At 50.1% G+C, this 71,871-nt stretch overlaps 1 protein-coding gene across 1 annotated transcript; it reads left to right on the top strand.

The window, feature by feature from the left end:
* Nucleotides 1–45,004: 45,004 nt before the first annotated feature.
* LOC140411785 (uncharacterized) lies at nt 45,005–66,140 on the top strand. The gene is made up of 4 exons (XM_072500768.1): nt 45,005–45,195; nt 46,730–46,859; nt 62,438–62,612; nt 65,065–66,140. The coding sequence occupies exons 1-4, from the start codon at nt 45,064–45,066 to the stop codon at nt 65,228–65,230; spliced, it is 603 nt and encodes a 200-aa protein (XP_072356869.1). The 5' UTR covers nt 45,005–45,063; the 3' UTR covers nt 65,231–66,140.
* The last annotated feature ends 5,731 nt before the right edge of the window (nt 66,141–71,871 follow it).

Here is a 71,871-nt window from a genome sequence, read left to right as displayed (position 1 = left end):
TTTCCTGCCTAACTCAGGCAGGGGGATCAATGCTGAGTGTGTGAACTGGAATCAATAGTGATATATCTGCCCCGGGCGGTTCACATTTCCTGTCTAACTCAGGCAGGGTTGTCAGTGCTGAGTGTGTGAACTGGAATCAATAGTGAAATATCTGCCCCGGGCGGTTCACATTTCCTGTCTAACTCAGGCAGGGGGGTCAATGCTGAGTGTGTGAACTGGAATCAATAGTGAAATATCTGCCCCAGGCGGTTCACATTTCCTGTCTAACTCAGGCAGGGTGATCAATGCTGAGTGTGTGAACTGGAATCAATAGTGAAATATCTGCCCCGGGCGGTTCACATTTCCTGTCTAACTCAGGCAGGGTGATCAATGCTGAGTGTGTGAACTGGAATCAATAATGAAATATATACCCCGGGCGGGTCACATTTCCTGTCTAACTCAGGGAGGTGGATCAATGCTGAGTGTGTGAACTGGAATCAATAGTGAAATATCTGCCCCGGGAGGTTTACATTTCCTGCCTAACTCAGGCAGGGGGGTCAATGCTGAGTGTGTGAACTGGAATCGATAGTGAAATATCTGTCCCGTCGGTTGACATTTCCTGTCTAACTCAGGCAGGGGGGTCAATGCTGAGTGTGTGAACTGGAATTAATAGTGAAATATCTGCCCCGGGCGGTTCACATTTCCTGTCTAACTCAGGCAGGGGGGTCAATGCTGAGTGTGTGAACTGGAATCAATAGTGAAGTATCTGCCCCGGGCGGTTCACATTTCCTGTCTAACTCAGGCAGGGGGGTCAATGCTGAGTGTGTGAACTGGAATCAATCGTGAAATATCTGCCCCGGGCGGTTCACATTTCCTGTCTAACTCAGGCAGGGTGGTCAATGCTGAGTGTGTGAACTGGAATCAACTGTGAAATATCTGCCCCGGGCGGTTCACATTTCCTGTCTAACTCAGGCAGGGGGGTCAACGCTGAGTGTGTGAACTGGAATCAATAGTGAAATATCTGCCCCGGGCGGTTCACATTTCCTGTCTAACTCAGGCAGCGGGGTCAATGCTGAGTGTGTGAACTGGAATCAATAGTGAAATATCTGCCCCGGGCGGTTCACATTTCCTGTCTAACTCAGGCAGGGGGGTCAATGCTGAGTGTGTGAACTGGAATCAATAGTGAAGTATCTGCCCCGGGCGGTTCACATTTCCTGTCTAACTCAGGCAGGGGGGTCAATGCTGAGTGTGTGAACTGGAATCAATAGTGAAATATCTGCCCCGGGCGGTTCACATTTCCTGTCTGACTCAGGCAGGGGGATCAGTGCTGAGTGTGTGAACTGAAATCAATAGTGAAATGTCTGCCCCGGGCGGTTCACATTTCCTGTCTAACTCAGATAGGGGGGTCAATGCTGAGTGTGTGAACTGGATTCAATCGTGAAATATCTGCCCCGGGCGGTTCACATTTCCTGTCTAACTCAGGCAGGGGGGTCAATGCTGAGTGTGTGAACTGGAATCAATAGTGAAATATCTGCCCCGGGCGGTTCACATTTCCTGTCTAACTCAGGCAGGGGGGTCAATGCTGAGTGTGTGAACTGGAATCAATAGTGAAATATCTGCCCCGGGCGGTTCACATTTCCTGTCTAACTCAGGCAGGGGAATCAATGCTGAGTGTGTGAACTGGAATCAATAGTGAAATGTCTGCCTCGGGCGGTTCACATTTCCTGTCTAACACAAGTAAGGGGGTCAATGCTGAGTGTGTGAACTGGAATCAATAGTGAAATATCTGCCCCGGGCGGTTCGCATGTCCTGTCTAACTCAGGCAGGGGGATCAATGCTGAGTGTGTGAACTGGAATCAATAGTGAAATATCTGCCCCGGGCGGTTCATATTTCCTGTCTAACTCAGGCAGGGGGATCAATGCTGAGTGTGTGAACTGGAATCAATAGTGAAATATCTGCCCCGGGCGGTTCACATTTCCTGTCTAACTCAGGCAGGGTGGTCAATGCTGAGTGTGTGAACTGGAATCAACTGTGAAATATCTGCCCCGGGCGGTTCACATTTCCTGTCTAACTCAGGCAGGGGAATCAATGCTGAGTGTGTGAACTGGAATCAATAGTGAAATATCTGCCCCGGGCGGTTCAGAGTTCCTGTCTAACTCAGGCAGGGGGATCAGTGCTGAGTGTGTGAACTGGAATCAATAGTGGAATATCTGCCCCGGGCGGTTTACATTTCCTGTCTAACTCAGGCAGGGGAATCAATGCTGAGTGTGTGAACTGGAATCAATAGTGAAATATCTGCCCCGGGCGGTTCACGTTTCCTGTCTAACTCAGGCAGGGGGGTCAATGCTGTGTGTGTGAACTGGAATCAATAGTGAAATATCTGCCCCGGGCGATTCACATTTCCTGTCTAACTCAGGCAGGGGGGTCAATGCTGAGTGTGTGAACTGGAATCATTAGTGAAATGTCTGCCCCGGGCGATTCACATTTCCTGTCTAACTCAGGCAGGGGGATCAGTGCTGAGTGTGTGAACTGGAATTAATAGTGAAATATCTGCCCCGGGCGGATCACATTTCCTGTCCAACTCAGGCAGGGGGGTCAATGCTGAGTGTGTGAACTGGAATCAATAGTGAAATATCTGCCCCGGGCGGTTCACATTTCCTGTCTAACTCAGGCAGGGGGATCAGTGCTGAGTGTGTGAACTGGAATCAACAGTCAAATATCTGCCCCGGGCGGTTCACATTTCCTGTCTAACTCAGGCAGGGGGGTCAATGCTGAGTGTGTGAACTGGAATCAATAGTGAAATATCTGGCCCGGGCGGTTCACTTTTCCTGTCTAACTCAGGCAGGGGGGTCAATGCTGAGTATGTGAACTGGAATTAATAGTGAAATATCTGCCCCGGGCGGTTCACATTTCCTGTCTAACTCAGGCAGGGGGATCGATGCTGAGTGTGTGAACTGGAATCAATAGTGAAATATCTGTCCCGGGCGGTTCACATTTCCTGTCTAACTCAGGCAGTGGGGGTCGATGCTGAGTGTGTGAACTGGAATCAATAGTGAAATATCTGCCCCGGGCGGTTCGCATTTCCTGTCTAACTCAGGCAGGGGGATCAATGCTGAGTGTGTGAACTGGAATCATTAGTGAAATATCTGCCCCGGGATGTTCACATTTCCTGTCTAACTCAGGCAGGGGGGTCAATGCTGAGTGTGTGAACTGGAATCAATAGTGAAATATCTGGCCCTGGCGGTTCACATTTCCTGTCTAACTCAGGCAGGGGGGTCAATGCTGAGTGTTTGAACTGGAATCAATAGTGAAATATCTGCCCCGGGCGGTTCACATTTCCTGTCTAACTCAGGCATGGGGGTCAATGCTGAGTGTGTGAACTGGAATCAATAGTGAAATATCTGCCCCGGGCGGTTCACATTTCCTGTCTAACTCTGGCAGGGGGGTCAATGCTGAGTGTGTGAACTGTAATCAATAGTGAAATATCTGCCCCAGGCGGTTCACATTTCCTGTCTAACACAGGCAGGGGGGTCAATGCTGAGTGTGTGAACTGGAATCAATAGTGAAATATCTGCCCCGGGCGGTTCACATTTCCTGCCTAACTCAGGCAGGGGGATCAATGCTGAGTGTGTGAACTGGAATCAATAGTGATATATCTGCCCCGGGCGGTTCACATTTCCTGTCTAACTCAGGCAGGGTTGTCAGTGCTGAGTGTGTGAACTGGAATCAATAGTGAAATATCTGCCCCGGGCGGTTCACATTTCCTGTCTAACTCAGGCAGGGGGGTCAATGCTGAGTGTGTGAACTGGAATCAATAGTGAAATATCTGCCCCAGGCGGTTCACATTTCCTGTCTAACTCAGGCAGGGTGATCAATGCTGAGTGTGTGAACTGGAATCAATAGTGAAATATCTGCCCCGGGCGGTTCACATTTCCTGTCTAACTCAGGCAGGGTGATCAATGCTGAGTGTGTGAACTGGAATCAATAATGAAATATATACCCCGGGCGGGTCACATTTCCTGTCTAACTCAGGGAGGTGGATCAATGCTGAGTGTGTGAACTGGAATCAATAGTGAAATATCTGCCCCGGGAGGTTTACATTTCCTGCCTAACTCAGGCAGGGGGGTCAATGCTGAGTGTGTGAACTGGAATCGATAGTGAAATATCTGTCCCGTCGGTTGACATTTCCTGTCTAACTCAGGCAGGGGGGTCAATGCTGAGTGTGTGAACTGGAATTAATAGTGAAATATCTGCCCCGGGCGGTTCACATTTCCTGTCTAACTCAGGCAGGGGGGTCAATGCTGAGTGTGTGAACTGGAATCAATAGTGAAGTATCTGCCCCGGGCGGTTCACATTTCCTGTCTAACTCAGGCAGGGGGGTCAATGCTGAGTGTGTGAACTGGAATCAATCGTGAAATATCTGCCCCGGGCGGTTCACATTTCCTGTCTAACTCAGGCAGGGTGGTCAATGCTGAGTGTGTGAACTGGAATCAACTGTGAAATATCTGCCCCGGGCGGTTCACATTTCCTGTCTAACTCAGGCAGTGGAATCAATGCTGAGTGTGTGAACTGGAATCAATAGTGAAATATCTGCCCCGGGCGGTTCACAGTTCCTGTCTAACTCAGGCAGGGGGATCAGTGCTGAGTGTGTGAACTGGAATCAATAGTGGAATATCTGCCCCGGGCGGTTTACATTTCCTGTCTAACTCAGGCAGGGGGATCAATGCTGAGTGTGTGAACTGGAATCAATAGTGAAATATCTGCCCCGAGCTGGTTCACATTTCCTGTCTAACTCAGGCAGGGGGGTCAATGCTGTGTGTGTGAACTGGAATCAATAGTGAAATATCTGCCCCGGGCGGTTCACATCTCCTGTCTAACTCAGGCAGGGGGGTCAATGCTGAGTGTGTGAACTGGAATCAAAAGTGAAATATCTGCCCCAGGCGGTTCACATTTCCTGTCTAACTCAGGCAGGGGGGTCAATGCTGAGTGTCTGAACTGGAATCAATAGTGAAATATCTGCCCCGGGCGATTCACATTTCCTCTCGAACTCAGGCAGGGGGGTTAATGCTGAGTGTGTGAACTGGAATCAATAGTGAAATGTCTGCCCCGGGCGATTCACATTTCCTGTCTAACTCAGGCAGGGTGATCAATGCTGAGTATGTTAACTGGAATCAATAGTGAAATATCTGCCCCGGGCGGTTCACATTTCCTGTCTAATTCAGGCAGGGGGGGTCAATGCTGAGTGTGTGAACTGGAAACAATAGTGAAATTCTATCTCGGGCGGTTCACATTTCCTGTCTAACTCAGGCAGGGGGGTCAATGCTGAGTGTGTGAACTGGAATCAATAGTGAAATATCTGTCCAGGGCGGTTCACATTTCCTGTCTAACTCAGGGAGGGGGATCGATGCTGATTGTGTGAACTGGAATCAATAGTGAAATATCTGCCCCTGGCGGTTCACATTTCCTGTCTAACTGAGGCAGGCGGGTCAATGCTCTGTGTGTGAACTGGAATCAATAGTGAAATATCTGCCCCGGGCGGTTCACATTTCGTGTCTAACTCAGGCAGGGGGGGTCAATGCTGAGTGTGTGAACTGGAATCAATGGTGAAATATCTGCCCCGGGCGGTTCACATTTCCTGTCTAACGCAGGCAGGGGGATCGATGCTGAGTGTGTGAACTGAAATCAATAGTGAAATATCTGCCCCGGGCGGTTCACATTTCCTGACTAACTCAGGCAGGGGGACCAATGCTGAGTGAGTGAACTGGAATCAATAGTGAAATATCTGCCCCGGGCGGTTCACATTTCCTGTCTAACTCAGGCAGGGGAGTCAATGCTGAGTGTGTGAACTGGAATCAATCGTGAAATATCTGCCCCGGGAGGTTCACATTTCCTGCCTAACTCAGGCAGGGGGGTCAATGCTGAGTGTGTGAACTGGAATCGATAGTGAAATATCTGTCCCGTCGGTTGACATTTCCTGTCTAACTCAGGCAGGGGGGTCAATGCTGAGTGTGTGAACTGGAATTAATAGTGAAATATCTGCCCCGGGCGGTTCACATTTCCTGTCTAACTCAGGCAGGGGATCAATGCTGAGTGTGTGAACTGGAATCAATAGTGAAATATCTGCCCCGGGCGGTTCACATTTCCTGTCTAACTCAGGCAGGGGGGTCAATGCTGAGTGTGTGAACTGGAATCAATAGTGAAGTATCTGCCCCGGCCGGTCACATTTCCTGTCTAACTCAGGCAGGGGGGTCAATGCTGAGTGTGTGAACTGGAATCAATAGTGAAATATCTGCCCCGGGCGGTTCACATTTCCTGTCTAACTCAGGCAGGGGGATCAGTGCTGAGTGTGTGAACTGAAATCAATAGTGAAATGTCTGCCCCGGGCGGTTCACATTTCCTGTCTAACTCAGATGGGGGGTCAATGCTGAGTGTGTGAACTGGATTCAATCGTGAAATATCTGCCCCGGGCAGTTCACATTTCCTCTCTAACTCAGGCAGGGGGGTCAATGCTGAGTGTGTGAACTGGAATCAATAGTGAAATATCTGCCCCGGGCGGTTCACAATTCCTGTCTAACTCAGATAGGGGGGTCAATGCTGAGTGTGTGAACTGGAATCAATAGTGAAATATCTGCTCCGGGCGGTTCACATTTCCTGTCTAACTCAGGCAGGGGAATCAATGCTGAGTGTGTGAACTGGAATCAATAGTGAAATGTCTGCCTCGGGCGGTTCACATTTCCTGTCTAACTCAAGTAAGGGGGTCAATGCTGAGTGTGTGAACTGGAATCAATAGTGAAATATCTGCCCCGGGCGTTTCACATGTCCTGTCTAACTCAGGCAGGGGGTTCAATGCTGAGTGTGTGAACTGGAATCAATAGTGAAATATCTGCCCCGGGCGGTTCATATTTCCTGTCTAACTCAGGCAGGGGGATCAATGCTGAGTGTGTGAACTGGAATCAATAGTGAAATATCTGCCCCGGGCGGTTCACATTTCCTGTCTAACTCAGGCAGGGTGGTCAATGCTGAGTGTGTGAACTGGAATCAACTGTGAAATATCTGCCCCGGGCGGTTCACATTTCCTGTCTAACTCAGGCAGGGGAATCAATGCTGAGTGTGTGAACTGGAATCAATAGTGAAATATCTGCCCCGGGCGGTTCACAGTTCCTGTCTAACTCAGGCAGGGGGATCAGTGCTGAGTGTGTGAACTGGAATCAATAGTGGAATATCTGCCCCGGGCGGTTTACAATTCCTGTCTAACTCAGGCATGGGGGATCAATGCTGAGTGTGTGAACTGGAATCAATAGTGAAATATCTGCCCCGGGCGGTTCACATTTCCTGTCTAACTCAGGCAGGGGGGTCAATGCTGTGTGTGTGAACTGGAATCAATAGTGAAATATCTGCCCCGGGCGGTTCACATCTCCTGTCTAACTCAGGCAGGGGGGTCAATGCTGAGTGTGTGAACTGGAATCAAAAGTGAAATATCTGCCCCAGGCGGTTCACATTTCCTGTCTAACTCAGGCAGGGGGGTCAATGCTGAGTGTCTGAACTGGAATCAATAGTGAAATATCTGCCCCGGGCGATTCACATTTCTTGTCGAACTCAGGCAGGGTGATCAATGCTGAGTATGTTAACTGGAATCAATAGTGAAATATCTGCCCCGGGCTGTTCACATTTCCTGTCTAACTCAGGCAGGTGGATCGATGCTGAGTGTGTGAACTGGAATCAATAGTGAAATATCTGCCCCGGGCAGTTCACATTTCCGGTCTACCTCAGGCAGGGGGGTCAATGCTGAGTGTGTGAACTGGAATCAATAGTGAAATATCTGCCCCGGGCGATTCACATTTCCTGTCTAACTCAGGCAGGAGGATCGATGCTGAGTGTGTGAACTGGAATCAATAGTGAAATATCTGCCCCGGGCGGTTCACAGTTCCTGTCTAACTCAGGCAGGGGGTCAGTGCTGAGTGTGTGAACTGGAATCAATAGTGAAATATCTGCCCCGGGCGGTTCACATTTCCTGTCTAACTCAGGCAGGGGGATCAATGCTGAGTGTGTGAACTGGAATCAATAGTGAAATATCTGCCCCGGGCGGTTCACATTTCCTGTCTAACTCAGGCAGGGGGGTCAATGCTGAGTGTGTGAACTGGAATAAAAAGTGAAATATCTGCCCCAGGCGGTTCACATTTCCTGTCTAACTCAGGCAGGGGGGTCAATGCTGAGTGTCTGAACTGGAATCAATAGTGAAATATCTGCCCCGGGCGGTTCACATTTCCTGTCTAACTCAGGCAGGGGGGTCAATGCAGAGTGTGTGAACTGGAATCAATAGTGAAATATCTGCCCCGGGCGTTTCACATGTCCTGTCTAACTCAGGCAGGGGGTTCAATGCTGAGTGTGTGAACTGGAATCAATAGTGAAATATCTGCCCCGGGCGGTTCATATTTCCTGTCTAACTCAGGCAGGGGGATCAATGCTGAGTGTGTGAACTGGAATCAATAGTGAAATATCTGCCCCGGGCGGTTCACATTTCCTGTCTAACTCAGGCAGGGTGGTCAATGCTGAGTGTGTGAACTGGAATCAACTGTGAAATATCTGCCCCGGGCGGTTCACATTTCCTGTCTAACTCAGGCAGGGGAATCAATGCTGAGTGTGTGAACTGGAATCAATAGTGAAATATCTGCCCCGGGCGGTTCACAGTTCCTGTCTAACTCAGGCAGGGGGATCAGTGCTGAGTGTGTGAACTGGAATCAATAGTGGAATATCTGCCCCGGGCGGTTTACAATTCCTGTCTAACTCAGGCAGGGGGATCAATGCTGAGTGTGTGAACTGGAATCAATAGTGAAATATCTGCCCCGGGCGGTTCACATTTCCTGTCTAACTCAGGCAGGGGGGTCAATGCTGTGTGTGTGAACTGGAATCAATAGTGAAATATCTGCCCCGGGCGGTTCACATCTCCTGTCTAACTCAGGCAGGGGGGTCAATGCTGAGTGTGTGAACTGGAATCAAAAGTGAAATATCTGCCCCAGGCGGTTCACATTTCCTGTCTAACTCAGGCAGGGGGGTCAATGCTGAGTGTCTGAACTGGAATCAATAGTGAAATATCTGCCCCGGGCGATTCACATTTCTTGTCGAACTCAGGCAGGGTGATCAATGCTGAGTATGTTAACTGGAATCAATAGTGAAATATCTGCCCCGGGCGGTTCACATTTCCTGTCTAACTCAGGCAGGTGGATCGATGCTGAGTGTGTGAACTGGAATCAATAGTGAAATATCTGCCCCGGGCAGTTCACATTTCCTGTCTCCCTCAGGCAGGGGGGTCAATGCTGAGTGTGTGAACTGGAATCAATAGTGAAATATCTGCCCCGGGCGATTCACATTTCCTGTCTAACTCAGGCAGGAGGATCGATGCTGAGTGTGTGAACTGGAATCAATAGTGAAATATCTGCCCCGGGCGGTTCACAGTTCCTGTCTAACTCAGGCAGGGGGTCAGTGCTGAGTGTGTGAACTGGAATCAATAGTGAAATATCTGCCCCGGGCGGTTCACATTTCCTGTCTAACTCAGGCAGGGGGATCAATGCTGAGTGTGTGAACTGGAATCAATAGTGAAATATCTGCCCCGGGCGGTTCACATTTCCTGTCTAACTCAGGCAGGGGGGTCAATGCTGAGTGTGTGAACTGGAATAAAAAGTGAAATATCTGCCCCAGGCGGTTCACATTTCCTGTCTAACTCAGGCAGGGGGGTCAATGCTGAGTGTCTGAACTGGAATCAATAGTGAAATATCTGCCCCGGGCGGTTCACATTTCCTGTCTAACTCAGGCAGGGGGGTCAATGCAGAGTGTGTGAACTGGAATCAATAGTGAAATATCTGCCCCGGGCGATTCACATTTCCTGTCTAACTCAGGCAGGGTGATCAATGCTGAGTATGTTAACTGGAATCAGTAGTGAAATATCTGCCCCGGGCGGTTCACATTTCCTGTCTAACTCAGGCAGGTGGATCGATGCTGAGTGTGTGAACTGGAATCAATAGTGAAATATCTGCCCCGGGCAGTTCACATTTCCTGTCTGCCTCAGGCAGGGGGGTCAATGCTGAGTGTGTGAACTGGAATCAATAGTGAAATATCTGCCCCGGGCGATTCACATTTCCTGTCTAACTCAGGCAGGAGGATCGATCCTGAGTGTGTGAACTGGAATCAATAGTGAAATATCTGCCCTGGGCGGTTCACATTTCCTGTCTAACTCAGGCAGGGGAATCAATGCTGAGTGTGTGAACTGGAATCAATAGTGAAATATCTGGCCCGGGCGGTTCTCATTTCCCGTCTAACGCAGGCAGGGGGATCGATGCTGAGTGTGTGAACTGAAATCAATAGTGAAATATCTGCCCCGGGCGGTTCACATTTCCTGACTAACTCAGGCAGGGGGACCAATGCTGAGTGCGTGAACTGGAATCAATAGTGAAATATCTGCCCCGGGAGGTTCACATTTCCTGCCTAACTCAGGCAGGGGGGTCAATGCTGAGTGTGTGAACTGGAATCGATAGTGAAATATCTGCCCCGGGCGGTTCACATATCCTGTCTAACTCAGGCAGGGGGGTCAATGCTGTGTGTGTGAACTGGAATCAACAGTGAAATATCTGTCCCGTCGGTTGACATTTCCTGTCTAACTCAGGCAGGGGGGTCAATGCTGAGTGTGTGAACTGGAATTAATAGTGAAATATCTGCCCCGGGCGGTTCACATTTCCTGTCTAACTCAGGCAGGGGGGTCAATGCTGAGTGTGTGAACTGGAATCAATAGTGAAGTATCTGCCCCGGGCGGTTCACATTTCCTGTCTAACTCAGGCAGGGGGGTCAATGCTGAGTGTGTGAACTGGAATCAATAGTGAAATATCTGCCCCGGGCGGTTCACATTTCCTGTCTAACCCAGGCAGGGGGGTCAATGCTGAGTGTGTGAACTGGATTCAATCGTGAAATATCTGCCCCGGGCGGTTCACATTTCCTGTCTAACTCAGGCAGGGGGGTCAATGCTGAGTGTGTGAACTGGAATCAATAGTAAAATATCTGCCCCGGGCGGTTCACATTTCCTGTCTAACTCAGGCAGGGTTGTCAATGCTGAGTGTGTGAACTGGAATCAATAGTGAAATATCTGCCCCGGGCGGTTCACATTTCCTGACTAACTCAGGCAGGGGGACCAATGCTGAGTGAGTGAACTGGAATCAATAGTGAAATATCTGCCCCGGGAGGTTCACATTTCCTGTCTAACTCAGGCAGGGGGGTCAATGCTGAGTGTGTGAACTGGAATCGATAGTGAAATATCTGTCCCGTCGGTTGACATTTCCTGTCTAACTCAGGCAGGGGGGTCAATGCTGAGTGTGTGAACTGGAATTAATAGTGAAATATCTGCCCCGGGCGGTTCACATTTCCTGTCTAACTCAGGCAGGGGATCAATGCTGAGTGTGTGTACTGGAATCAATAGTGATATATCTGCCCCGGGCGGTTCACATTTCCTGTCTAACTCAGGCAGGGGGATCAATGCTGAGTGTGTGAACTGGAATCAATAGTGAAGTATCTGCCCCGGCCGGTCACATTTCCTGTCTAACTCAGGCAGGGGGGTCAATGCTGAGTGTGTGAACTGGAATCAATAGTGAAATATCTGCCCCGGGCGGTTCACATTTCCTGTCTAACTCAGGCAGGGGGGTCAATGCTGAGTGTGTGAACTGAAATCAATAGTGAAATGTCTGCCCCGGGCGGTTCACATTTCCTGTCTAACTCAGATGGGGGGTCAATGCTGAGTGTGTGAACTGGATTCAATCGTGAAATATCTGCCCCGAGCGGTTCACATTTCCTGTCTAACTCAGGCAGGGGGGTCAATGCTGAGTGTGTGAACTGGAATCAATAGTGAAATATCTGCCCCGGGCGGTTCACATTTCCTGTCTAACTCAGGCAGGGGGGTCAATGCTGAGTGTGTGAACTGGAATCAATAGTGAAATATCTGCCCCTGGCGGTTTACATTTCCTGTCGAACTCAGATAGGGGGGTCAATGCTGAGTGTGTGAACTGGAATCAATAGTGAAATATCTGCCCCGGGCGGTTCACATTTCCTGTCTAACTCAGGCAGGGGAATCAATGCTGAGTGTGTGAACTGGAATCAATAGTGAAATGTCTGCCTCGGGCGGTTCACATTTCCTGTCTAACTCAAGTAAGGGGGTCAATGCTGAGTGTGTGAACTGGAATCAATAGTGAAATATCTGCCCCGGGCGGTTCACATGTCCTGTCTAACTCAGGCAGGGGGATCAATGCTGAGTGTGTGAACTGGAATCAATAGTGAAATATCTGCCCCGGGCGGTTCATATTTCCTGTCTAACTCAGGCAGGGGGATCAATGCTGAGTGTGTGAACTGGAATCAATAGTGAAATATCTGCCCCGGGCGGTTCACATTTCCTGTCTAACTCAGGCAGGGGAATCAATGCTGAGTGTGTGAACTGGAATCAATAGTGAAATATCTGCCCCGGGCTGTTCACAGTTCCTGTCTAACTCAGGCAGGGGGATCAGTGCTGAGTGTGTGAACTGGAATCAATAGTGGAATGTCTGCGCCGGGCGGTTTACATTTCCTGTCTAACTCAGGCAGGGGGATCAATGCTGAGTGTGTGAACTGGAATCAATAGTGAAATATCTGCCCCGGGCGGTTCACATTTCCTGTCTAACTCAGGCAGGGGGGTCAATGCTGTGTGTGTGAACTGGAATCAATAGTGATATATCTGCCCCGGGCGGTTCACATCTCCTGTCTAACTCAGGCAGGGGGGTCAATGCTGAGTTTGTGAACTGGAATCAAAAGTGAAATATCTGCCCCAGGCGGTTCACATTTCCTGTCTAACTCAGGCAGGGGGGTCAATGCTGAGTGTCTGAACTGGAATCAATAGTGAAATATCTGCCCCGGGCGATTCACATTTCCTGTCGAACTCAGGCAGGGGGGTCAATGCTGAGTGTGTGAACTGGAATCAATAGTGGAATGTCTGCCCCGGGCGATTCACATTTCCTGTCTAACTCAGGCAGGGTGATCAATGCTGAGTATGTTAACTGGAATCAATAGTGAAATATCTGCCCCGGGCGGTTCACATTTCCTGACTAACTCAGGCAGGTGGATCAATGCTGAGTGTGTGAACTGGAATCAATAGTGAAATATCTGCCCCGGGCAGTTCACATTTCCTGTCTTCCTCAGGCAGGGGGGTCAATGCTGAGTGTGTGAACTGGAATCAATAGTGAAATATCTGCCCCGGGCGATTCACATTTCCTGTCTAACTCAGGCAGGAGGACCAATGCTGAGTGCGTGAACTGGAATCAATAGTGAAATATCTGCCCCGGGAGGTTCACATTTCCTGCCTAACTCAGGCAGGGGGGGTCAATGCTGAGTGTGTGAACTGGAATCGATAGTGAAATATCTGCCCCGGGCGGTTCACATATCCTGTCTAACTCAGGCAGGGGGGTCAATGCTGAGTGTGTGAACTGGAATCAACAGTGAAATATCTGTCCCGTCGGTTGACATTTCCTGTCTAACTCAGGCAGGGGGGTCAATGCTGAGTGTGTGAACTGGAATTAATAGTGAAATATCTGCCCCGGGCGGTTCACATTTCCTGTCTAACTCAGGCAGGGGGATCAGTGCTGAGTGTGTGAACTGAAATCAATAGTGAAATGTCTGCCCCGGGCGGTTCACATTTCCTGTCTAACTCAGATAGGGGGGTCAATGCTGAGTGTGTGAACTGGATTCAATCGTGAAATATCTGCCCCGGGCGGTTCACATTTCCTGTCTAACTCAGATAGGGGGGTCAATGCTGAGTGTGTGAACTGGAATCAATAGTGAAATATCTGCCCCGGGCGGTTCACATTTCCTGTCTAACTCAGGCAGGGGGATCAATGCTGAGTGTGTGAACTGGAATCAATAGTGAAATATCTGCCCCGGGCGGTTCATATTTCCTGTCTAACTCAGGCAGGGGGATCAATGCTGAGTGTGTGAACTGGAATCAATAGTGAAATATCTGCCCCGGGCGGTTCACATTTCCTGTCTAACTCAGGCAGGGTGGTCAATGCTGAGTGTGTGAACTGGAATCAACTGTGAAATATCTGCCCCGGGCGGTTCACATTTCCTGTCTAACTCAGGCAGTGGAATCAATGCTGAGTGTGTGAACTGGAATCAATAGTGAAATATCTGCCCCGGGCGGTTCACAGTTCCTGTCTAACTCAGGCAGGGGGATCAGTGCTGAGTGTGTGAACTGGAATCAATAGTGGAATATCTGCCCCGGGCGGTTTACATTTCCTGTCTAACTCAGGCAGGGGGATCAATGCTGAGTGTGTGAACTGGAATCAATAGTGAAATATCTGCCCCGGGCGGTTCACATTTCCTGTCTAACTCAGGCAGGGGGGTCAATGCTGTGTGTGTGAACTGGAATCAATAGTGAAATATCTGCCCCGGACTGTTCACATCTCCTGTCTAACTCAGGCAGGGGGGTCAATGCTGAGTGTGTGAACTGGAATCAAAAGTGAAATATCTGCCCCAGGCGGTTCACATTTCCTGTCTAACTCAGGCAGGGGGGTCAATGCTGAGTGTCTGAACTGGAATCAATAGTGAAATATCTGCCCCGGGCGGTTCACATTTCCTGTCTAACTCAGGCACGGGGGTCAATGCTGAGTGTGTGAACTTGAATCAATAGTGAAATATCTGTCCCGGGCGGTTCACATTTCCTGTCGAACTCAGGCAGTGGGGTTAATGCTGAGTGTGTGAAATGGAATCAATAGTGAAATATCTGCCCCGGGCGATTCACATTTCCTGTCTAACTCAGGCAGGGGGGTTAATGCTGAGTGTGTGAACTGGAATCAATAGTGAAATGTCTGCCCCGGGCGATTCACATTTCCTGTCAAACTCAGGCAGGGTGATCAATGCTGAGTATGTTAACTGGAATCAATAGTGAAATATCTGCCCCGGGTGGTTCACATTTCCTGTCTAATTCAGGCAGGGGGGGTCAATGCTGAGTGTGTGAATAGGAATCAATAGTGAAATACCTGTCCCGGGCGGTTCACATTTCCTGTCTAACTCAGGAAAAGGGGTCAATGCTGAGTGTGTGAACTGGAATCAATAGTGAAATATCAGGCCCGGGCGGTTCACATTTCCTGTCTAACTCAGGCAGGGGGGTCAATGCTGAGTGTGTGAACTGGAATCAATAGTGAAATATCTGTCCAGGGCGGTTCACATTTCCTGTCTAACTCAGGGAGGGGGATCGATGCTGATTGTGTGAACTGGAATCAATAGTGAAATATCTGCCCCGGGCGGTTCACATTTCCTGTCTAACTGAGGCAGGCGGGTCAATGCTCTGTGTGTGAACTGGAATCAATAGTGAAATATCTGCCCCGGGCGGTTCACATTTCCTGTCTAACTCAGGCAGGGGGGGTCAATGCTGAGTGTGTGAACTGGAATCAATGGTGAAATATCTGCCCCGGGCGGTTCACATTTCCCGTCTAACGCAGGCAGGGGGATCGATGCTGAGTGTGTGAACTGGAATCAATAGTGAAATATCTGCCCCGGGCGGTTCACATTTCCTGTCTAACTCAGGCAGGGTGGTCAATGCTGAGTGTGTGAACTGGAATCAACTGTGAAATATCTGCCCCGGGCGGTTCACATTTCCTGTCTAACTCAGGCAGTGGAATCAATGCTGAGTGTGTGAACTGGAATCAATAGTGAAATATCTGCCCCGGGCGGTTCACAGTTCCTGTCTAACTCAGGCAGGGGGATCAGTGCTGAGTGTGTGAACTGGAATCAATAGTGGAATATCTGCCCCGGGCGGTTTACATTTCCTGTCTAACTCAGGCAAGGGGATCAATGCTGAGTGTGTGAACTGGAATCAATAGTGAAATATCTGCCCCGGGCGGTTCACATTTCCTGTCTAACTCAGGCAGGGGGGTCAATGCTGTGTGTGTGAACTGGAATCAATAGTGAAATATCTGCCCCGGACTGTTCACATCTCCTGTCTAACTCAGGCAGGGGGGTCAATGCTGAGTGTGTGAACTGGAATCAAAAGTGAAATATCTGCCCCAGGCGGTTCACATTTCCTGTCTAACTCAGGCAGGGGGGTCAATGCTGAGTGTCTGAACTGGAATCAATAGTGAAATATCTGCCCCGGGCGGTTCACATTTCCTGTCTAACTCAGGCACGGGGGTCAATGCTGAGTGTGTGAACTTGAATCAATAGTGAAATATCTGTCCCGGGCGGTTCACATTTCCTGTCGAACTCAGGTAGTGGGGTTAATGCTGAGTGTGTGAAATGGAATCAATAGTGAAATATCTGCCCCGGGCGATTCACATTTCCTGTCTAACTCAGGCAGGGGGGTTAATGCTGAGTGTGTGAACTGGAATCAATAGTGAAATGTCTGCCCCGGGCGATTCACATTTCCTGTCAAACTCAGGCAGGGTGATCAATGCTGAGTATGTTAACTGGAATCAATAGTGAAATATCTGCCCCGGGTGGTTCACATTTCCTGTCTAATTCAGGCAGGGGGGGTCAATGCTGAGTGTATGAACTGGAAACAATAGTGAAATTCTATCTCGGGCGGTTCACATTTCCTGTCTAACTCAGGCAGGGGGGGTCAATGCTGAGTGTGTGAATAGGAATCAATAGTGAAATACCTGTCCCGGGCGGTTCACATTTCCTGTCTAACTCAGGAAAGGGGGTCAATGCTGAGTGTGTGAACTGGAATCAATAGTGAAATATCAGGCCCGGGCGGTTCACATTTCCTGTCTAACTCAGGCAGGGGGGTCAATGCTGAGTGTGTGAACTGGAATCAATAGTGAAATATCTGTCCAGGGCGGTTCACATTTCCTGTCTAACTCAGGGAGGGGGATCGATGCTGATTGTGTGAACTGGAATCAATAGTGAAATATCTGCCCCGGGCGGTTCACATTTCCTGTCTAACTGAGGCAGGCGGGTCAATGCTCTGTGTGTGAACTGGAATCAATAGTGAAATATCTGCCCCGGGCGGTTCACATTTCCTGTCTAACTCAGGCAGGGGGGGTCAATGCTGAGTGTGTGAACTGGAATCAATGGTGAAATATCTGCCCCGGGCGGTTCACATTTCCCGTCTAACGCAGGCAGGGGGATCGATGCTGAGTGTGTGAACTGAAATCAATAGTGAAATATCTGCCCCGGGCGGTTCACATTTCCTGACTAACTCAGGCAGGGGGACCAATGCTGAGTGAGTGAACTGGAATCAATAGTGAAATATCTGCCCCGGGAGGTTCACATTTCCTGCCTAACTCAGGCAGGGGGGTCAATGCTGAGTGTGTGAACTGGAATCGATAGTGAAATATCTGTCCCGTCGGTTGACATTTCCTGTCTAACTCAGGCAGGGGGGTCAATGCTGAGTGTGTGAACTGGAATTAATAGTGAAATATCTGCCCCGGGCGGTTCACATTTCCTGTCTAACTCAGGCAGGGGGGTCAATGCTGAGTGTGTGAACTGGAATCGATAGTGAAATATCTGTCCCGTCGGTTGACATTTCCTGTCTAACTCAGGCAGGGGTGTCAATGCTGAGTGTGTGAACTGGAATCAATAGTGAAATATCTGTCCCGTCGGTTGACATTTCCTGTCTAACTCAGGCAGGGGGGTCAATGCTGAGTGTGTGAACTGGAATTAATAGTGAAATATCTGCCCCGGGCGGTTCACATTTCCTGTCTAACTCAGGCAGGGGATCAATGCTGAGTGTGTGAACTGGAATCAATAGTGAAGTATCTGCCCCGGCCGGTCACATTTCCTGTCTAACTCAGGCAGGGGGGTCAATGCTGAGTGTGTGAACTGGAATCAATAGTGAAATATCTGCCCCGGGCGGTTCACATTTCCTGTCTAACTCAGGCAGGGGGATCAGTGCTGAGTGTGTGAACTGAAATCAATAGTGAAATGTCTGCCCCGGGCGGTTCACATTTCCTGTCTAACTCAGATGGGGGGTCAATGCTGAGTGTGTGAACTGGAATCAACAGTGAAATATCTGTCCCGTCGGTTGACATTTCCTGTCTAACTCAGGCAGGGGGGTCAATGCTGAGTGTGTGAACTGGAATTAATAGTGAAATATCTGCCCCGGGCGGTTCACATTTCCTGTCTAACTCAGGCAGGGGGATCAGTGCTGAGTGTGTGAACTGAAATCAATAGTGAAATGTCTGCCCCGGGCGGTTCACATTTCCTGTCTAACTCAGATAGGGGGGTCAATGCTGAGTGTGTGAACTGGATTCAATCGTGAAATATCTGCCCCGGGCGGTTCACATTTCCTGTCTAACTCAGATAGGGGGGTCAATGCTGAGTGTGTGAACTGGAATCAATAGTGAAATATCTGCCCCGGGCGGTTCACATTTCCTGTCTAACTCAGGCAGGGGGATCAATGCTGAGTGTGTGAACTGGAATCAATAGTGAAATATCTGCCCCGGGCGGTTCATATTTCCTGTCTAACTCAGGCAGGGGGATCAATGCTGAGTGTGTGAACTGGAATCAATAGTGAAATATCTGCCCCGGGCGGTTCACATTTCCTGTCTAACTCAGGCAGGGTGGTCAATGCTGAGTGTGTGAACTGGAATCAACTGTGAAATATCTGCCCCGGGCGGTTCACATTTCCTGTCTAACTCAGGCAGTGGAATCAATGCTGAGTGTGTGAACTGGAATCAATAGTGAAATATCTGCCCCGGGCGGTTCACAGTTCCTGTCTAACTCAGGCAGGGGGATCAGTGCTGAGTGTGTGAACTGGAATCAATAGTGGAATATCTGCCCCGGGCGGTTTACATTTCCTGTCTAACTCAGGCAGGGGGATCAATGCTGAGTGTGTGAACTGGAATCAATAGTGAAATATCTGCCCCGGGCGGTTCACATTTCCTGTCTAACTCAGGCAGGGGGGTCAATGCTGTGTGTGTGAACTGGAATCAATAGTGAAATATCTGCCCCGGACTGTTCACATCTCCTGTCTAACTCAGGCAGGGGGGTCAATGCTGAGTGTGTGAACTGGAATCAAAAGTGAAATATCTGCCCCAGGCGGTTCACATTTCCTGTCTAACTCAGGCAGGGGGGTCAATGCTGAGTGTCTGAACTGGAATCAATAGTGAAATATCTGCCCCGGGCGGTTCACATTTCCTGTCTAACTCAGGCACGGGGGTCAATGCTGAGTGTGTGAACTTGAATCAATAGTGAAATATCTGTCCCGGGCGGTTCACATTTCCTGTCGAACTCAGGCAGTGGGGTTAATGCTGAGTGTGTGAAATGGAATCAATAGTGAAATATCTGCCCCGGGCGATTCACATTTCCTGTCTAACTCAGGCAGGGGGGTTAATGCTGAGTGTGTGAACTGGAATCAATAGTGAAATGTCTGCCCCGGGCGATTGACATTTCCTGTCAAACTCAGGCAGGGTGATCAATGCTGAGTATGTTAACTGGAATCAATAGTGAAATATCTGCCCCGGGTGGTTCACATTTCCTGTCTAATTCAGGCAGGGGGGGTCAATGCTGAGTGTGTGAACTGGAAACAATAGTGAAATTCTATCTCGGGCGGTTCTCATTTCCTGTCTAACTCAGGCAGGGGGGGTCAATGCTGAGTGTGTGAATAGGAATCAATAGTGAAATACCTGTCCCGGGCGGTTCACATTTCCTGTCTAACTCAGGAAAGGGGGTCAATGCTGAGTGTGTGAACTGGAATCAATAGTGAAATATCAGGCCCGGGCGGTTCACATTTCCTGTCTAACTCAGGCAGGGGGGTCAATGCTGAGTGTGTGAACTGGAATCAATAGTGAAATATCTGTCCAGGGCGGTTCACATTTCCTGTCTAACTCAGGGAGGGGGATCGATGCTGATTGTGTGAACTGGAATCAATAGTGAAATATCTGCCCCGGGCGGTTCACATTTCCTGTCTAACTGAGGCAGGCGGGTCAATGCTCTGTGTGTGAACTGGAATCAATAGTGAAATATCTGCCCCGGGCGGTTCACATTTCCTGTCTAACTCAGGCAGGGGGGGTCAATGCTGAGTGTGTGAACTGGAATCAATGGTGAAATATCTGCCCCGGGCGGTTCACATTTCCCGTCTAACGCAGGCAGGGGGATCGATGCTGAGTGTGTGAACTGGAATCAATAGTGAAATATCTGCCCCGGGCGGTTCACATTTCCTGTCTAACTCAGGCAGGGTGGTCAATGCTGAGTGTGTGAACTGGAATCAACTGTGAAATATCTGCCCCGGGCGGTTCACATTTCCTGTCTAACTCAGGCAGTGGAATCAATGCTGAGTGTGTGAACTGGAATCAATAGTGAAATATCTGCCCCGGGCGGTTCTCAGTTCCTGTCTAACTCAGGCAGGGGGATCAGTGCTGAGTGTGTGAACTGGAATCAATAGTGGAATATCTGCCCCGGGCGGTTTACATTTCCTGTCTAACTCAGGCAGGGGGATCAATGCTGAGTGTGTGAACTGGAATCAATAGTGAAATATCTGCCCCGGGCGGTTCACATTTCCTGTCTAACTCAGGCAGGGGGATCAATGCTGTGTGTGTGAACTGGAATCAATAGTGAAATATCTGCCCCGGACTGTTCACATCTCCTGTCTAACTCAGGCAGGGGGGTCAATGCTGAGTGTGTGAACTGGAATCAAAAGTGAAATATCTGCCCCAGGCGGTTCACATTTCCTGTCTAACTCAGGCAGGGGGGTCAATGCTGAGTGTCTGAACTGGAATCAATAGTGAAATATCTGCCCCGGGCGGTTCACATTTCCTGTCTAACTCAGGCACGGGGGTCAATGCTGAGTGTGTGAACTTGAATCAATAGTGAAATATCTGTCCCGGGCGGTTCACATTTCCTGTCGAACTCAGGCAGTGGGGTTAATGCTGAGTGTGTGAAATGGAATCAATAGTGAAATATCTGCCCCGGGCGATTCACATTTCCTGTCTAACTCAGGCAGGGGGGTTAATGCTGAGTGTGTGAACTGGAATCAATCGTGAAATGTCTGCCCCGGGCGATTCACATTTCCTGTCAAACTCAGGCAGGGTGATCAATGCTGAGTATGTTAACTGGAATCAATAGTGAAATATCTGCCCCGGGTGGTTCACATTTCCTGTCTAATTCAGGCAGGGGGGGTCAATGCTGAGTGTGTGAACTGGAAACAATAGTGAAATTCTATCTCGGGCGGTTCACATTTCCTGTCTAACTCAGGCAGGGGGGGTCAATGCTGAGTGTGTGAATAGGAATCAATAGTGAAATACCTGTCCCGGGCGGTTCACATTTCCTGTCTCACTCAGGAAAGGGGGTCAATGCTGAGTGTGTGAACTGGAATCAATAGTGAAATATCAGGCCCGGGCGGTTCACATTTCCTGTCTAACTCAGGCAGGGGGGTCAATGCTGAGTGTGTGAACTGGAATCAATAGTGAAATATCTGTCCAGGGCGGTTCACATTTCCTGTCTAACTCAGGGAGGGGGATCGATGCTGATTGTGTGAACTGGAATCAATAGTGAAATATCTGCCCCGGGCGGTTCACATTTCCTGTCTAACTGAGGCAGGCGGGTCAATGCTCTGTGTGTGAACTGGAATCAATAGTGAAATATCTGCCCCGGGCGGTTCACATTTCCTGTCTAACTCAGGCAGGGGGGGTCAATGCTGAGTGTGTGAACTGGAATCAATGGTGAAATATCTGCCCCGGGCGGTTCACATTTCCCGTCTAACGCAGGCAGGGGGATCGATGCTGAGTGTGTGAACTGAAATCAATAGTGAAATATCTGCCCCGGGCGGTTCACATTTCCTGACTAACTCAGGCAGGGGGACCAATGCTGAGTGAGTGAACTGGAATCAATAGTGAAATATCTGCCCCGGGAGGTTCACATTTCCTGCCTAACTCAGGCAGGGGGGTCAATGCTGAGTGTGTGAACTGGAATCGATAGTGAAATATCTGTCCCGTCGGTTGACATTTCCTGTCTAACTCAGGCAGGGGGGTCAATGCGGAGTGTGTGAACTGGAATTAATAGTGAAATATCTGCCCCGGGCGGTTCACATTTCCTGTCTAACTCAGGCAGGGGGGTCAATGCTGAGTGTGTGAACTGGAATCGATAGTGAAATATCTGTCCCGTCGGTTGACATTTCCTGTCTAACTCAGGCAGGGGTGTCAATGCTGAGTGTGTGAACTGGAATCAATAGTGAAATATCTGTCCCGTCGGTTGACATTTCCTGTCTAACTCAGGCAGGGGGGTCAATGCTGAGTGTGTGAACTGGAATTAATAGTGAAATATCTGCCCCGGGCGGTTCACATTTCCTGTCTAACTCAGGCAGGGGATCAATGCTGAGTGTGTGAACTGGAATCAATAGTGAAGTATCTGCCCCGGCCGGTCACATTTCCTGTCTAACTCAGGCAGGGGGGTCAATGCTGAGTGTGTGAACTGGAATCAATAGTGAAATATCTGCCCCGGGCGGTTCACATTTCCTGTCTAACTCAGGCAGGGGGATCAGTGCTGAGTGTGTGAACTGAAATCAATAGTGAAATGTCTGCCCCGGGCGGTTCACATTTCCTGTCTAACTCAGATGGGGGGTCAATGCTGAGTGTGTGAACTGGATTCAATCGTGAAATATCTGCCCCGGGCGGTTCACATTTCCTGTCTAACTCAGGCAGGGGGGTCAATGCTGAGTGTGTGAACTGGAATCAATAGTGAAATATCTGCCCCGGGCGGTTCACATTTCCTGTCTAACTCAGGCAGGGGGGTCAATGCTGAGTGTGTGAACTGGAATTAATAGTGAAATATCTGCCCCGGGCGGTTCACATTTCCTGTCTAACTCAGATAGGGGGGTCAATGCTAAGTGTGTGAACTGGAATCAATAGTGAAATATCTGCCCCGGGCGGTTCACATTTCCTGTCTAACTCAGGCAGGGGAATCAATGCTGAGTGTGTGAACTGGAATCAATAGTGAAATGTCTGCCTCGGGCGGTTCACATTTCCTGTCTAACTCAAGTAAGGGGGTCAATGCTGAGTGTGTGAACTGGAATCAATAGTGAAATATCTGCCCCGGGCGGTTCACATTTCCTGTCTAACTCAGGCAGGGTGGTCAATGCTGAGTGTGTGAACTGGAATCAACTGTGAAATATCTGCCCCGGGCGGTTCACATTTCCTGTCTAACTCAGGCAGGGGAATCAATGCTGAGTGTGTGAACTGGAATCAATAGTGAAATATCTGCCCCGGGTGGTTCACAGTTCCTGTCTAACTCAGGCAGGGGGGTCAATGCTGAGTGTGTGAACTGGAATCAAAAGTGAAATATCTGCCCCAGGCGGTTCACATTTCCTGTCTAACTCAGGCAGGGGGGTCAATGCTGAGTGTCTGAACTGGAATCAATAGTGGAATATCTGCCCCGGGCGATTCACATTTCCTGTCGAACTCAGGCAGTGGGGTTAATGCTGAGTGTGTGAAATGGAATCAATAGTGAAATATCTGCCCCGGGCGATTCACATTTCCTGTCTAACTCAGGCAGGGGGGTTAATGCTGAGTGTGTGAACTGGAATCAATCGTGAAATGTCTGCCCCGGGCGATTCACATTTCCTGTCAAACTCAGGCAGGGTGATCAATGCTGAGTATGTTAACTGGAATCAATAGTGAAATATCTGCCCCGGGTGGTTCACATTTCCTGTCTAATTCAGGCAGGGGGGGTCAATGCTGAGTGTGTGAACTGGAAACAATAGTGAAATTCTATCTCGGGCGGTTCACATTTCCTGTCTAACTCAGGCAGGGGGGGTCAATGCTGAGTGTGTGAACTGGAATCAATAGTGGAATATCTGCCCCGGGCGGTTTACATTTCCTGTCTAACTCAGGCAGGGGGATCAATGCTGAGTGTGTGAACTGGAATCAATAGTGAAATATCTGCCCCGGGCGGTTCACATTTCCTGTCTAACTCAGGCAGGGGGATCAATGCTGTGTGTGTGAACTGGAATCAATAGTGAAATATCTGCCCCGGACTGTTCACATCTCCTGTCTAACTCAGGCAGGGGGGTCAATGCTGAGTGTGTGAACTGGAATCAAAAGTGAAATATCTGCCCCAGGCGGTTCACATTTCCTGTCTAACTCAGGCAGGGGGGTCAATGCTGAGTGTCTGAACTGGAATCAATAGTGAAATATCTGCCCCGGGCGGTTCACATTTCCTGTCTAACTCAGGCACGGGGGTCAATGCTGAGTGTGTGAACTTGAATCAATAGTGAAATATCTGTCCCGGGCGGTTCACATTTCCTGTCGAACTCAGGCAGTGGGGTTAATGCTGAGTGTGTGAAATGGAATCAATAGTGAAATATCTGCCCCGGGCGATTCACATTTCCTGTCTAACTCAGGCAGGGGGGTTAATGCTGAGTGTGTGAACTGGAATCAATCGTGAAATGTCTGCCCCGGGCGATTCACATTTCCTGTCAAACTCAGGCAGGGTGATCAATGCTGAGTATGTTAACTGGAATCAATAGTGAAATATCTGCCCCGGGTGGTTCACATTTCCTGTCTAATTCAGGCAGGGGGGGTCAATGCTGAGTGTGTGAACTGGAAACAATAGTGAAATTCTATCTCGGGCGGTTCACATTTCCTGTCTAACTCAGGCAGGGGGGGTCAATGCTGAGTGTGTGAATAGGAATCAATAGTGAAATACCTGTCCCGGGCGGTTCACATTTCCTGTCTCACTCAGGAAAGGGGGTCAATGCTGAGTGTGTGAACTGGAATCAATAGTGAAATATCAGGCCCGGGCGGTTCACATTTCCTGTCTAACTCAGGCAGGGGGGTCAATGCTGAGTGTGTGAACTGGAATCAATAGTGAAATATCTGTCCAGGGCGGTTCACATTTCCTGTCTAACTCAGGGAGGGGGATCGATGCTGATTGTGTGAACTGGAATCAATAGTGAAATATCTGCCCCGGGCGGTTCACATTTCCTGTCTAACTGAGGCAGGCGGGTCAATGCTCTGTGTGTGAACTGGAATCAATAGTGAAATATCTGCCCCGGGCGGTTCACATTTCCTGTCTAACTCAGGCAGGGGGGGTCAATGCTGAGTGTGTGAACTGGAATCAATGGTGAAATATCTGCCCCGGGCGGTTCACATTTCCCGTCTAACGCAGGCAGGGGGATCGATGCTGAGTGTGTGAACTGAAATCAATAGTGAAATATCTGCCCCGGGCGGTTCACATTTCCTGACTAACTCAGGCAGGGGGACCAATGCTGAGTGAGTGAACTGGAATCAATAGTGAAATATCTGCCCCGGGAGGTTCACATTTCCTGCCTAACTCAGGCAGGGGGGTCAATGCTGAGTGTGTGAACTGGAATCGATAGTGAAATATCTGTCCCGTCGGTTGACATTTCCTGTCTAACTCAGGCAGGGGGGTCAATGCGGAGTGTGTGAACTGGAATTAATAGTGAAATATCTGCCCCGGGCGGTTCACATTTCCTGTCTAACTCAGGCAGGGGGGTCAATGCTGAGTGTGTGAACTGGAATCGATAGTGAAATATCTGTCCCGTCGGTTGACATTTCCTGTCTAACTCAGGCAGGGGTGTCAATGCTGAGTGTGTGAACTGGAATCAATAGTGAAATATCTGTCCCGTCGGTTGACATTTCCTGTCTAACTCAGGCAGGGGGGTCAATGCTGAGTGTGTGAACTGGAATTAATAGTGAAATATCTGCCCCGGGCGGTTCACATTTCCTGTCTAACTCAGGCAGGGGATCAATGCTGAGTGTGTGAACTGGAATCAATAGTGAAGTATCTGCCCCGGCCGGTCACATTTCCTGTCTAACTCAGGCAGGGGGGTCAATGCTGAGTGTGTGAACTGGAATCAATAGTGAAATATCTGCCCCGGGCGGTTCACATTTCCTGTCTAACTCAGGCAGGGGGATCAGTGCTGAGTGTGTGAACTGAAATCAATAGTGAAATGTCTGCCCCGGGCGGTTCACATTTCCTGTCTAACTCAGATGGGGGGTCAATGCTGAGTGTGTGAACTGGATTCAATCGTGAAATATCTGCCCCGGGCGGTTCACATTTCCTGTCTAACTCAGGCAGGGGGGTCAATGCTGAGTGTGTGAACTGGAATCAATAGTGAAATATCTGCCCCGGGCGGTTCACATTTCCTGTCTAACTCAGGCAGGGGGGTCAATGCTGAGTGTGTGAACTGGAATTAATAGTGAAATATCTGCCCCGGGCGGTTCACATTTCCTGTCTAACTCAGATAGGGGGGTCAATGCTAAGTGTGTGAACTGGAATCAATAGTGAAATATCTGCCCCGGGCGGTTCACATTTCCTGTCTAACTCAGGCAGGGGAATCAATGCTGAGTGTGTGAACTGGAATCAATAGTGAAATGTCTGCCTCGGGCGGTTCACATTTCCTGTCTAACTCAAGTAAGGGGGTCAATGCTGAGTGTGTGAACTGGAATCAATAGTGAAATATCTGCCCCGGGCGGTTCACATGTCCTGTCTAACTCAGGCAGGGGGATCAATGCTGAGTGTGTGAACTGGAATCAATAGTGAAATATCTGCCCCGGGCGGTTCATATTTCCTGTCTAACTCAGGCAGGGGGATCAATGCTGAGTGTGTGAACTGGAATCAATAGTGAAATATCTGCCCCGGGCGGTTCACATTTCCTGTCTAACTCAGGCAGGGTGGTCAATGCTGAGTGTGTGAACTGGAATCAACTGTGAAATATCTGCCCCGGGCGGTTCACATTTCCTGTCTAACTCAGGCAGGGGAATCAATGCTGAGTGTGTGAACTGGAATCAATAGTGAAATATCTGCCCCGGGTGGTTCACAGTTCCTGTCTAACTCAGGCAGGGGGGTCAATGCTGAGTGTGTGAACTGGAATCAAAAGTGAAATATCTGCCCCAGGCGGTTCACATTTCCTGTCTAACTCAGGCAGGGGGGTCAATGCTGAGTGTCTGAACTGGAATCAATAGTGGAATATCTGCCCCGGGCGATTCACATTTCCTGTCGAACTCAGGCAGTGGGGTTAATGCTGAGTGTGTGAAATGGAATCAATAGTGAAATATCTGCCCCGGGCGATTCACATTTCCTGTCTAACTCAGGCAGGGGGGTTAATGCTGAGTGTGTGAACTGGAATCAATCGTGAAATGTCTGCCCCGGGCGATTCACATTTCCTGTCAAACTCAGGCAGGGTGATCAATGCTGAGTATGTTAACTGGAATCAATAGTGAAATATCTGCCCCGGGTGGTTCACATTTCCTGTCTAATTCAGGCAGGGGGGGTCAATGCTGAGTGTGTGAACTGGAAACAATAGTGAAATTCTATCTCGGGCGGTTCACATTTCCTGTCTAACTCAGGCAGGGGGGGTCAATGCTGAGTGTGTGAATAGGAATCAATAGTGAAATACCTGTCCCGGGCGGTTCACATTTCCTGTCTCACTCAGGAAAGGGGGTCAATGCTGAGTGTGTGAACTGGAATCAATAGTGAAATATCAGGCCCGGGCGGTTCACATTTCCTGTCTAACTCAGGCAGGGGGGTCAATGCTGAGTGTGTGAACTGGAATCAATAGTGAAATATCTGTCCAGGGCGGTTCACATTTCCTGTCTAACTCAGGGAGGGGGATCGATGCTGATTGTGTGAACTGGAATCAATAGTGAAATATCTGCCCCGGGCGGTTCACATTTCCTGTCTAACTGAGGCAGGCGGGTCAATGCTCTGTGTGTGAACTGGAATCAATAGTGAAATATCTGCCCCGGGCGGTTCACATTTCCTGTCTAACTCAGGCAGGGGGGGTCAATGCTGAGTGTGTGAACTGGAATCAATGGTGAAATATCTGCCCCGGGCGGTTCACATTTCCCGTCTAACGCAGGCAGGGGGATCGATGCTGAGTGTGTGAACTGAAATCAATAGTGAAATATCTGCCCCGGGCGGTTCACATTTCCTGACTAACTCAGGCAGGGGGACCAATGCTGAGTGAGTGAACTGGAATCAATAGTGAAATATCTGCCCCGGGAGGTTCACATTTCCTGCCTAACTCAGGCAGGGGGGTCAATGCTGAGTGTGTGAACTGGAATCGATAGTGAAATATCTGTCCCGTCGGTTGACATTTCCTGTCTAACTCAGGCAGGGGGGTCAATGCGGAGTGTGTGAACTGGAATTAATAGTGAAATATCTGCCCCGGGCGGTTCACATTTCCTGTCTAAATCAGGCAGGGGGGTCAATGCTGAGTGTGTGAACTGGAATCGATAGTGAAATATCTGTCCCGTCGGTTGACATTTCCTGTCTAACTCAGGCAGGGGTGTCAATGCTGAGTGTGTGAACTGGAATCAATAGTGAAATATCTGTCCCGTCGGTTGACATTTCCTGTCTAACTCAGGCAGGGGGGTCAATGCTGAGTGTGTGAACTGGAATTAATAGTGAAATATCTGCCCCGGGCGGTTCACATTTCCTGTCTAACTCAGGCAGGGGATCAATGCTGAGTGTGTGAACTGGAATCAATAGTGAAGTATCTGCCCCGGCCGGTCACATTTCCTGTCTAACTCAGGCAGGGGGGTCAATGCTGAGTGTGTGAACTGGAATCAATAGTGAAATATCTGCCCCGGGCGGTTCACATTTCCTGTCTAACTCAGGCAGGGGGATCAGTGCTGAGTGTGTGAACTGAAATCAATAGTGAAATGTCTGCCCCGGGCGGTTCACATTTCCTGTCTAACTCAGATGGGGGGTCAATGCTGAGTGTGTGAACTGGATTCAATCGTGAAATATCTGCCCCGGGCGGTTCACATTTCCTGTCTAACTCAGGCAGGGGGGTCAATGCTGAGTGTGTGAACTGGAATCAATAGTGAAATATCTGCCCCGGGCGGTTCACATTTCCTGTCTAACTCAGGCAGGGGGGTCAATGCTGAGTGTGTGAACTGGAATTAATAGTGAAATATCTGCCCCGGGCGGTTCACATTTCCTGTCTAACTCAGATAGGGGGGTCAATGCTAAGTGTGTGAACTGGAATCAATAGTGAAATATCTGCCCCGGGCGGTTCACATTTCCTGTCTAACTCAGGCAGGGGAATCAATGCTGAGTGTGTGAACTGGAATCAATAGTGAAATGTCTGCCTCGGGCGGTTCACATTTCCTGTCTAACTCAAGTAAGGGGGTCAATGCTGAGTGTGTGAACTGGAATCAATAGTGAAATATCTGCCCCGGGCGGTTCACATGTCCTGTCTAACTCAGGCAGGGGGATCAATGCTGAGTGTGTGAACTGGAATCAATAGTGAAATATCTGCCCCGGGCGGTTCATATTTCCTGTCTAACTCAGGCAGGGGGATCAATGCTGAGTGTGTGAACTGGAATCAATAGTGAAATATCTGCCCCGGGCGGTTCACATTTCCTGTCTAACTCAGGCAGGGTGGTCAATGCTGAGTGTGTGAACTGGAATCAACTGTGAAATATCTGCCCCGGGCGGTTCACATTTCCTGTCTAACTCAGGCAGGGGAATCAATGCTGAGTGTGTGAACTGGAATCAATAGTGAAATATCTGCCCCGGGTGGTTCACAGTTCCTGTCTAACTCAGGCAGGGGGGTCAATGCTGAGTGTGTGAACTGGAATCAAAAGTGAAATATCTGCCCCAGGCGGTTCACATTTCCTGTCTAACTCAGGCAGGGGGGTCAATGCTGAGTGTCTGAACTGGAATCAATAGTGGAATATCTGCCCCGGGCGATTCACATTTCCTGTCGAACTCAGGCAGGGGGGTCAATGCTGAGTGTGTGAACTGGAATCAATAGTGAAATGTCTGCCCCGGGCGATTCACATTTCCTGTCTAACTCAGGCAGGGTGATCAATGCTGAGTATGTTAACTGGAATCAATAGTGAAATATCTGCCCCGGGCGGTTCACATTTCCTGTCTAACTCAGGCAGGTGGATCGATGCTGAGTGTGTGAACTGGAATCAATAGTGAAATATCTGCCCCGGGCAGTTCACATTTCCTGTCTATCTCAGGCAGGGGGGTCAATGCTGAGTGTGTGAACTGGAATCAATAGTGAAATATCTGCCCCGGGCGATTCACATTTCCTGTCTAACTCAGGCAGGAGGATCGATGCTGAGTGTGTGAACTGGAATCAATAGTGAAATATCTGCCCCGGGCGGTTCACATTTCCTGTCTAACTCAGGCAGGGGAATCAATGCTGAGTGTGTGAACTGGAATCAATAGTGAAATATCTGGCCCGGGCGGTTCTCATTTCCCGTCTAACGCAGGCAGGGGGATCGATGCTGAGTGTGTGAACTGAAATCAATAGTGAAATATCTGCCCGGGCGGTTCACATTTCCTGACTCACTCAGGCAGGGGGACCAATGCTGAGTGTGTGAACTGGAATCAATAGTGAAATATCTGCCCCGGGAGGTTCACATTTCCTGCCTAACTCAGGCAGGGGGGTCAATGCTGAGTGTGTGAACTGGAATCGATAGTGAAATATCTGTCCCGTCGGTTGACATTTCCTGTCTAACTCAGGCAGGGGGGTCAATGCTGAGTGTGTGAACTGGAATCAATAGTGAAGTATCTGCCCCGGGCGGTTCACATTTCCTGTCTAACTCAGGCAGGGGGGTCAATGCTGAGTGTGTGAACTGGAATCAATAGTGAAATATCTGCCCCGGGCGGTTCACATTTCCTGTCTAACTCAGGCAGGGGGATCAGTGCTGAGTGTGTGAACTGAAATCAATAGTGAAATGTCTGCCCCGGGCGGTTCACATTTCCTGTCTAACTCAGATAGGGGGGTCAATGCTGAGTGTGTGAACTGGATTCAATCGTGAAATATCTGCCCCGGGCGGTTCACATTTCCTGTCTAACTCAGGCAGGGGGGTCAATGCTGAGTGTGTGAACTGGAATCAATAGTGAAATATCTGCCCCGGGCGGTTCACATTTCCTGTCTAACTCAGGCAGGGGGGTCAATGCTGAGTGTGTGAACTGGAATCAATAGTGAAATGTCTGCCTCGGGCGGTTCACATTTCCTGTCTAACTCAAGTAAGGGGGTCAATGCTGAGTGTGTGAACTGGAATCAATAGTGAAATGTCTGCCCCGGGCGATTCACATTTCCTGTCAAACTCAGGCAGGGTGATCAATGCTGAGTATGTTAACTGGAATCAATAGTGAAATATCTGCCCCGGGTGGTTCACATTTCCTGTCTAATTCAGGCAGGGGGGGCCAATGCTGAGTGTGTGAACTGGAAACAATAGTGAAATTCTATCTCGGGCGGTTCACATTTCCTGTCTAACTCAGGCAGGGGGGGTCAATGCTGAGTGTGTGAATAGGAATCAATAGTGAAATACCTGTCCCGGGCGGTTCACATTTCCTGTCTCACTCAGGAAAGGGGGTCAATGCTGAGTGTGTGAACTGGAATCAATAGTGAAATATCAGGCCCGGGCGGTTCACATTTCCTGTCTAACTCAGGCAGGGGGGTCAATGCTGAGTGTGTGAACTGGAATCAATAGTGAAATATCTGTCCAGGGCGGTTCACATTTCCTGTCTAACTCAGGGAGGGGGATCGATGCTGATTGTGTGAACTGGAATCAATAGTGAAATATCTGCCCCGGGCGGTTCACATTTCCTGTCTAACTGAGGCAGGCGGGTCAATGCTCTGTGTGTGAACTGGAATCAATAGTGAAATATCTGCCCCGGGCGGTTCACATTTCCTGTCTAACTCAGGCAGGGGGGGTCAATGCTGAGTGTGTGAACTGGAATCAATGGTGAAATATCTGCCCCGGGCGGTTCACATTTCCCGTCTAACGCAGGCAGGGGGATCGATGCTGAGTGTGTGAACTGAAATCAATAGTGAAATATCTGCCCCGGGCGGTTCACATTTCCTGACTAACTCAGGCAGGGGGACCAATGCTGAGTGAGTGAACTGGAATCAATAGTGAAATATCTGCCCCGGGAGGTTCACATTTCCTGCCCAACTCAGGCAGGGGGGTCAATGCTGAGTGTGTGAACTGGAATCGATAGTGAAATATCTGTCCCGTCGGTTGACATTTCCTGTCTAACTCAGGCAGGGGGGTCAATGCTGAGTGTGTGAACTGGAATTAATAGTGAAATATCTGCCCCGGGCGGTTCACATTTCCTGTCTAACTCAGGCAGGGGGGTCAATGCTGAGTGTGTGAACTGGAATCGATAGTGAAATATCTGTCCCGTCGGTTGACATTTCCTGTCTAACTCAGGCAGGGGTGTCAATGCTGAGTGTGTGAACTGGAATCAATAGTGAAATATCTGTCCCGTCGGTTGACATTTCCTGTCTAACTCAGGCAGGGGGGTCAATGCTGAGTGTGTGAACTGGAATGAATAGTGAAATATCTGCCCCGGGCGGTTCACATTTCCTGTCTAACTCAGGCAGGGGATCAATGCTGAGTGTGTGAACTGGAATCAATAGTGAAGTATCTGCCCCGGCCGGTCACATTTCCTGTCTAACTCAGGCAGGGGGGTCAATGCTGAGTGTGTGAACTGGAATCAATAGTGAAATATCTGCCCCGGGCGGTTCACATTTCCTGTCTAACTCAGGCAGGGGGATCAGTGCTGAGTGTGTGAACTGAAATCAATAGTGAAATGTCTGCCCCGGGCGGTTCACATTTCCTGTCTAACTCAGATGGGGGGTCAATGCTGAGTGTGTGAACTGGATTCAATCGTGAAATATCTGCCCCGGGCGGTTCACATTTCCTGTCTAACTCAGGCAGGGGGGTCAATGCTGAGTGTGTGAACTGGAATCAATAGTGAAATATCTGCCCCGGGCGGTTCACATTTCCTGTCTAACTCAGGCAGGGGGGTCAATGCTGAGTGTGTGAACTGAAATTAATAGTGAAATATCTGCCCCGGGCGGTTCACATTTCCTGTCTAACTCAGATAGGGGGGTCAATGCTGAGTGTGTGAACTGGAATCAATAGTGAAATATCTGCCCCGGGCGGTTCACATTTCCTGTCTAACTCAGGCAGGGGAATCAATGCTGAGTGTGTGAACTGGAATCAATAGTGAAATGTCTGCCTCGGGCGGTTCACATTTCCTGTCTAACTCAAGTAAGGGGGTCAATGCTGAGTGTGTGAACTGGAATCAATAGTGAAATATCTGCCCCGGGCGGTTCACATGTCCTGTCTAACTCAGGCAGGGGGATCAATGCTGAGTGTGTGAACTGGAATCAATAGTGAAATATCTGCCCCGGGCGGTTCATATTTCCTGTCTAACTCAGGCAGGGGGATCAATGCTGAGTGTGTGAACTGGAATCAATAGTGAAATATCTGCCCCGGGCGGTTCACATTTCCTGTCTAACTCAGGCAGGGTGGTCAATGCTGAGTGTGTGAACTGGAATCAACTGTGAAATATCTGCCCCGGGCGGTTCACATTTCCTGTCTAACTCAGGCAGGGGAATCAATGCTGAGTGTGTGAACTGGAATCAATAGTGAAATATCTGCCCCGGGCGGTTCACAGTTCCTGTCTAACTCAGGCAGGGGGATCAGTGCTGAGTGTGTGAACTGGAATCAATAGTGGAATATCTGCCCCGGGCGGTTCACATTTCCTGTCTAACTCAGGCAGGGGGGTCAATGCTGTGTGTGTGAACTGGAATCAGTAGTGAAATATCTGCCCCGGGCGGTTCACATGTCCTGTCTAACTCAGGCAGGGGGGTCAATGCTGAGTGTGTGAACTGGAATCAAAAGTGAAATATCTGCCCCAGGCGGTTCACATTTCCTGTCTAACTCAGGCAGGGGGGTCAATGCTGAGTGTCTGAACTGGAATCAATAGTGAAATATCTGCCCCGGGCGATTCACATTTCCTGTCGAACTCAGGCAGGGGGGTCAATGCTGAGTGTGTGAACTGGAATCAATAGTGAAATGTCTGCCCCGGGCGATTCACATTTCCTGTCTAACTCAGGCAGGGTGATCAATGCTGAGTATGTTAACTGGAATCAATAGTGAAATATCTGCCCCGGGCGGTTCACATTTCCTGTCTAACTCAGGCAGGTGGATCGATGCTGAGTGTGTGAACTGGAATCAATAGTGAAATATCTGCCCCGGGCAGTTCACATTTCCTGTCTATCTCAGGCAGGGGGGTCAATGCTGAGTGTGTGAACTGGAATCAATAGTGAAATATCTGCCCCGGGCGATTCACATTTCCTGTCTAACTCAGGCAGGAGGATCGATGCTGAGTGTGTGAACTGGAATCAATAGTGAAATATCTGCCCCGGGCGGTTCACATTTCCTGTCTAACTCAGGCAGGGGAATCAATGCTGAGTGTGTGAACTGGAATCAATAGTGAAATATCTGGCCCGGGCGGTTCTCATTTCCCGTCTAACGCAGGCAGGGGGATCGATGCTGAGTGTGTGAACTGAAATCAATAGTGAAATATCTGCCCGGGCGGTTCACATTTCCTGACTCACTCAGGCAGGGGGACCAATGCTGAGTGTGTGAACTGGAATCAATAGTGAAATATCTGCCCCGGGAGGTTCACATTTCCTGCCTAACTCAGGCAGGGGGGTCAATGCTGAGTGTGTGAACTGGAATCAATAGTGAAATATCTGCCCCAGGCGGTTCACATTTCCTGTCTAACTGAGGCAGGCGGGTCAATGCTCTGTGTGTGAACTGGAATCAATAGTGAAATACCTGCCCCGGGCGGTTCACATTTCCTGTCTAACTCAGGCAGGGGGGTCAATGCTGAGTGTCTGAACTGGAATCAATAGTGAAATATCTGCCCCGGGCGGTTCACATTTCCTGTCTAACTCAGGCAGGGGGGTCAATGCTGAGTGTGAGAACTGGAATCAATAGTGAAATATCTGCCCCGGGCGGTTCACATTTCCTGTCTAACTCAGGCAGGGGGGGTCAATGCTGAGTGTGTGAACTGGAATCAATGGTGAAATATCTGCCCCGGGCGGTTCACATTTCCCGTCTAACGCAGGCAGGGGGATCGATGCTGAGTGTGTGAACTGAAATCAATAGTGAAATATCTGCCCCGGGCGGTTCACATTTCCTGACTAACTCAGGCAGGGGGACCAATGCTGAGTGAGTGAACTGGAATCAATAGTGAAATATCTGCCCCGGGAGGTTCACATTTCCTGCCTAACTCAGGCAGGGGGGTCAATGCTGAGTGTGTGAACTGGAATCGATAGTGAAATATCTGTCCCGTCGGTTGACATTTCCTGTCTAACTCAGGCAGGGGGGTCAATGCTGAGTGTGTGAACTGGAATTAATAGTGAAATATCTGCCCCGGGCGGTTCACATTTCCTGTCTAACTCAGGCAGGGGGGTCAATGCTGAGTGTGTGAACTGGAATCAATAGTGAAGTATCTGCCCCGGCCGGTCACATTTCCTGTCTAACTCAGGCAGGGGGGTCAATGCTGAGTGTGTGAACTGGAATCAATAGTGAAATATCTGCCCCGGGCGGTTCACATTTCCTGTCTAACTCAGGCAGGGGGATCAGTGCTGAGTGTGTGAACTGAAATCAATAGTGAAATGTCTGCCCCGGGCGGTTCACATTTCCTGTCTAACTCAGATAGGGGGGTCAATGCTGAGTGTGTGAACTGGATTCAATCGTGAAATATCTGCCCCGGGCGGTTCACATTTCCTGTCTAACTCAGGCAGGGGGGTCAATGCTGAGTGTGTGAACTGGAATCAATAGTGAAATATCTGCCCCGGGCGGTTCACATTTCCTGTCTAACTCAGGCAGGGGGGTCAATGCTGAGTGTGTGAACTGGAATCAATAGTGAAATATCTGCCCCGGGCGGTTCACATTTCCTGTCTAACTCAGATAGGGGGGTCAATGCTGAGTGTGTGAACTGGAATCAATAGTGAAATATCTGCCCCGGGCGGTTCACATTTCCTGTCTAACTCAGGCAGGGGAATCAATGCTGAGTGTGTGAACTGGAATCAATAGTGAAATGTCTGCCTCGGGCGGTTCACATTTCCTGTCTAACTCAAGTAAGGGGGTCAATGCTGAGTGTGTGAACTGGAATCAATAGTGAAATATCTGCCCCGGGCGGTTCACATGTCCTGTCTAACTCAGGCAGGGGGATCAATGCTGAGTGTGTGAACTGGAATCAATAGTGAAATATCTGCCCCGGGCGGTTCATATTTCCTGTCGAACTCAGGCAGGTGGATCAATGCTGAGTGTGTGAACTGGAATCAATAGTGAAATATCTGCCCCGGGCGGTTCACATTTCCTTTCTAACTCAGGCAGAGTGGTCAATGCTGAGTGTGTGAACTGGAATCAACTGTGAAATATCTGCCCCGGGCGGTTCACATTTCCTGTCTAACTCAGGCAGGGGAATCAATGCTGAGTGTGTGAACTGGAATCAATAGTGAAATATCTGCCCCGGGCGGTTCACAGTTCCTGTCTAACTCAGGCAGGGGGATCAGTGTTGAGTGTGTGAACTGGAATCAATAGTGGAATATCTGCCCCGGGCGGTTTACATTTCCTGTCTAACTCAGGCAGGGGGATCAATGCTGAGTGTGTGAACTGGATTCAATTGTGAAATATCTGCCCCGGGCGGTTCACATTTCCTGTCTAACTCAGGCAGGGGGGTCAATGCTGTGTGTGTGAACTGGAATCAATAGTGAAATATCTGCCCCGGGCGGTTCACATCTCCTGTCTAACTCAGGCAGGGGGGTCAATGCTGAGTGTGTGAACTGGAATCAAAAGTGAAATATCTGCCCCAGGCGGTTCACATTTCCTGTCTAACTCAGGCAGGGGGGTCAATGCTGAGTGTCTGAACTGGAATCAATAGTGAAATATCTGCCCCGGGAGGTTCACATTTCCTGCCTAACTCAGGCAGGGGGGTCAATGCTGAGTGTGTGAACTGGAATCGATAGTGAAATATCTGTCCCGTCGGTTGACATTTCCTGTCTAACTCAGGCAGGGGGGTCAATGCTGAGTGTGTGAACTGGAATTAATAGTGAAGTATCTGCCCCGGGCGGTTCACATTTCCTGTCTAACTCAGGCAGGGGGGTCAATGCTGAGTGTGTGAACTGGAATCAATAGTGAAGTATCTGCCCCGGCCGGTCACATTTCCTGTCTAACTCAGGCAGGGGGGTCAATGCTGAGTGTGTGAACTGGAATCAATAGTGAAATATCTGCCCCGGGCGGTTCACATTTCCTGTCTAACTCAGGCAGGGGGATCAGTGCTGAGTGTGTGAACTGAAATCAATAGTGAAATGTCTGCCCCGGGCGGTTCACATTTCCTGTCTAACTCAGATAGGGGGGTCAATGCTGAGTGTGTGAACTGGATTCAATCGTGAAATATCTGCCCCGGGCGGTTCACATTTCCTGTCTAACTCAGGCAGGGGGGTCAATGCTGAGTGTGTGAACTGGAATCAATAGTGAAATATCTGCCCCGGGCGGTTCACATTTCCTGTCTAACTCAGGCAGGGGGGTCAATGCTGAGTGTGTGAACTGGAATCAATAGTGAAATATCTGCCCCGGGCGGTTCACATTTCCTGTCTAACTCAGATAGGGGGGTCAATGCTGAGTGTGTGAACTGGAATCAATAGTGAAATATCTGCCCCGGGCGGTTCACATTTCCTGTCTAACTCAGGCAGGGGAATCAATGCTGAGTGTGTGAACTGGAATCAATAGTGAAATGTCTGCCTCGGGCGGTTCACATTTCCTGTCTAACTCAAGTAAGGGGGTCAATGCTGAGTGTGTGAACTGGAATCAATAGTGAAATATCTGCCCCGGGCGGTTCACATGTCCTGTCTAACTCAGGCAGGGGGATCAATGCTGAGTGTGTGAACTGGAATCAATAGTGAAATATCTGCCCCGGGCGGTTCATATTTCCTGTCGAACTCAGGCAGGTGGATCAATGCTGAGTGTGTGAACTGGAATCAATAGTGAAATATCTGCCCCGGGCGGTTCACATTTCCTTTCTAACTCAGGCAGAGTGGTCAATGCTGAGTGTGTGAACTGGAATCAACTGTGAAATATCTGCCCCGGGCGGTTCACATTTCCTGTCTAACTCAGGCAGGGGAATCAATGCTGAGTGTGTGAACTGGAATCAATAGTGAAATATCTGCCCCGGGCGGTTCACAGTTCCTGTCTAACTCAGGCAGGGGGATCAGTGTTGAGTGTGTGAACTGGAATCAATAGTGGAATATCTGCCCCGGGCGGTTTACATTTCCTGTCTAACTCAGGCAGGGGGATCAATGCTGAGTGTGTGAACTGGATTCAATTGTGAAATATCTGCCCCGGGCGGTTCACATTTCCTGTCTAACTCAGGCAGGGGGGTCAATGCTGTGTGTGTGAACTGGAATCAATAGTGAAATATCTGCCCCGGGCGGTTCACATCTCCTGTCTAACTCAGGCAGGGGGGTCAATGCTGAGTGTGTGAACTGGAATCAAAAGTGAAATATCTGCCCCAGGCGGTTCACATTTCCTGTCTAACTCAGGCAGGGGGGTCAATGCTGAGTGTCTGAACTGGAATCAATAGTGAAATATCTGCCCCGGGAGGTTCACATTTCCTGCCTAACTCAGGCAGGGGGGTCAATGCTGAGTGTGTGAACTGGAATCGATAGTGAAATATCTGTCCCGTCGGTTGACATTTCCTGTCTAACTCAGGCAGGGGGGTCAATGCTGAGTGTGTGAACTGGAATTAATAGAGAAATATCTGCCCCGGGCGGTTCACATTTCCTGTCTAACTCAGGCAGGGGGGTCAATGCTGAGTGTGTGAACTGGAATCAATAGTGAAGTATCTGCCCCGGGCGGTTCACATTTCCTGTCTAACTCAGGCAGGGGGGTCAATGCTGAGTGTGTGAACTGGAATCAATAGTGAAATATCTGCCCCGGGCGGTTCACATTTCCTGTCTAACTCAGGCAGGGGGATCAGTGCTGAGTGTGTGAACTGAAATCAATAGTGAAATGTCTGCCCCGGGCGGTTCACATTTCCTGTCTAACTCAGATAGGGGGGTCAATGCTGAGTGTGTGAACTGGATTCAATCGTGAAATATCTGCCCCGAGCGGTTCACTTTTCCTGTCTAACTCAGATAGGGGGGTCAATGCTGAGTGTGTGAACTGGAATCAATAGTGAAATATCTGCCCCGGGCGGTTCACATTTCCTGTCGAACTCAGCAGGGGGGTCAATGCTGAGTGTGTGAACTGGAATCAATAGTGAAATATCTGCCCCGGGCGGTTCACATTTCCTGTCTAACTCAGATAGGGGGGTCAATGCTGAGTGTGTGAACTGGAATCAATAGTGAAATATCTGCCCCGGGCGGTTCACATTTCCTTTCTTACTCAGGCAGGGGAATCAATGCTGAGTGTGTGAACTGGAATCAATAGTGAAATATCTGCCCCGGGCGGTTCACATTTCCTGTCTAACTCAGATAGGGGGGTCAATGCTGAGTGTGTGAACTGGAATCAATAGTGAAATATCTGCACCGGGCGGTTCACATTTCCTTTCTTACTCAGGCAGGGGAATCAATGCTGAGTGTGTGAACTGGAATCAATAGTGAAATGTCTGCCTCGGGCGGTTCACATTTCCTGTCTGACTCAAGTAAGGGGGTCAATGCTGAGTGTGTGAACTGGAATCAATAGTGACATATCTGCCCCGGGCGGTTCACATGTCATGTCTAACTCAGGCAGGGGGATCAATGCTGAGTGTGTGAACTGGAATCAATAGTGAAATATCTGCCCCAGGCGGTTCATATTTCCTGTCTAACTCAGGCAGGGTGGTCAATGCTGAGTGTGTGAACTGGAATCAACTGTGAAATATCTGCCCCGGGCGGTTCACATTTCCTGTCTAACTCAGGCAGGGGAATCAATGCTGAGTGTGTGAACTGGAATCAATAGTGAAATATCTGCCCCTGGCGGTTCACAGTTCCTGTCTAACTCAGGCAGGGGGATCAGTGCTGAGTGTGTGAACTGGAATCAATAGTGAAATATCTGCCCCGGGCGATTCACATTTCCTGTCTAACTCAGGCAGGAGGATCGATGCTGAGTGTGTGAACTGGAATCAATAGTGAAATATCTGCCCCGGGCGGTTCACATTTCCTGTCTAACTCAGGTAGGGGAATCAATGCTGAGTGTGTGAACTGGAATCAATAGTGAAATATCTGGCCCGGGCGGTTCTCATTTCCTGTCTAACTCAGGCAGGGGGGTCAATGCTGAGTGTGAGAACTGGAATCAATAGTGAAATATCTGCCCCGGGCGGTTCACATTTCCTGACTAACTCAGGCAGGGGGACCAATGCTGAGTGAGTGAACTGGAATCAATAGTGAAATATCTGCCCCGGGAGGTTCACATTTCCTGCCTAACTCAGGCAGGGGGGTCAATGCTGAGTGTGTGAACTGGAATCGATAGTGAAATATCTGTCCCGTCGGTTGACATTTCCTGTCTAACTCAGGCAGGGGGGTCAATGCTGAGTGTGTGAACTGGAATTAATAGTGAAATATCTGCCCCGGGCGGTTCACATTTCCTGTCTAACTCAGGCAGGGGGGTCAATGCTGAGTGTGTGAACTGGAATCAATAGTGAAGTATCTGCCCCGGCCGGTCACATTTCCTGTCTAACTCAGGCAGGGGGGTCAATGCTGAGTGTGTGAACTGGAATCAATAGTGAAATATCTGCCCCGGGCGGTTCACATTTCCTGTCTAACTCAGGCAGGGGGATCAGTGCTGAGTGTGTGAACTGAAATCAATAGTGAAATGTCTGCCCCGGGCGGTTCACATTTCCTGTCTAACTCAGATAGGGGGGTCAATGCTGAGTGTGTGAACTGGATTCAATCGTGAAATATCTGCCCCGGGCGGTTCACATTTCCTGTCTAACTCAGGCAGGGGGGTCAATGCTGAGTGTGTGAACTGGAATCAATAGTGAAATATCTGCCCCGGGCGGTTCACATTTCCTGTCTAACTCAGGCAGGGGGGTCAATGCTGAGTGTGTGAACTGGAATCAATAGTGAAATATCTGCCCCGGGCGGTTCACATTTCCTGTCTAACTCAGATAGGGGGGTCAATGCTGAGTGTGTGAACTGGAATCAATAGTGAAATATCTGCCCCGGGCGGTTCACATTTCCTGTCTAACTCAGGCAGGGGAATCAATGCTGAGTGTGTGAACTGGAATCAATAGTGAAATGTCTGCCTCGGGCGGTTCACATTTCCTGTCTAACTCAAGTAAGGGGGTCAATGCTGAGTGTGTGAACTGGAATCAATAGTGAAATATCTGCCCCGGGCGGTTCACATGTCCTGTCTAACTCAGGCAGGGGGATCAATGCTGAGTGTGTGAACTGGAATCAATAGTGAAATATCTCCCCGGGCGGTTCACATTTCCTGTCTAACTCAGGCAGTGGGGTCAATGCTGAGTGTGTGAACTGGAATCAATAGTGAAATATCTGCCCCGGGCGGTTCATATTTCCTGTCTAACTCAGGCAGGTGGATCAATGCTGAGTGTGTGAACTGGAATCAATAGTGAAATATCTGCCCCGGGCGGTTCACATTTCCTTTCTAACTCAGGCAGGGTGGTCAATGCTGAGTGTGTGAACTGGAATCAACTGTGAAATATCTGCCCCGGGCGGTTCACATTTCCTGTCTAACTCAGGCAGGGGAATCAATGCTGAGTGTGTGAACTGGAATCAATAGTGAAATATCTGCCCCGGGCGGTTCACAGTTCCTGTCTAACTCAGGCAGGGGGATCAGTGTTGAGTGTGTGAACTGGAATCAATAGTGGAATATCTGCCCCGGGCGGTTTACATTTCCTGTCTAACTCAGGCAGGGGGATCAATGCTGAGTGTGTGAACTGGATTCAATTGTGAAATATCTGCCCCGGGCGGTTCACATTTCCTGTCTAACTCAGGCAGGGGGGTCAATGCTGAGTGTGTGAACTGGATTCAATTGTGAAATATCTGCCCCGGGCGGTTCACATTTCCTGTCTAACTCAGGCAGGGGGGTCAATGCTGTGTGTGTGAACTGGAATCAAAAGTGAAATATCTGCCCCAGGCGGTTCACATTTCCTGTCTAACTCAGGCAGGGGGGTCAATGCTGAGTGTCTGAACTGGAATCAATAGTGAAATATCTGCCCCGGGAGGTTCACATTTCCTGCCTAACTCAGGCAGGGGGGTCAATGCTGAGTGTGTGAACTGGAATCGATAGTGAAATATCTGTCCCGTCGGTTGACATTTCCTGTCTAACTCAGGCAGGGGGGTCAATGCTGAGTGTGTGAACTGGAATTAATAGAGAAATATCTGCCCCGGGCGGTTCACATTTCCTGTCTAACTCAGGCAGGGGGGTCAATGCTGAGTGTGTGAACTGGAATCAATAGTGAAGTATCTGCCCCGGGCGGTTCACATTTCCTGTCTAACTCAGGCAGGGGGGTCAATGCTGAGTGTGTGAACTGGAATCAATAGTGAAATATCTGCCCCGGGCGGTTCACATTTCCTGTCTAACTCAGGCAGGGGGATCAGTGCTGAGTGTGTGAACTGAAATCAATAGTGAAATGTCTGCCCCGGGCGGTTCACATTTCCTGTCTAACTCAGATAGGGGGGTCAATGCTGAGTGTGTGAACTGGATTCAATCGTGAAATATCTGCCCCGAGCGGTTCACATTTCCTGTCTAACTCAGATAGGGGGGTCAATGCTGAGTGTGTGAACTGGAATCAATAGTGAAATATCTGCCCCGGGCGGTTCACATTTCCTGTCGAACTCAGCAGGGGGGTCAATGCTGAGTGTGTGAACTGGAATCAATAGTGAAATATCTGCCCCGGGCGGTTCACATTTCCTGTCTAACTCAGATAGGGGGGTCAATGCTGAGTGTGTGAACTGGAATCAATAGTGAAATATCTGCCCCGGGCGGTTCACATTTCCTTTCTTACTCAGGCAGGGGAATCAATGCTGAGTGTGTGAACTGGAATCAATAGTGAAATATCTGCCCCGGGCGGTTCACATTTCCTGTCTAACTCAGATAGGGGGGTCAATGCTGAGTGTGTGAACTGGAATCAATAGTGAAATATCTGCCCCGGGCGGTTCACATTTCCTTTCTTACTCAGGCAGGGGAATCAATGCTGAGTGTGTGAACTGGAATCAATAGTGAAATGGCTGCCTCGGGCGGTTCACATTTCCTGTCTAACTCAAGTAAGGGGGTCAATGCTGAGTGTGTGAACTGGAATCAATAGTGAAATATCTGCCCCAGGCGGTTCATATTTCCTGTCTAACTCAGGCAGGGTGGTCAATGCTGAGTGTGTGAACTGGAATCAACTGTGAAATATCTGCCCCGGGCGGTTCACATTTCCTGTCTAACTCAGGCAGGGGAATCAATGCTGAGTGTGTGAACTGGAATCAATAGTGAAATATCTGCCCCTGGCGGTTCACAGTTCCTGTCTAACTCAGGCAGGGGGATCAGTGCTGAGTGTGTGAACTGGAATCAATAGTGGAATATCTGCCCCGGGCGGTTTACATTTCCTGTCTAACTCAGGCAGGGGGATCAATGCTGAGTGTGTGAACTGGAATGAATTGTGAAATATCTGCCCCGGGCGGTTCACATTTCCTGTCTAACTCAGGCAGTGGGGTCAATGCTGTGTGTGTGAACTGGAATCAATAGTGAAATATCTGCCCCGGGCGGTTCACATCTCCTGTCTAACTCAGGCAGGGGGGTCAATGCTGAGTGTGTGAACTGGAATCAAAAGTGAAATATCTGCCCCAGGCGGTTCACATTTCCTGTCTAACTCAGGCAGGGGGGTCAATGCTGAGTGTGTGAACTGGAATCAATAGTGAAATGTCTGCCCCGGGCGATTCACATTTCCTGTCTAACTCAGGCAGGGTGATCAATGCTGAGTATGTTAACTGGAATCAATAGTGAAATATCTGCCCCGGGCGGTTCACATTTCCTGTCTAACTCAGGCAGGTGGATCGATGCTGAGTGTGTGAACTGGAATCAATAGTGAAATATCTGCCCCGGGCAGTTCACATTTCCTGTCTACCTCAGGCAGGGGGGTCAATGCTGAGTGTGTTAACTGGAATCAATAGTGAAATATCTGCCCCGGGCGATTCACATTTCCTGTCTAACTCAGGCAGGAGGATCGATGCTGAGTGTGTGAACTGGAATCAATAGTGAAATATCTGCCCCGGGCGGTTCACATTTCCTGTCTAACTCAGGTAGGGGAATCAATGCTGAGTGTGTGAACTGGAATCAATAGTGAAATATCTGGCCCGGGCGGTTCTCATTTCCTGTCTAACTCAGGCAGGGGGGTCAATGCTGAGTGTGTGAACTGGAATTAATAGTGAAATATCTGCCCCGGGCGGTTCACATTTCCTGACTAACTCAGGCAGTGGGGTCAATGCTGAGTGTGTGAACTGGAATTAATAGAGAAATATCTGTCCCGGGCGGTTCATATTTCCTGTCTAACTCAGGCAGGGGGGTCAATGCTGAGTGTGTGAACTGGAATCAATAGTGAAATATCTGCCCCGGGCGGTTCACATTTCCTGTCTAACTCAGGCAGGGGGGTCAATGCTGAGTGTGTGAACTGGAATCAATAGTGAAATATCTGCCCCGGGCGGTTCACATTTCCTGTCTAACTCAGGCAGGGGGATCAATGCTGAGTGTGTGAATTGGAATCAATAGTGAAATATCTGCCTCGGGCGATTCACATTTCCTGGTAAACGGCATCACCGAGATAATAATAATCTTTATTATTGTCACAAGCAGGCTTACATTAACACTGCAATGAAGTTACTGTGTAAACCCCCTCGTCGCCACATTCCTGCGCCTGTTCGGGTACACAGAGGGAGAATTCAGAATGTCCAATTCACCAACAGCACGTCTTTCGGGACTTGTGGGAGGAAACCGGAGCACCCGGAGGAAACCCACGCAGACACGGGGAGAATGTGCAGACTCCACACAGACTGTGACCCAAGCCGGGAATCGAACCAGGGACACTGGAGCAGTGAAGCAACAGTGCTAACCACTGTGATACCGTGCTGCCCATGGTTTCTAAATTCCAGGCTGTGATCAAAACACCCAAAAACATTTCCATAGTTAATCAGCTGGTGCGTTTCTTCAACATCTGATGTTCCCGTAGCTGAACTTTATTCAAAATCGTCCCCTTAAAACTGTATAAAAATCCCAGAGCTCTCTGCTCAAACTGCAGATCGAGCTGAAGGTGCTGAGGGTCATTCAGTGAATTCACCAGTGACCTGTACCGACACCAAGATGCTGAGAATCTTCTTAACCGTGTCTGTCCTCTTCTGGAACCAACTCGCTGCACTCGACGTAGCAGAAGAGGTGATCGGTTTCTGTAATGAAAATGACTGCCAGAAACCCGCAGAAATCATTGAGGACAAGGTAAGTATAATTAGAACAAGAATAATCTTTATTATTGTCATAAGTAGGCTTACATTAACACTGCAATGATGTTACTGTGAAAAGCCCCTAGTCGCCACATTCCGGCGCCTGTTCGGGTCACAGAGGGAGAATTCCAAATGTCCGATTCACCTAACAGCATGTCTTTCGGGACTTGTGGGAGGAAACCGGAGTACCCGGTCACCCAGGCCGGGAATTGAACCCAGGACCCTGGAGCAATGAAGCAACAGTGCTAACCACTGTGATACCGTGCTGCACTTCAGAGTTCGCTGCATTCTGTAATGTTCGTACCAGTGGAAATTATTTAATGCCTGTGTTTTTCGGTCGAGTCCCCTTTACTCTCTTTACTGTCAAACATCTGTCTGACTCAGGCAGGGAGGTCAATGCTGAGTGTGTGAACTGGAATAAACAGTGAAATATCTGCCCCGGGCGGTTCACACATCCCGGGACCCGGCACTCACACAGTTAATGATTTCTAAATTCAAGGCTGGGATCAGGAAAGTATTCTGAGGGACAGAATCTATCTATCCGTGTCTAAATCCGTACTTTAGACACGGATTAATCAGGAATAGTCAGCGTGGAAGGACTTTCTTGACAAATATGAAAATCGCTTATTGTCACAAGTAGGCTTCAAATGAAGTTACTGTGAAAAGCCCCTAGTCGCCACATTCCGGCGCCTGTTCGGGGAGGCTGTTACGGGAATTGAACCGTGCTGCTGGCCTGCCTTGGTCTGCTTTCAAAGCCCGCTATTTAGCCCTGTGCTAAGGAGGTCTCCCTATCACAGGGGCCTCTGTGGGGGGGTCTCCCTCTCACAGGGGTCTCTGTGTGGGGTTCTCCCTATCACAGGGGTCTCTGTGGGGGTCTCCCTATCACAGGGGTCTCTGTGGGGGGGTCTCCCTCTCACAGGGGTCTCTGTGTGGGGTTCTCCCTATCACAGGGGTCTCTGTGGGGGTCTCCCTATCACAGGGGTCTCTGTGTGGGGTTCTCCCTATCACAGGGGTCTCTGTGAAGGTCTCCCTATCACAGGGGTCTCTGAGGGGGGTCTCCCTCTCACAGGGGTCTCTGTGTGGGGTTCTCCCTATCACAGGGGTCTTTGTGGGGGGGTCTCTCTATCACAGGGGTCTCTGTGAGGGGGTCTCCCTATCACAGGGGTCTCTGTGGGGGGTCTCCCTCACACAGGGGTCTCTGTGAGGGGGGTCTCCCTATCACAGGGGTCTCTGTGTGGGGTTCGCCCTATCACAGGGGTCTCTGTGGGGCGGGTCTCCCTATCACAGGGGTCTCTGTGGGGCGGGTCTCCCTATCACTGGGGTCTCTGTGGGGGGGGGTCGCCCTATCACTGGGGTCTCCGTGGGGTGGGTCTCCCTATCACTGGGGTATCTGTGTGGGGGTCTCCCTATCACAGGACATGAATACAGCTCCCACACCTGGGAACCGAGGACAGTCCCCTCAACACTGATGTGTTTTGGTGCGAGTTCAGTTGTGTCACATGGTGATGGATTTTATTTTCTTGTTTTAGAATTATCTTGAGGCACAATTCAAAAAACGCCTGAGGGTTCAAACTGAAGTTGATGCCGTGGATATTAAAAGTGCGCTGGCGATCGGTCTGGACAAACTATTCAGTTATGCACGTTGTGGGAATGTTGCAGGTATGTCAGATGTTCCTTCAAAGTAACAACAGATTCTAAAACAGCCACTCACTCTTTAACCTGTCACGTTTCAAACTTTCTGTACGGACTGACACACTGAGCAAAGAATTGTCAATCCCAGAGCGTTCCGCGGTCACATGTGACCAGTGGGTTGAGGCGCTATTTGGGCTACTTACACACATAGAAACAAACCGGGAAAATAGAAGCAGGAGGAGGCCATTCGGCCCTTCGAGACTGCCCCGCCATTCATTCTGATCATGGCTGATCATCAAGTTCAATACCCTGATCCCACCTTCCCCCATCTCCCTCGATCCCTTTCGTCCCAAGATCAAATCTAATTCCTTCTTCAAATTCCACAGATTCCCCGCTCTCTGGGGCGAGGGTGAGACCCTCTCTTGTCGGAGATGGTCATTGCCGGGCACTTGTGTGGCGCGAATGTAACATCTTTGGAAAACCCTCTCCAAATCCAACTCTGGGGAGGCCGGAAGTCACGGGAATGAACTGGAAACAAATGCAAGGCTAAAATTCAACAGAGAAATGTTTAACGAATGGGGAAAGTGAAGAGAGGGTCCGTGCAATTAAATGGATCAGTCCAATAGAGCAATGAGACCGACCTCACTCACAGCTCTGTTAAACCAGGGACCCCATTCTCCCAATTCTCTTAGTGCCGGCTGGATGCGGTGAATCTGGTGGGAGCCAGACCGTCGAATAGCCGCTGGTGTAAAATTCCGTTGCAAGTCTCCCAATGGCGGGTTAATGGTGATGAAGGCTGGCGTGAACAGGGGGCTCTCGGTTCACCCGATATTTGAGGTGAATGCAACACTGCCACAGTGCTGCGCCGCTTCTGATGCATCGTTCACCACACTTCCTGCCCTCCGTCTCCATGCCCAGCTCGTCTTCATGGGCAGCACCGTGCTGCTGGACCCATGGACACGCCTGTGCCACCGTTTCCCGTTCAGTATTGTGCCAGGGCTGCGAGTACAGGAGTCTCCTTCTCCACCTCCAGCAGCGACACACACCAGTGTCTATCTGGACAGCTCTGTGCTGTATGTCCATTCCAGCAGTGACACACACCAGTGTCTATCTGGACAGCTCTGTGCTGTCTGTCCCTTCCAGCAGTGACACACACCAGTGTCTATCTGGACAGCTCTGTGCTGTCTGTCCCTTCCAGCAGTGACACACACCAGTGTCTATCTGGACAGCTCTGTGCTGTCTGTCCCTTCCAGCAGTGACACACACCAGTGTCTATTTGGACAGCTCTGTGCTGTCTGTCCCTTCCAGCAGTGACACACACCAGTGTCTATCTGGACAGCTCTGTGCTGTATGTCCCTTCCAGCAGTGACACACCCCAGTGTCTATCTTGAGAGCTCTGTGCTGTCTGTCCCTTCCAGCAGTGACACACACCAGTGTCTATCTGGACAGCTCTGTGCTGTCTGTCCCTTCCAGCAGTGACACACACCAGTGCCTATCTGGACAGCTCTGTGCTGTCTGTCCCTTCCAGCAGTGACACACACCAGTGTCTATTTGGACAGCTCTGTGCTGTCTGTCCCTTCCAGCAGTGACACACACCAGTGTCCATCTGGACAGCTCTGTGCTGTCTGTCCCTTCCAGCAGTGACACACACCAGTGTCTATCTGGACAGCTCTGTGCTGTCTGTCCCTTCCAGCAGCGACACACACCAGTGTCTATCAGGACAGCTCTGTGCTGTCTGTCCCTTCCAGCAGTGACACACACCAGTGTCTATCTGGACAGCTCTGTGCTGTCTCCCCCTTCAGCAGCGACACACACCAGTGTCTATCTGGACAGCTCTGTGCTGTCTGTCCCTTCCAGCAGTGACACACACCAGTGCCCATCTGGACAGCTCTGTGCTGTCTGTCCCTTCCAGCAGCGACACACACCAGTGCCCATCTGGACAGCTCTGTGCTGTCTGTCCCTTCCAGCAGTGACACACACCAGTGTCTATATGGACAGCTCTGTGCTGTCTCCCCCTTCCAGCAGCGACACACACCAGTGTCTATCTGGACAGCTCTGTGCTGTCTGTCCCTTCCAGCAGTGACACACACCAGTGTCTATCTGGACAGCTCTGTGCTGTCTCCCCCTTCCAGCAGTGACACACACCAGTATCTATCTGGACAACTCTGTGCTGTCTCCCCCTTCCAGAAGTGACACACACCAGTGTCTATCTGGACAGCTCTGTGCTGTCTATCCCTTCCAGCAGTGACACACACCAGTGTCTATCTGGACAGCTCTGTGCTGTCTCTCCCTTCCAGCAGTGACACAGACCAGTATCTATCTGGACAACTCTGTGCTGTCTCCCCCTTCCAGAAGTGACACACAGCAGTGTCTATCTGGACAGCTCTGTGCTGTCTGTCCCTTCCAGCAGTGACACTTACCAGTGTCTATCTGGACAGCTCTGTGCTGCCTGTCCCTTCCAGCAGCGACACACACCAGTGTCTATCTGGACAGCTCTGTGCTGTCTGTCCCTTCCAGCAGTGACACACACCAGTGTCTATCTGGACAGCTCTGTGCTATATGTCCCTTCCAGCAGTGACAAACACCAGTGTCTATCTGGACAGCTCTGTGCTGTCTCCCACTTCCAGCAGTGACACACACCAGTGTCCATCTGGACTGTTCTGTGCTGTCTGTCCCTTCCAGCAGGGACACACACCAGTGTCTATCTGGTCAGCTCTGTGCTGTCTGTCCCTTCCAGCAGTGACACACACCAGTGTCTATCTGGACAGCTCTGTGCTGTCTGTCCCTTCCAGCAGTGACACACACCAGTGTCTATCTGGACAGCTCTGTGCTGTATGTCCCTTCCAGCAGTGATACACACCAGTGTCTATCTGGACAGCTCTGTGCTGTCTGTCCCTTCCAGCAGTGACACACACCAGTGTCTATCTGGACAGCTCTGTGCTGTCTGTCCCTTCCAGCAGTGACACACACCAGTGTCTATCTGGACAGCTCTGTGCTGTATGTCCCTTCCAGCAGTGATACACACCAGTGTCTATCTGGACAGCTCTGTGCTGTCTGTCCCTTCCAGCAGTGACACACACCAGTGTCTATCTGGACAGCTCTGTGCTGTCTGTCCCTTCCAGCAGTGACACACACCAGTGTCTATCTGGACAGCTCGGTTCTGTCTCCCCCCTCCAGCAGTGACACACTCCAGTGTCTATCTGGACAGCTCTGTGCTGTCTGTCCCTTCCAGCAGTGACACACACCAGTGTCTATCTGGACAGCTCTGTGCTGTTTGTCCCTTCCAGCAGTGACACACACCAGTGTCTATCTGGACAGCTCTGTGCTGTCTGTCCCTTCCAGCAGGGACACACACCAGTGTCTATCTGGACAGCTCTGTGCTGTCTCCCACTTCCAGCAGTGACACACACCAGTGTCTATCTGGACAGCTCTGTGCTGTCTGTCCCTTCCAGCAGTGACACACACCAGTGTCTATCTGGACAGCTCTGTGCTGTCTGTCCCTTCCAGCAGTGACACACACCAGTGTCTATCTGGACAGCTCTGTGCTGTATGTCCCTTCCAGCAGTGACACACACCAGTGTCTATCTGGACAGCTCTGTGCTGTCTCCCCCTTCCAGCAGTGACACACACCAGTGTCTATCTGGGCAGCTCTGTGCTGTCTGTCCCTTCCAGCAGTGACACACACCAGTGTCTATCTGGACAGCTCTGTGCTGTCTGTCCCTTCCAGCAGTGACACACACCAGTGTCTATCTGGACAGCTCTGTGCTGTCTCCCACTTCCAGCAGTGACACACACCAGTGTCTATCTGGACAGCTCTGTGCTGTCTGTCCCTTCCAGCAGTGACACACACCAGTGTCTATCTGGACAGCTCTGTGCTGTCTGTCCCTTCCAGCAGTGACACACACCAGTGTCTATCTGGACAGCTCTGTGCTGTCTCCCCCTTCCAGCAGTGACACACACCAGTGTCTATCTGGACAGCTCTGTGCTGTCTCCCCCTTCCAGCAGTGACACACACCAGTGTCTATCTGGACAGCTCTGTGCTGTCTGTCCCTTCCAGCAGTGACACACACCAGTGTCTATCTGGACAGCTCTGTGCTGTATGTCCCTTCCAGCAGTGACACACTCCAGTGTCTATCTGGACAGCTCTGTGCTGTCTCCCACTTCCAGCAGTGACACACACCAGTGTCCATCTGGACAGCTCTGTGCTGTCTGTCCCTTCCAGCAGGGACACACACCAGTGTCTATCTGGACAGCTCTGTGCTGTCTGTCCCTTCCAGCAGTGACACACACCAGTGCCTATCTGGACAGCTCCGTGCTGTCTGTCCCTTCCAGCAGTGACACACCCCAGTGTCTATCTGGACAGCTCTGTGCTGTCTCCCCCTTCCAGCAGTGACACACACCAGTGTCTACCTGGACAGCTCTGTGCTGCCTGTCCCTTCCAGCAGTGACACTCACCAGTGTCTATCTGGACAGCTCTGTGCTGTCTGTCCCTTCCAGCAGTGACACACACCAGTGTCTATCTGGACAGCTCTGTGCTGTCTGTCCCTTCCAGCAGTGACACACACCAGTGTCTATCTGGACAGCTCTGTGCTGTCTCCCCCATCCAGCAGCCACACACACCAGTGTCTATCTGGACAGCTCTGTGCTGTCTGTCCCATTCAGCAGTGACACACACCAGTGTCTATCTGGACAGCTCTGTGCTGCCTGTCCCTTCCAGCAGTGACACACACCAGTGTCTATCTGGACAGCTCGGTTCTGTCTCCCCCCTCCAGCAGTGACACACTCCAGTGTCTATCTGGACAGCTCTGTGCTGTCTGTCCCTTCCAGCAGTGACACACACCAGTGTCTATCTGGACAGCTCTGTGCTGTCTGTCCCTTCCAGCAGTGACACACACCAGTGTCTATCTGGACAGCTCTGTGCTGTCTCCCCCTTCCAGCAGTGACACACACCAGTGTCTATCTGGGCAGCTCTGTGCTGTCTGTCCCTTCCAGCAGTGACACACACCAGTGTCTATCTGGACAGCTCTGTGCTGTCTGTCCCTTCCAGCAGTGACATACACCAGTGTCTATCTGGACAGCTCTGTGCTGTCTCCCACTTCCAGCAGTGACACACACCAGTGTCTACCTGGACAGCTCTGTGCTGTCTCCCCCTTCCAGCAGTGACACACACCAGTGTCTATCTGGGCAGCTCTGTGCTGTCTGTCCCTTCCAGCAGTGACACACACCAGTGTCTATCTGGACAGCTCTGTGCTGTCTGTCCCTTCCAGCAGTGACATACACCAGTGTCTATCTGGACAGCTCTGTGCTGTCTCCCACTTCCAGCAGTGACACACACCAGTGTCTACCTGGACAGCTCTGTGCTGTCTCCCCCTTCCAGCAGTGACACACACCAGTGCCTATCTGGACAGCTCTGTGCTGTCCGTCCCTTCCAGCAGTGACACACACCAGTGTCTATCTGGACAGCTCTGTGCTGTCTGTCCCTTCCAGCAGTGACACACACCAGTGTCTATCTGGACAGCTCTGTGCTGTATGTCCCTTCCAGCAGTGACACACTCCAGTGTCTATCTGGACAGCTCTGTGCTGTCTCCCCCTTCCAGCAGTGACACACACCAGTGTCTATCTGGACAGCTCTGTGCTGTCTCCCACTTCCAGCAGTGACACACACCAGTGTCCATCTGGACAGCTCTGTGCTGTCTGTCCCTTCCAGCAGTGACACACACCAGTGTCTATCTGGACAGCTCTGTGCTGTCTGTCCCTTCCAGCAGTGACACACACCAGTGTCTATCTGGACAGCTCTGTGCTGTATGTCCCTTCCAGCAGTGACACACACCAGTGTCTATCTGGACAGCTCTGTGCTGTCTGTCCCTTCCAGCAGTGACACACACCAGTGTCTATCTGGACAGCTCTGTGCTGTCTGTCCCTTCCAGCAGTGACACACACCAGTGTCTATCTGGACAGCTCTGTGCTGTCTGTCCCTTCCAGCAGTGACACACACCAGTGTCTATCTGGACAGCTCTGTGCTGTCTGTCCCTTCCAGCAGGGACACACACCAGTGTCTATCTGGACAGCTCTGTGCTGTCTCCCACTTCCAGCAGTGACACACACCAATGTCTATCTGGACAGCTCTGGCTGTCTGTCCCTTCCAGCAGTGACACACACCAGTGTCTATCTGGATAGCTCTGTGCTGTCAGTCCCTTCCAGCAGTGACACACACCAGTGTCTATCTGGACAGCTCTGTGCTATATGTCCCTTCCAGCAGTGACACACACCAGTGTCTATCTGGACAGCTCTGTGCTGTCTGTCACTTCCAGCAGTGACACACACCAGTGTCTATCTGGACAGCTCTGTGCTGTCTCCCCCTTCCAGCAGTGACACACACCAGTGTCTATCTGGACAGCTCTGTGCTGTCTGTCCCTTCCAGCAGTGACACACACCAGTGTCGATCTGGACAGCTCTGTGCTGTCTGTCCCTTCCAGCAGTGACACACACCAGTGTCTATCAGGACAGCTCTGTGCTGTCTGTCCCTTCCAGCAGTGAAACACACCAGTGTCTATCTGGACAGCTCTGTGCTGTCTGTCCCTTCCAGCAGTGACACACACCAGTGTCTATCTGGACAGCTCTGTGCTGTCTCCCACTTCCAGCAGTGACACACACCAGTGTCCATCTGGACAGCTCTGTGCTGTCTCCCCCTTCCAGTAGTGACACACACCAGTGTCTATCTGGACAGCTCTGTGCTGTCTGTCCCTTCCAGCAGTTACACACACCAGTATCTATCTGGACAGCTCTGTGCTGTATGTCCCTTCCAGCAGTGACACACACCAGTGTCTATCTGGACAGCTCTGTGCTGTCTGTCCCTTCCAGCAGTGACAAACACCAGTGTCTATCAGGACAGCTCTGTGCTGTCTGTCCCTTCCAGCAGTGACACACACCAGTGTCTATCTGGACAGCTCTGTGCTGTCTCCCCCATCCAGCAGCGACACACACCAGTGTCTATCTGGACAGCTCTGTGCTGTCTGTCCCTTTCAGCAGTGACACACACCAGTGTCTATCTGGACAGCTCTGTGCTGTCTGTCCCTTCCAGCAGTGACACACACCAGTGTCTATCTGGACAGCTCTGTGCTGTATGTCCCTTCCAGCAGTGACACACACCAGTGTCTATCAGGACAGCTCTGTGCTGTCTGTCCCTTCCAGCAGTGACAGACACCAGTGTCTATCTGGACAGCTCTGTGCTGTCTGTCCCTTCCAGCAGTGACACACACCAGTGTCTATCTGGACAGCTCTGTGCTGCCTGTCCCATCCAGCAGCGACACACACCAGTGTCTATCTGGACAGCTCTGTGCTGTCTGTCCCTTCCAGCAGTGACACACACCAGTGTCTATCTGGACAGCTCTGTGCTGTCTGTCCCTTCCAGCAGTGACACACACCAGTGTCTATCAGGACAGCTCTGTGCTGTCTGTCCCTTCCAGCAGTGATACACACCAGTGTCTATCTGGACAGCTCTGTGCTGTCTGTCCCTTCTAGCAGTGACACACACCAGTGTCTATCTGGACAGCTCTGTGCTGTCTGTCCCTTCCAGCAGTGACACACACCAGTGTCTATCAGGACAGCTCTGTGCTGTCTGTCCCTTCCAGCAGTGATACACACCAGTGTCTATCTGGACAGCTCTGTGCTGTCTGTCCCTTCCAGCAGTGACACACACCAGTGTCTATCTGGACAGCTCTGTGCTGTCTGTCACTTCTAGCAGTGACACACACCAGTGTCTATCTGGACAGCTCTGTGCTGTCTGTCCCTTCCAGCAGTGACACACACCAGTGTCTATCTGGACAGCTCTGTGCTGTCTGTCCCTTCCAGCAGTGACACACACCAGTGTCTATCTGGACAGCTCTGTGCTGTATGTCCCTTCCAGCAGTGACACACACCAGTGTCTATCAGGACAGCTCTGTGCTGTCTGTCCCTTCCAGCAGTGACACACACCAGTGTCTATCTGGACAGCTCTGTGCTGTCTCCCCCATCCAGCGGCGACACACACCAGTGTCTATCTGGACAGCTCTGTGCTGTCCGTCCCTTCCAGCAGTGACACACACCAGTGTCTATCTGGACAGCTCTGTGCTGTATGTCCCTTCCAGCAGTGACACACACCAGTGTCTATCTGGACAGCTGTGTGCTGTCTGTCCCTTTCAGCAGTGACACACACCAGTGTCTATCTGGACAGCTCTGTGCTGTCTGTCACTTCCAGCAGTGACACACACCAGTGTCTATCTGGACAGCTCTGTGCTGTATGTCCCTTCCAGCAGTGACACACACCAGTGTCTATCAGGACAGCTCTGTGCTGTCTGTCCCTTCCAGCAGTGACACACACCAGTGTCTATCTGGACAGCTCTGTGCTGTCTGTCCCTTCCAGCAGTGACACACACCAGTGTCTATCTGGACAGCTCTGTGCTGTATGTCCCTTCCAGCAGTGACACACACCAGTGTCTATCTGGACAGCTCTGTGCTGTCTCCCACTTCCAGCAGTGACACACACCAGTGTCTATCTGGACAGCTCTGTGCTGTCTGTCCCTTCCAGCAGTGACTCACACCAGTGTCTATCTGGACAGCTCTGTGCTGTCTCCCCCTTCCAGCAGTGACACAGACCAGTGTCTATCTGGACAGCTCTGTGCTGTCTCCCCCTTCCAGCAGTGACACACACCAGTGTCTATCTGGACAGCTCTGTGCTGTATGTCCCTTCCAGCAGTGACACACACCAGTGTCTATCAGGACAGCTCTGTGCTGTCTGTCCCTTCCAGCAGTGACACACACCAGTGTCTATCTGGACAGCTCTGTGCTGTCTCCCACTTCCAGCAGTGACACACACCAGTGTCCATCTGGACAGCTCTGTGCTGTCTGTCCCTTCCAGCAGGGACACACACCAGTGTCTATCTGGACAGCTCTGTGCTGTCTGTCCCTTCCAGCAGTGACACACACCAGTGCCTATCTGGACAGCTCCGTGCTGTCTGTCCCTTCCAGCAGTGACACACACCAGTGTCTATCTGGACAGCTCTGTGCTGTCTGTCCCTTCCAGCAGTGACACACACCAGTGTCTATCTGGACAGCTCTGTGCTGTCTGTCCCTTCCAGCAGTGACACACACCAGTGTCTATCTGGACAGCTCTGTGCTGTATGTCCCTTCCAGCAGTGACACACACCAGTGTCTATCTGGACAGCTCTGTGCTGTCTGTCCCTTCCAGCAGTGACACACACCAGTGTCTATCTGGACAGCTCTGTGCTGTCTGTCCCTTCCAGCAGTGACACACACCAGTGTCTATCTGGACAGCTCTGTGCTGTCTGTCCCTTCCAGCAGTGACACACACCAGTGTCTATCTGGACAGCTCTGTGCTGTCTGTCCCTTCCAGCAGGGACACACACCAGTGTCTATCTGGACAGCTCTGTGCTGTCTCCCACTTCCAACAGTGACACACACCAGTGTCTATCTGGACAGCTCTGGCTGTCTGTCCCTTCCAGCAGTGACACACACCAGTGTCTATCTGGACAGCTCTGTGCTGTCAGTCCCTTCCAGCAGTGACACACACCAGTGTCTATCTGGACAGCTCTGTGCTATATGTCCCTTCCAGCAGTGACACACACCAGTGTCTATCTGGACAGCTCTGTGCTGTCTGTCACTTCCAGCAGTGACACACACCAGTGTCTATCTGGACAGCTCTGTGCTGTCTCCCCCTTCCAGCAGTGACACACACCAGTGTCTATCTGGACAGCTCTGTGCTGTCTGTCCCTTCCAGCAGTGACACACACCAGTGTCTATCTGGACAGCTCTGTGCTGTCTGTCCCTTCCAGCAGTGACACACACCAGTGTCTATCAGGACAGCTCTGTGCTGTCTGTCCCTTCCAGCAGTGACACACACCAGTGTCTATCTGGACAGCTCTTTGCTGTCTCCCACTTCCAGTAGTGACACACACCAGTGTCTATCTGGACAGCTCTGTGCTGTCTGTCCCTTCCAGCAGTTACACACACCAGTATCTATCTGGACAGCTCTGTGCTGTATGTCCCTTCCAGCAGTGACACACACCAGTGTCTATCTGGACAGCTCTGTGCTGTCTGTCCCTTCCAGCAGTGACAAACACCAGTGTCTATCAGGACAGCTCTGTGCTGTCTGTCCCTTCCAGCAGTGACACACACCAGTGTCTATCTGGACAGCTCTGTGCTGTCTCCCCCATCCAGCAGCGACACACACCAGTGTCTATCTGGACAGCTCTGTGCTGTCTGTCCCTTTCAGCAGTGACACACACCAGTGTCTATCTGGACAGCTCTGTGCTGTCTGTCCCTTCCAGCAGTGACACACACCAGTGTCTATCTGGACAGCTCTGTGCTGTCTCCCCCTTCCAGCAGTGACACACACCAGTGTCTATCTGGACAGCTCTGTGCTGTATGTCCCTTCCAGCAGTGACACACACCAGTGTCTATCAGGACAGCTCTGTGCTGTCTGTCCCTTCCAGCAGTGACACACACCAGTGTCTATCTGGACAGCTCTGTGCTGTCTGTCACTTCCAGCAGTGACAGACACCAGTGTCTATCTGGACAGCTCTGTGCTGCCTGTCCCATCCAGCAGCGATACACACCAGTGTCTATCTGGACAGCTCTGTGCTGTATGTCCCTTCCAGCAGTGACACACACCAGTGTCTATCAGGACAGCTCTGTGCTGTCTGTCCCTTCCAGCAGTGACACACACCAGTGTCTATCTGGACAGCTCTGTGCTGTCTCCCCCATCCAGCGGCGACACACACCAGTGTCTATCTGGACAGCTCTGTGCTGTCCGTCCCTTCCAGCAGTGACACACACCAGTGTCTATCTGGACAGCTCTGTGCTGTATGTCCCTTCCAGCAGTGACACACACCAGTGTCTATCTGGACAGCTGTGTGCTGTCTGTCCCTTTCAGCAGTGACACACACCAGTGTCTATCTGGACAGCTCTGTGCTGTCTGTCCCTTCCAGCAGTGACACACACCAGTGTCTATCTGGACAGCTCTGTGCTGTCTGTCCCTTCCAGCAGTGACACACACCAGTGTCTATCTGGACAGCTCTGTGCTGTCTGTCCCTTCCAGCAGTGACACACACCAGTGTCTATCTGGACAGCTCTGTGCTGTATGTCCCTTCCAGCAGTGACACACACCAGTGTCTATCTGGACAGCTCTGTGCTGTCTCCCACTTCCAGCAGTGACACACACCAGTGTCTATCTGGACAGCTCTGTGCTGTCTGTCCCTTCCAGCAGTGACACACACCAGTGTCTATCTGGACAGCTCTGTGCTGTATGTCCCTTCCAGCAGTGACACACACCAGTGTCTATCTGGACAGCTCTGTGCTGTATGTCCCTTCCAGCAGTGACACACACCAGTGTCTATCAGGACAGCTCTGTGCTGTCTGTCCCTTCCAGCAGCGACACACACCAGTGTCTATCTGGACAGCTCTGTGCTGTCTGTCCCTTCCAGCAGTGACACACACCAGTGTCTATCTGGACAGCTCTGTGCTGCCTGTCCCATCCAGCAGCGATACACACCAGTGTTAATCTGGACAGCTCTGTGCTGTCTGTCCCTTCCAGCAGTGACACACACCAGTGTCTATCTGGACAGCTCTGTGCTGTATGTCCCTTCCAGCAGTGACACACACCAGTGTCTATCAGGACAGCTCTGTGCTGTCTGTCCCTTCCAGCAGTGACACACACCAGTGTCTATCTGGACAGCTCTGTGCTGTCTCCCACTTCCAGCAGTGACACACACCAGTGTCTATCTGGACAGCTCTGTGCTGTCTGTCCCTTCCAGCAGTGACACACACCAGTGTCTATCTGGACAGCTCTGTGCTGTCTCCCCCATCCAGCAGTGACACACACCAGTGTCTATCTGGTCAGCTCTGTGCTGTCTCCCCCATCCAGCAGTGACACACACCAGTGTCTATCTGGACAGCTCTGTGCTGTATGTCCCTTCCAGCAGTGACACATACCAGTGTCTATCAGGACAGCTCTGTGCTGTCTGTCCCTTCCAGCAGTGACACACACCAGTATCTATCTGGACAGCTCTGTGCTGTCTGTCCCTTCCAGCAGTGACACACACCAGTGTCTATCTGGACAGCTCTGTGCTGTATGTCCCTTCCAGCAGTGACACATACCAGTGTCTATCAGGACAGCTCTGTGCTGTCTGTCCCTTCCAGCAGTGACACACACCAGTGTCTATCTGGACAGCTCTGTGCTGTCTGTCCCTTCCAGCAGTGACACATACCAGTGTCTATCAGGACAGCTCTGTGCTGTCTGTCCCTTCCAGCAGTGACACACACCAGTGTCTATCTGGACAGCTCTGTGCTGTCTCCCACTTCCAGCAGTGACACACACCAGTGTCTATCTGGACAGCTCTGTGCTGTCTGTCCCTTCCAGCAGTGACACACACCAGTGTCTATCAGGACAGCTCTGTGCTGTCTGTCCCTTCCAGCAGTGACACACACCAGTGTCTATCTGGACAGCTCTGTGCTGTCTCCCACTTCCAGCAGTGACACACACCAGTGTCTATCTGGACAGCTCTGTGCTGTCTGTCCCTTCCAGCAGTGACACACACCAGTGTCTATCAGGACAGCTCTGTGCTGTCTGTCCCTTCCAGCAGTGACACATACCAGTGTCTATCAGGACAGCTCTGTGCTGTCTGTCCCTTCCAGCAGTGACACACACCAGTGTCTATCTGGACAGCTCTGTGCTGTCTCCCACTTCCAGCAGTGACACACACCAGTGTCTATCTGGACAGCTCTGTGCTGTCTGTCCCTTCCAGCAGTGACACACACCAGTGTCTATCTGGACAGCTCTGTGCTGTCTGTCCCTTCCAGCAGTGACACACACCAGTGTCTATCTGGACAGCTCTGTGCTGTCTGTCCCTTCCAGCAGTGACACACACCAGTGTCTATCTGGACAGCTCTGTGCTGTATGTCCCTTCCAGCAGTGACACACACCAGTGTCTATCTGGACAGCTCTGTGCTGTATGTCCCTTCCAGCAGTGACAAACACCAGTGTCTATCAGGACAGCTCTGTGCTGTCTGTCCCTTCCAGCAGTGACACACACCAGTGTCTATCTGGACAGCTCTGTGCTGTCTCCCCCTTCCAGCAGCTACACACACCAGTGTCTATCTGGACTGCTCTGTGCTGTCTGTCCCCTCCAGCAGTGACACACACCAGTGTCTATCTGGACAGCTCTGTGCTGTATGTCCCTTCCAGCAGTGACAAACACCAGTGTCTATCAGGACAGCTCTGTGCTGTCTGTCCCTTCCAGCAGTGACACACACCAGTGTCTATCTGGACAGCTCTGTGCTGTCTCCCCCTTCCAGCAGTGATACACACCAGTGTCTATCTGGACAGATCGGTGCTGTCTGTCCCTTCCAGCAGCGACACACACCAGTGTCTATCTGGACAGCTCTGTGCTGTCTGTCCCTTCCAGCAGCGACACACACCAGTGTCTGTCTGGACAGCTCTGTGCTGTCTGTCCCTTCCAGCAGTGACACTTACCAGTGTCTATCTGGACAGCTCTGTGCTGTCTCCCCCTTCCAGCAGCGACCCACACCAGTGTCTATCTGGACAGCTCTGTGCTGTCTGTCCCTTCCAGCAGTGACACACACCAGTGTCAATCTGGACAGCTCTGTGCTGTATGTCCCTTCCAGCAGTGACAAACACCAGTGTCTATCAGGACAGCTCTGTGCTGTCTGTCCCTTCCAGCAGTGACACACACCAGTGTCTATCTGGACAGCTCTGTGCTGTCTGTCCCTTCCAGCAGTGACACACACCAGTGTCTATCTGGACAGCTCTGTGCTGTCTCCCCCTTCCAGCAGTGACACACACCAGTGTCTATCAGGACAGCTCTGTGCTGTCTGTCCCTTCCAGCAGTGACACACACCAGTGTCTATCTGGACAGCTCTGTGCTGTCTCCCCCTTCCAGCAGTGACACACACCAGTGTCTATCTGGACAGCTCTGTGCTGTCTCCCCCTTCCAGCAGTGACACACACCAGTGTCTATCTGGACAGCTCTGTGCTGTCTGTCCCTTCCAGCAGTGACACACACCAGTGTCTATCTGGACAGCTCTGTGCTGTCTGTCCCTTCCAGCAGTGACACACACCAGTGTCTATCTGGACAGCTCTGTGCTGTCTGTCCCTTCCAGCAGTGACTCACACCAGTGTCTATCTGGACAGCTCTGTGCTGTCTGTCCCTTCCAGCAGTGACACACACCAGTGTCTATCTGGACAGCTCTGTGCTGTCTGTCCCTTGCAGCAGTGACACACACCAGTGTCGGTCTGGACAGCTCTGTGCTGTCTGTCCCTTCCAGCAGTGACACACACCAGTGTCTATCTGGACAGCTCTGTGCTGTCTGTCCCTTCCAGCAGTGACACACACCAGTGTCTATCTGGACAGCTCTGTGCTGTCTGTCCCTTCCAGCAGTGACACACACCAGTGTCGATCTGGACAGCTCTGTGCTGTCTGTCCCTTCCAGCAGTGACACACACCAGTGTCTATCTGGACAGCTCTGTGCTGTCTCCCCCTTCCAGCAGTGACACACACCAGTGTCTATCTGGACAGCTCTGTGCTGTCTGTCCCTTCCAGCAGTGACACGCACCAATGTCTATCTGGACAGCTCTGTGCTGTCCAGAGAGTCCTGATGGCTTGACAAAGACGAGAGGGGCAATGTGGAAGGAGGGTTGTGCAACGGGTGTCGGGGGGGTGTAAGGGCTCGTGTTGGCAGGGGGATTGTGGGGGCGGTAGCGCTCGGGCGGCAGTGACGAGTTTGTGGGGGATAGGTCTCGGGAGGGGGGCAGCAGGGGGTAGATTGAGGAACAGACTGTCCTTCGAGGCTGTGAGACTTTCCCAGCTGGGTGTTAATGTGCTGCACAGTCTGGTGAAGGGAGGGGGCTGCACAGAGTGATATGAGTGAGCGGGACGGACATTTCAATATGGTGTCGGTGTGGTGATGTGCATCACTGTAAATACACAAGGGGTTAATGTAAACACACTGCAACTAAATAAACACTAGAGGGAGCACCAGAGACATCATGACACACAGACATTCAACCGATAGGTCAGTAAGATAGGACACGTCCAATGAGCAGTCAAGACACCCAGAGGTGACACTACCACAAGGTACCCATATAAAAGGACACTCAGAGAGACAGGGGCAGATCAGGAAGCATCACACTCACCGCATGGCTGAGAGCAGACTGGTTAGTTAGACTGAGTTACTATAGCAAGATTAGCAGGAGAGTCAAACTCAAGGAGGAGAATTGTTAACCGTTCAATAAATGTGTTAAACCATCTCCAAGTCTGAACCTTCCTTTGTCAGAGCCGACATCAAGGAAGCAGCTTATGCTACATGAAGAAGCAGAACACAACAGTCGGCACTCACACTGCGAGTGGGACCATGCTGGTCACATGCTGCTCTCCATCCTGGCAACTTGGGTATTTGCATATTCCCTTAAAGTGATATCACAACATTTTCCACATGTCACCAAAGTGACCCTGCCCCCTGACCTGTAACCTCTGACTATCTATCAGCTGATCACCCAGTTAAATGCTGTAACAGTGTCTCTCTGTCCACAGGTACTATTGTTCCTCTCTCTGCACCTTGGGGAGTTTTTGGATACTTGAAAAATGGCAAAATACAGCAGAGATTCCGAGTATTTCTTGTGATAGTTCCTCAAGTCATCAACCCGCCTCAACCAACAGATCCAACAGTTGAAATAGTGACAGCCCCTCCTGTTTGGTACTATGGCAGGTGAGTTTAGTGACTGATATATTGTGATTGATGTTCCTTTCTGTCAGATCTTGTAGCAACATCAGCCCGGGGAGCAATTCTCCCATTTTGAGACTAAGTGCTGTGGTGTGGGCAGGAACGTGGGCAGGAATGCGGGCAAGAGCATGGGCAGTAACGTGGCAGGAATGTGGGCAGGAACTGGGGCAGGAACATGGGCAGGAACTGGGAGAGGAACATGGGCAGGAACTGGGGCAGGAACGTGGGCAGGAACTGGGGCAGGAACGTGGGCAGGAACTGGGGCAGGAATGGGGCAGGAGCGTGGGCAGGAATGTGGGTATGAACTGGGGCAGGAACATGGGCAGGAACTGGGACAGCAACATTGGCAGGAACGAGGGCAGGAACGTGGGCAGGAACTGGGGCAGGAATGTGGGCAGGATCTGGGGCATGTACGTGGGCAGGAACTGGGGCAGGAGTGTGGGAATGCATGGGCAGTAATGTGGGCAGGAAATGGGGCAGGAACATGAGCAGGAACTGGGGCAGGAATGTGGGCAGGAACGTGGGCAGGAACTGGGACAGGAATGTGGGCACAAGCTTAATCCCAGAGCTGAAGGGGTTGCATTACGAGGAGAGGTTGAGTAGACTGGGACTGTACTCGTTGGAATTTAGAAGGATGAGGGGGGATCTTATAGAAATATATAAAATTCTGAAGGGAATAGATAGGATAGATGCGGGCAGGTTGTTTCCACTGGCGGGTGAAAGCAGAGCTAGGGGGCATAGCCTCAAAATAAGGGGAAGTAGATTTATGACTGAGTTTAGGAGGAACTTCTTCACCCAAAGGGTTGTGAATCTATGGAATTCCTTGCCCAGTGAAGCAGTAGAGGCTCCTTCATTAAATGTTTTTAAGATAAAGATGGACAGTTTTTGAAGAATAAAGGGATTAAGGGTGATGGTGTTCGGGCCGGAAAGTGGAGCTGAGTCCACAAAAGATCAGCCATGATCTCATTGAATGGCCCGAGGCTCGAGGGGCCAGATGGCCTACTCCTGCTCCTAGTTCTTATGTTCTTATGAATGTGGGCAGGAATGTGGGCAGGAATGTGGGCAGGACCGTGGGCAGGAACGAGGGCAGGAATGTGGGCAGGAATGTGGGCAGGAATGTGGGTAGGAACATTGGCAGGAAATGAAATGAAATAAAATGAAAATCGCTTATTGTCACAAGTATTCTTCATGAAGTTACTGTGAAAAGCCCCTAGTCGCCACATTATGGCGCCTGTTCGGGGAGGTTGTAACGGGAATTGAACTGTGCTGCTGGCCTGCCTTCGTCTGCGTACAAAGCCAGCGATTTAGCCCTGTGCTAAACAGGGGGCTGGAATGTGGGCAGGAACGAGGGCAGGAACGTGGGCAGGAACGTGGGCAGGAAAATGGGCAGGAACATGGGCAGGAGCGTGGGCAGGAACGTGGGCAGGAACGTGGGCAGGAGCGTGAGCAGGAGCGTGCGCAGGAGCGTGGGTAGGAATGTGGGCAGGAACGTGGGCAGGAGCGTGGGCAGGAACGTGGGCAGGAACGTGGGCAGGAGCGTGAGCAGGAACGTGGGCAGGATCTGGGGCAGGAATGTGGGCAGGAAAATGGGCAGGAATGTGGGCAGGAATGTGGGCAGGAACGTGGGCAGGAGCGTGGGCAGGAGCGTGGGCAGGAACGTGGGCAGGAACATGGCCGCTTGCCGGAAAACACTCCGAATCTTCCCACCCATCATTAATTATTCCCCTGGGTGTTTTCCACTGTTTTCAGCAGTGGGTCAGGCCTGGATGGTGTGTAGTCCGCCCTCCTGCCCGGGTGTCATATTGAAAAGATGTCCAACAACACTGAGCCATGTTGACAAAAGAAGGTGGACCTCCTGAAAATGCAGATCGATTTCCAGCAACATTGGTCACCCAGAAACAGGCCAGCAGAAGGACCCCCTCCAGAACACATAATACGGAAGATCCATGGTCCCAATCTCCCCCAACCCACTGCTGTGGTGCTCCAGGGTCCAGGGTTGTGGGCGCTCTCCATCCTCAACTCTGTGGGCAGCGCCAGGCATCCGGACTTTGGCACACTACATTGTGAAGAATGTTTCTCACACTGGCGTTTTTCCCGCCGGAATGGCAGAGAATCTATCCTGGGCGGGCACCCCGAGGTCCCTCTGCTACTGCACTCTCTTTAGAACTGAGCCATTAAGTCTGGATAGACTCTCTCCACCCTTTCTGTAAAATGCATCACCTCACATTTCTCTGTGTTAAACTCTATCTGCCACTTGTCTGCCCATTTGGCCAGCTTCTCGATGGTCTTACTCCAGCTGTGGACTAACTGACTGGTGCAGACGCCTCAATGGGCTGAATGGTCAACTCTTGTCCCTGTTGTCCTGGCAACCGTCTTTCCAAACAGGTTTTGTCAGGAGAGTAAAAATTAAAGTCCTCTGTTCTTAATTCTGTTGCAGGGCTTTTGACACGAAAGTTGATGAACAGCAAATGGAAGAGCACCTGTTTCAACTAATGAAGGATCTGGAACAGGACAACCAATCCTTCGATAGCACATATTTCATCATGGATATTTTTACCATAGGAGGGCTAATGGGAATGGGTTTTGAAAAGACGGGAGAATGAAGGTTTTCTGGAACGTTCTGTTACCGTTCTGAACATGAAACAGTGAGATATGCTTCACTCTATTCTAAAACTGTTTAACTTTCCATTGGGTTTAATCTGGAATACTGAGCATAGTTTTAATCTCCTTACCTCAAGATGGTTATATTTACCTTTGAGGGAACGCAATGTCTGCTCATCAGACAGGTTACGTCTCTGAGTCAATATTGGCATTTTGGACAATTCCACCAATGTCCATCTCCAAATCCCTGTGACCCTGTTTAGAAATATTGCCCTCTACTGGCAGTTCGTAATTATGACTCCCACACACACACTGCAGCATTTATTCTAGATTCAAAATTATTCAGCGACATTAATATCAACAGTGAACATTTCTTCCTCATTTCCACACACTGTCCCATTGATTATTTAACTCAATGGTTCTAAACAATGTTCTTTTCTGAACCAGTTTCTCCCCACATTGTCCGGTCATCTTGGTTCTCACCTGGGGGTGGACCGTTTTGTCTGCTCAAAATTAAATAAAAACAGAGACTCATCAATCCACCCCACCATTCAGGAAGATCATGGCTGATCTTCGACCTTAACTCCACCTTCCCACACTGTCCCTCGAGTGTGTAATCTGTCTGATAAACAGGGAATGCACTCCCACAAAACTCGGTTCATCCACCCTTAACTAAGGAGCCCAAACATCACCACATCATATTCTACCTGCCATGTTCTTAACCACTCACTTAACCAACCAAATGTGGAGCAAACACGTGATCGTCCACCCACACGTTAACCGTACATGTGACTCCAGCCCTGATATATTTGACTGTCTCTGAGTCCCGCCTGCTCTATTTCCCGTTAATATTATTTATAATTAAGTCTCCCTTCAACGTCTGAAATTCATTGCTGAACACGTCTCCACACTGCACAGATGCAGGGCAAAACTCAATTGTACCGGGTGGTGGGCCCTCTATTGGGGAACGGGGATTCATCACTGCACTAATTTGCTTTTTCTGTAATCTTGCTTTCAATGAATTGTGAGACTGAGACTGAGATGGTCCTAGTGACAGATATAGTTCCAGAATTTTCTATCTTCACACAGCCATGGAGTATATTCATATTTATCCATCATACTGCCCAGAATGTTTCAAGTTGATGTGAAAAGAGTTGGGATTTGTGACAGAGCACAGAGTATTGAAGCTGTTAAATGTGAAATCATGGAGTGATCAGATGTGGGACTGTTCCCGGGCTCTCTCACTCGGAGTTAGTTCCAGATGGAATTATTTATTTACAAGGGAATGTTTAAACTGTAAAGAGACAGTGTGTTCACCATTTGTAAAATAATGAGATTTTCATCACATCATCTGGAAGATTTTCCTTCAATGTTTGAATAGTTCTGTGTCCTGTGCTCTGAAATATAATGGGAATGGACCATATAACAGACTGTGTGGAATAGACACTGGACACTGTAGGAAGAACACGTCACTCACTGGAGAAACCTGCTAATGGAGACAACACCCTGTGTGGGCAGTAAAATATTCCCTTTTCCTGCCAGTCCTGAGAATCAAACACTGGACATTGTGGTGGGGATGATTAAAAAGGTTGTTTCTCAACCCGGTTTGGTCTGACTCAGATCAGTCCAAGTTCAGGAAACAGATGGGCCCAGGTCAGGAAAGTGAAAGTGGGAGTTTTGTGACCCAGGTGTGAAGCAGCTGAAAACTGGTCCTTAAACCGGAGAAAGAATCCCAGTTTAAAATTAGAATCCAGAGACTGAAGATGGAATAAAGTTTCCATTCAGATCTCCTCAAACCCACACTGGGAGCTGACTTTGGGAATATCGACAGACTGAATCTGTGACTGAGAAAATGATCGATTCAGATCTGACTCCCGTTAACAGGTGACCCATTCACAGGTTTGTCTGGTGCAGTAAATAATCCATCGTCTTCGAGTCTTTGTTTGTCTTTTGTTTTTCAAACTGCTGGGAATGGATTCTCACTGTGAAATAAAGAGGGTGATGCATTTACACATTTGGTCTCGTGTTAGATTCTTCCTCACAAATAAATCTGGGTCACTGATCACATCACTACTTTCAAATCAGATAAACTCTCCACATTTCAATGAAATGATTCTGTGAAGATGTTGAGATGTAAAGTTAAAGAATGAGAAAGAATGAAGAGACGGAGAGTAATTTATTGGGAGATGTGACACTTGGAGAGCGAGCTCCATATTGGTCAGGTGACAGCTCACACCGCGTGCAGTCCGACACTTCAATCTGTCACACTCCACTCTGAGCAGTCTTTCTAACTCTGTCAATGGGATATCACTGGAGAGATAGAGGCTAACACTCAACAATTCATGGATCAATCATCGACCTGGTGTTGGGAATTTCTTCCCTGTTTGGAAAATCTTCCCAATCTGGGTGGGGCGGGGAGGAATTTAATTTGGGATCTGGTTCATAGAATTCCGACATAGAAACAGACAGAGATCCAGGAGGAGGCCATTCGGCCCTTCGAGCCTGCTCCGCTAATCATTGTGATCATGGCTGATCATCAAGTTCAATACCCTGATCCCGCCTTCCCCCATATCCCTCGAGCCCTTTCGCCCCGAGAGCAAATCTAATTCCTTCCTCAAATTACACAACGTTTTGGCCTCAACTACTTTCTGTGGGAGTGAATTCCACAGATTCACCGCTCTCTGGGTGAAGAAATGTCTCCTCACCTCAGTCCTAAAAGGTTTACCCCTTATCCTCAAACTATGACCCCTAGTTCTGGACTCCCCCACCATCGGGAACGTTCTTTCTGAATCTACCCAGTCTAATCCTGTTAGAATTTTGTACGTTTCTATGAGACCCCCTCATTCTCTAAACTCAAATGAATATAATCCTAACCGACTCAGTCTCTCCTCATATGACAGTCCCGCCATCCCAGGAATCAGCCTGGTTAACCTTCACTGCTCTCCCTCCATAGCAAGAACATCCTTCCTCAGATCAGGGCACCAAAACTGGGCACAATACTCCAGGTGTGGCCTCACCAATGCCTGATACAATTGCAGTAAAACATCTCTATTCCTAGACTCCAATCCTCTCGCTATGAAGGCCAACATACCATTTGCCTTCTTTACTGCCTGCTGTACCTGCGCGCTTACTTTCAGCGACTGATGCACGAAGACAGCAAGGTCTCGCTGAGTGTCCGCCTCTCTCAATTTACACCCATTCAAATAATAATCTGCCTTCCTATTTTTGCTCCCGAAGCGGATAGTCTCACATTTGTCCACATTATACTGCATCGGCCGTGCATGTGGCCACTCACTCAGCCTGTCCAAATCCCGCTGAAGTATCTCTGTATCCTCCTCACAGCTCACTCTCCCCCCCTGTAACTAATTATCAGCTGTAAATGTTGAGATAAAACATTTCTTTCTCTTGTCCAAATCATTAATATACAATGTGAACAGTTGGGGTCTGAGCACAGATCCCTGCGATACCCCACTAGTCACTGCCTGACAATCAGAAAAAGACCCATTCGTTCCAACTTTTTGCTTCCTGTCTGCTGACCAGCTTTCTATCCATCTCAAGGCACTACCCATAATCCCATGGGCGTTAACTATACATAGTAATCTGCTTTGTGAAATGTTGTAGAAAGTCTTCTGAAAATCTAAATAAACCACATCCACCAGTTCTCCCTGGTCAACCCTTCTCATTACGTCCTCAAAGAATTCTGGTAGATTTGTCAAGCCTGATTTCCCTTTTGTAAATCCATGCTGACTTTGTCTGATTACACCTCTGCTTTCCAAATGCTGTGCTATCAAATCCTTGATCATGGTCTCCAGCAACTTCGCTACTATAATGATAATAATAATAATCTTTATTGTCACAAGTAGGCTTACATTAACACTGCAATGATATTACTGTGAAAAGCCCCTAGTCACCACACTCCAGCGCTATTCAAAACGGGAGGTAGAGAGAAAACAGGGAAGTATAGACCAGTGTGATTCAGATTTCTGGACCATTGGGATCTCTTCTGGGGTAGGTATGACCTACAAGAAGGACGGGTTACATCTAAACTCAGGAGGCAACAATATCCTGGCTGGGAGGTTTGTTAGTGTCACTCGGGAGGATTTAAACTAATATTCACCTGAGGAAGGAGCAGTGCTCCGAAAGCTAGTGATTTGAAACAAACCTGTTGGACTTTAACCTTGTGCTGTAAGACTTCTCACTGTGCTCACCCCAGTCCAACGGCGGTATCTCCACATCATTTAAACTATTATGGGGGGCGGGAACCAGAGCGTGAGCTTAGAAGGTGTCATAACTGAAGGGGAAATAGAGAACAAAAATAATAGAACATCACCCTCAGGCAGAGCAGAAAAGGTGACGAGTGTGAGACGGGAGGTGGTCAATGCAGGACTGAGGGTGTTGGACCTAAATGCGCGCAGTATACGGAACATGGTAAATGAGCTTGTTGCACATATTGAAATTGGCCGGTACGATGTTGTGGGCATCACAGAGACGTGGCTGCAAGGGGATCAGGGCTGGGATCTAAATATCCAAGATATGTGTCCTATCGAAAGGACAGGCAGATGGGCAAAGGGAGCGGGGTTGCATTGTTAGTAAGGAATGAAGTTAAATCGATAGCAAGGAGCGATATAGGATCAGAAGGCATAGAATCTCTGTGGGTAGAGTTGGGGAATCGCAAAGGTAAAAAGACCCTGATGGGAGTTATGTACAGGCCCCCGAGCAGTAGTCAGGATGTGGGGCAGAAAATAAATCAGGAGATAGAGAAAGCATGTAAAAAAGGCAATATTACAATAATCATGGGGGACTTCAATATGCAGGCGGACTGGGAAATCAGGTTGGTCGTGGATCCCAAGAAAAGGAATTTGTGGAATGTTTAAGAGATGGGTTTTTTGAGCAGCTTGTGACAGAGACCACTAGGGAACAGGCAATTCTGGATTTGGTGATGTGTAGTGAGGCAGACTTGATTCGGGAACTTAAGGTGAAGGAACCCATAGGGAGCAGTGACCACAATATGATAGAATTTACCCTGCAGTTTGAGAGGGAGAAGCTGCAATCAGATGTAACGGGATTACAATTAAATAAGGGTAACTACAAAGACATGAGGGAGGAGCTGGCCAGAGTTGATTGTAATAGGAGCCGAGCAGGGAAGACAGTGGAACAGCAATGTCAGGGGTTTTTGGGGGTTATGGGGGAGGCACAACAGAAATTCATCCCAAGGAGGAGGAAACATGCTCAGGGGAGGACAAGACATCCATGGTTGACGAGGGAAGTCAAGGACAGCATAAAAGCTAAAGAAAAAGCAGACAAAGTGGCAAGTATTAGGGGAAGCCAGAGGATTGGGAATCATTTAAAAGCGAGCAGAGGACAACTAAAAAAGCAATAAGAGGAGTGAAGATGAAATATGAGTGCAAGTTAGCTAGTAATATAAAAGAAGATAGGAAGAGTTTCTTTCAATATATAAAAGGTAAGAGTGAAGCAAAAATAGACATTGGACCATTGAAAACGTGGCTGGAGAAGTGATAATAGGAAACAAAAAAATGGCAGAGGAACTGAATAGTTACTTTGCATCAGTCTTCACGGTGGAAGACACCAGTGGGATGCCGGAGCTCCAGAACTAGGGGGCAGAGGTGATGCAGTGGCCATTACTAAGGAGTAGGTTCTGGGGAAACTGAAAGGTCTGAAGGTGGATAAGTCACCTGGCCCGGATGGTCTACACCCCAGGGTTCTAAAAGAGATAGCTGAGGAGATTGTGGAGCAGGAAGGGTCCCAGAGGACTGGAAAGCGGCTAATGTAACACCGTGTTTAAGAAGGGAGGGAGGCAGAAGATGGGAAATTATAGGTCGGTTAGCCTGACTTTGGCCATTGGTAAGATTTTAGAGTCTGTTATGAAAGATGAGATTGCGGAGTACTTGGAAGTGCATGGTAAAATAGGACTGAGTCAGCACGGCTTCGTCAAAGAGAGATCCTGTCTGACAAATCTGTTAGAGTTCTTTGAGGAGGTAACAAGGAAGTTAGACAAAGGAGAACCAGTGGACATGATTTATTTAGATTTCCAGAAGGCTTTTGACAAGGTGCCACATAGGAGACTGTTAAATAAGTTAAGAGCCCGTGGTGTTCAGGGTAAGATCCTGGCATGGACAGAGGATTGGCTGACTGGCAGAAGGCAGAGAGTGGGGATAAAGGGGTCTTTTTCAGGATGGCAGCCGGTGACTAGTGGTGTGCCTCAGGGGGTCTGTGCTGGGACCACAACTTTTGACAATATACATTAATGATCTGGAAGAAGGAACTGAAGGCTCTGTTGCTAAGTTTGCAGATGATACAAAGATCTGTCGAGGGACAGGTAGTATTGAGGAAGCAAGGGGACTGCAGAAGGACTTGGACAGGCTAGGAGAGCGGGCAATGAAGTGGCAGATGAAATACAATGTGGAAAAGTGTGAGGTTAAGCACTTTGGAAGGGGGAATTTTGGCAGTCTATTTTCTAAATGGAGAAATGCTTCGGAAATCAGAAGCACAAAGGGACTTGGGAGTCCTTGTTCACAATTCTCTTAAGGTTAACGTGCAGGTTCAGTCGGCAGGTAGGAAGGCAAATGCAATGTTAGCATTCCTGTCAATAGGGCTAGAATACAAGACCAGGGATGTACTTCTG

This window comes from Scyliorhinus torazame, chromosome 4 (assembly GCF_047496885.1).
Source record: "Scyliorhinus torazame isolate Kashiwa2021f chromosome 4, sScyTor2.1, whole genome shotgun sequence".
In the NCBI taxonomy this organism is placed as follows: Eukaryota; Metazoa; Chordata; class Chondrichthyes; order Carcharhiniformes; family Scyliorhinidae; genus Scyliorhinus; species Scyliorhinus torazame.
This window is presented reverse-complemented; position numbering and strand designations above follow the sequence as displayed.

Bases quoted from the DNA above. Each gene is read 5' to 3' on its own strand.
- LOC140411785 (XM_072500768.1), top strand. From the start codon at position 45,064: ATGCTGAGAATCTTCTTAACCGTGTCTGTCCTCTTCTGGAACCAACTC. The intron at 45,196-46,729 runs GTAAGTATAATT...TTCTTGTTTTAG, and splicing joins CAGAAATCATTGAGGACAAG to AATTATCTTGAGGCACAATT. The intron at 62,613-65,064 runs GTGAGTTTAGTG...ATTCTGTTGCAG, and splicing joins CCTGTTTGGTACTATGGCAG to GGCTTTTGACACGAAAGTTG.